The sequence below is a fragment of the Hordeum vulgare genome, chromosome 6H, assembly GCF_904849725.1.
Source record: "Hordeum vulgare subsp. vulgare chromosome 6H, MorexV3_pseudomolecules_assembly, whole genome shotgun sequence".
NCBI lineage: Eukaryota > Viridiplantae > Streptophyta > Magnoliopsida > Poales > Poaceae > Hordeum > Hordeum vulgare.
In genome coordinates, this window is record NC_058523.1 from 200,796,493 (window position 1) to 200,868,581 (window position 72,089).

Consider the following 72,089-nt stretch of genomic DNA (forward strand, 5'->3'; position numbering starts at 1 on the left):
CGGTGTCATACCACTGTCTCAAACATAGGTGGCCTCGGCCACCGCCCCTCCATCCTTTCTTTTTTTGTATAAAAGAAAAGGATGTACTATGACAAGTGAGTACATTTTTCCAAATGCTATCTCATCTTTTACTTACTTGTCATATGCCCAAGTCCCTCTCTTTTCTTAAAGCCGCGCTGCGACATTTGCAGCGGTACTACCGCCAGGGTAGCGGTACTACCGCCAGGACCCCACCGGTACTACCGCCAGGGGTAGCGGTACTACCGCCAGAGTTCAAAATCTAACTCGGCCGGCCGAAATATGTCTAGGGTTTCGAGGGGGAGCGGTACTACCGCCAGGGGGAGCGGTACTACCACCAGGATCCCCAGCGGTACTACCGCTGCACTCCAGCGGTACTACCGCCAGGCAGCGGTACTACCGCTGTAGTCCAGCGGTACTACCGCCAGGTCAGCGGTACTACCGCTGGACCCCAGCGGTACTACCGCTGCCCGTGCACCTTGGGCTATATAAAGGGAGGGGGAGCCCGATTTTCAATCTGTTTCTTCTTCCTCGCGGCTCCTCCCTCACCTACCCCCGAAAACCCGCTGTTTGGATCTTTCTTGGAGGAGCTCCTTCTTCCCGTTGGTGTGGAAGGGCTGATTCACTTCTTCTTCCTCCTCCAAAGCCATGAATCCCGGTAACAAAAGCTCCTCCCCTCTTCTATTTGGTTGTTTTTCGTGTTCTAGGGTTAGGAGCATTGGGGATTGCATTCATCTTGTTGATCCAATGACTTGTTGCTATGATTGCTGCCATGGTTTAGGGTTTCATCGTCTTAGATCGGATATTTGAACTTTTTTGATTAGATCTAAAACGTGCTCTCTCTTGCCTATGCATGTTTGTACCTCGTGTTACTATGTGTTCCTCTTGACAATAGGGCTGATGTATACGTATTAATGTTTATATTCAGTCCATGCCCTAGAATACGAGTTTTATATGTCTAGATCTGATAGTCAAACCCCCAGCGGTACTACCGCCAGGTCCCAGCGGTACTACCGCCAGGACCCCGCGGTACTACCGCCAGGGGATAGCGGTACTACCGCTATGACCCCCAGCGGTACTACCGCCAGGACTGGCGGTACTACCGCCAGGTGTGGCGGTACTACCGCCAGGAGCATTCACGGTGTTTTCTCTTTGGGCTTAGCAATGCATATTTTTTTTTCTCTGCACTTTCAAGATCCATTGCCTTGACTTTTCGTGTCGCCTCTTTTTCGCTTTGTGGTCTGTGTCACAGGTGGCTCTGCTCGCCGTTCGAACCCCCCACGGGACACGGCATCCAAACAGTTTCGCAACACAGAGGCGCCCGAGGGGTCTGCCACGTCTGGTCTCCCCCCTAAGAAGAAGTCCTTCAAGAAGGTTGCCCACAAGGACAAGAGGGTGAACATCCGCACAATGTCTCCCAAGGAGTTTCTGCAGTTTCGCACCAAGAACCACTATCTCCAGGAGAGGGAGACGATCGAGGGTGTTGCAAATGTCTGGGTTAAGGACCATTGCAGGATATATCGAGATGTCATTGCAAACTTCAAGAAGAATTACATCTCTGTCCAGTGGATTGATTTGGCACATCTTCAGCGGCATACAGAGTACTTTGGTGATGCTCTTGCTTTGATTGACAAGATGGGCCTCAACAACATCATCACCTTCAAGACAGATTTTGATCCCACGGCAGTTGCTCAGTTCTACGTCACAGTTCATTTCTCCCATGATGAACAGCGCTCCATGATTTGGATGACTGGGCCAAAGAAGATGACTGGTTCCTGGTCAGAGTTCATGCAGTTCCTGCACGTTGATTTTCAGGGTGCTGACACCCCTCTTGGGCTGCGTCCTCACGCTCCAGTCCCTGCTGATAAGGGCCTCGCAAAGGACAGACTGCAGACACTATATCTGAGGAAGGGGGTGCTTCCCAAGCACCTGGACATCATGCACCGCATCTTTCGGAACACCCTCTTTCCTCGGAGTGGTAACTTCGATGAGGTCCATGGCGCCTTAGCTGAGATGTTGTTACTGTGTGAGGAGGCTATGTCTATGGAGCCTGCTCAACTGGATATTGCAGATGTGATGTTCACAGAACTATGGAACTGTATCATCAACCGTAAGGTCCCCATCTACGGGCCTTACCTGTTTGCATACATCTGCCACAAGTGGCAACAGGCGTATCCGGAGGAGGTGCTCTACGCACAGTCTGACTATATTGTGCATGACCCAATCAAGCTGCGCATCAAGGATAAGTGGGCCAACCCATCTTCATCCTCTCAGCACATGGACACAGATACAGAGACTGCTGCTGGTAGAGGACCTGCGTCCCGCTCGTCTGCCATGCCATCTTGGGCTATCAAGTTGCAGGACAAGATGAAGACTCTCTTCTGTATGCAGGCCAAGGGTCAGTATCAGTCACACGTGGCTGAGAAGCAGAGCCGCCAGAGACATAAGCGTGTTCTCAGGACCTTGGATGTGGACATCTCCAGTGGCTCAGAGGACGACATCACGCCTGAGGCCACGTGGATGCAGGCTCAGGGGTACCAGTGGTCGGGTGATGAGGCGCAAGATGAGGAGGAGACTGACCAGGAGGGGACCGACGAGTCTGGTGATCCTGAGGACGAGGAGTAGCTACCTGTGACATTAGGTGTGCCCCCTTTTTGGTGTCTTGTGCCAAAGGGGGAGAGAGTCTAGGGATTTGATTTCATTCGATCTTGCATTGCTTTGCCTTATTTGCTTTGAACTTGGTTTGCTTCGTTTGCTATCTTGTGTGAGACATGATATTTCCTATGTGAGATTAGATTTATTTCCATCATATGCTGTGAGTCATATGTCATATATCTCTATCTTTTTACTCTCATATTATTATCCATGCAAATCCGGTATTGTCATCAATCCACCAAAAAGGCGGTGGAATTACGTCGGATGGGCCCTTGAGGAGGTCACAAGCCTGCATGGCCCCGCCTAGGGGCGTGGTCGGGCCTCACGGGCTTGTGACTCCCTCGTGGCTCTTCTGACCTTCTTCCAAAGCTTCGGGGGTCTCTTTTGGACCCAAAAAATCATCGTAAAGTTTTATTCCATTTGGACTCCATCTGAAAAAGGGTCAAAAAACACGAAAAAAACAAAAATCGGCACTTGGCACTGAGTTAATAGGTTAGTCCCAAAAAGATATAAAATAGCATATTCATGCATATAAAACATCCAAAGTTGACAAGATAATAGCATGGAACCATAAAAAATTATAGATATGTTGGAGACGTATCAGGCCTCTCATAGCTACCTTTACCAAATTGGATTCACACATTTAGCTTTCACATAGTGGAACATGATCACAACCATTCAAATTCATCACCCAACTGGATCAGGCCCGACACGACTCTCGCATAGCAGGCAGAATAAGCAAGCATGGATGAGTAAGCATAATAAGGCTCAAGAAGGTGCTACTCATGTTGAAAATATGCCCTAGAGGCAATAATAAATTAGTTATTATCATATTTCCTTGTTCATGATAATTGTTTATTATCCATTCTATAATTGTATTGACGGAAACTCAAGTACATGTGTGGATACATGTTGAGGCATAATTTATGCCTAAGTAATTTTGGTGATTGATGACAGTACCGTACAGGACTAATCGTGTGTGTCAAGGTTTCAGGCAACATTCGTCAACGGCACAAGACGACACGACTCCTCTCTTCGGGAACGGAAGCACGGCGCTATCCTAGATTCTCTTCATTTGAGTCATAGGAAAGCCGTACTATTAAGAGGGGATCCGTAGTGGAAAGGTTTGGGTGGAATCTATCTTTGCACACGCACACCTCTATTTTCTCCCTTTCCTTTATCCTTGGAGCGGCCCTCGCCGTTTTGTTCTTTGCGTCTCGGCAAAATGGTCCCCAGCGGTAGTACCGCTGCAGCCAGCGGTAGTACCGCTGGCTGGCAGTAGTACCGCCCCTGGTCAGCGGTAGTACCGCCAGGCTGGCGGTAGTACCGCCCTGGCTGGCGGTAGTACCGCTCCAGGTGCCCTGTTCCACCTACCTAGCGGTAGTTCGTGGACGGACCCTTTTGCGAAGACTTTCTCGGCGGTAGTAGTGCTTATGCACTACCAAGGGCCAGCGGTAGTACCGCTGGTTCCAGCGGTAGTACCGCTGGAAGGGCCAGCGGTAGTACCGCTGCAAGCCCCAGCGGTAGTACCGCCAGGCAGCGGTAGTACCGCCCCTTCCGAGCGGTAGTACCGCTGGATCTCGGGCAGAGAGTGGGAAAACGGTCTGAATTTTCCCCCCACTATATAAAGGGTTCTTCTAGCTGAGGAACCCCATCTCTTACCTCTCTAAGCTCCACTGTTGCTCCACAAGCTTAAAAGTGCCCGATCTCTCTCCCTAGCCAATCAAACTTGTTGATTCTTTAGGGATTAGTTGAGAAGGCCTAGATTCACACTTCCACCAAGAGAAAAGTTGATTCCCCCACCTATCCCTTGCGGATCTTGTTACTCTTGGGTGTTTGAGCATCCTAGACGGTTGAGGTCACCTCGAAGCCATATTCCATTGTGGTGAAGCTTCGTGGTCTTGTTGGGAGCCTCCAATCTTTGTGTGGAGTTGCCCCAACCTTGTTTGTAAAGGTTCGGTCGCCGCCTTCAAGGGCACCTATAGTGGAATCACGGTACCTTGCATCGTGCGAGGACGTGAGGAGAATACGGTGGCCTTAGTGGCTTTTTGGGGAGCATTGTGCCTCCACACCGCTCCAACGAAGACGTACTTCCTGTTAAAGGGAAGGAACTTCGGTAACACATCCTCGTCTCCATCGGTTCCACTTGTGGTTATCTCTAACCTTTACTTTGTATTTGCTCTTACTTGTGACTATATCTTACTTGTCTTATTAAGTCTTGTTGGTAGCTTCTATTGGGGTCACCTCTTTGTCATATTATTTGAGCACTCGTTTAGTGTTTACCTTAACTTGTTAAGATTAGTTGAAAAGTGGTCGTTGTCTATTCACCCCCCCTCTAGCCAACCATATCGATCCTTTCAATACATAAACAACACTGTGTCCCTAGTGAGCCTCTACTAGACTAGCTCGTTGATCAAAGATGTCTAAGGTTTCCTAGCCATAGACATGAGTTGTCATTTGATAATGGGATCACATCATTAGGAGAATGATGTGATGGACAAGACCCAAACCTTAAGCATATCATTTGATCGCATCCAGTTTACTGCTATTGCTTTCTTCATGTCAATGTATCTATTCCTATGACAATGAGATCATGCAACTTAGTGACACCGAAGGAATGCCTTGTGTGTATCAAACGTCACAATGTAACTATGTGACTATAAAGATGCTCTAGAGGTATCCACGAGGGTGTGTGTGGAGTTGGCATGGATCAAGACTCAGATTTGTCACTCCGTATGACGGAGAGGTACTCGGGGCCCACTCGGTAATACAACATCACAATAAGCTTGCAAAAAATTTGGCTAATGAGTTACTCACAGGATCTTGTATTATGGTACGAGTAAAGATACTTGCCGGTAACGAGATTGAACTAGGTATGGAGATACCGACGATCGATTCTTGGGCAAGTAATATACAGATAGAGAAAGGGAAGTGCATACGGGATTAATTAAATCCTTGACATCATTGGTTCAATCTATATAGATCTTCATAGAATTTGTGGGAAACAATATGAGCATCTAGGTCCTCCTATTGGTTATTGACCGTAGACGTGTCTCGGTCATGTTTGTATAGTTCTCGAACCCACATGGTCTGCACACTTAACATTCGGTGACGATATAGACGTTGTTGTAGACGTTGTAGACGTTGTTGGGCCTCCAAGTGCAGAGGTTTGTAGGACAGTAGCAATTTTCCCTCAAGTGGGTTACCTAAGGTTTATCAATCCGCGGGAGGCGTAGGTTGAAGATGGTCTCTCTCAAGCAACCTTGCAACCAAATAACAAAGATTCTCTTGTGTCCCCAACACACCCAATACAATGGTAAGTTGTATAGGTGCACTAGTTCGGCGAAGAGATGGTGAGACAAGTGCAATATGGATGGTGGATATAGGTTTTTGTAATCTAAAATTACAAAAACAGCAAGGTAACTAGTAATAAAAGTGAGCACGAACGGTATTGCAATGCGTGGAAACAAGGCCTAGGTTTCATACTTTCACTAGTGAAGTTCTCTCAACAAAGATAACATACTTGGATCATATAACTAGCCCTCAACATGCAACAAAGAGTCACTCCAAAGTCACTAACAGCGGAGAACAAATGAAGACATTATTGTCGGGTACGAAACCACCATAAAGTTATTCTTTCTGTTCGATCTATTCAATAGTTCGTACTAGAATAGCACCTTAAGATACATATCAACCAAGACCCTAATGTCGCCTAGATACTCCATTTTCATCTCTAGTATCCGTGGGCATGATTATACGATATGCATCACACAATCTCAGAATCATCTATTCAATCAACACATAGGACTTCAAAGAGTGCCCCGAAGTTTCTACCGGAGAGTCAAAACGTGTGCCAACCCCTATGCATAGGTTCCCAATGTCACGAACCCGCAAGTTGATCACCAAAACATACATCGAGTACTCACTTGAATCCATGTGTGCCAACCCATATGCATAGGTTCCCAATTGTCACAAACCCGCAAGCTGATCACAGCAGATAGACACGTGCAAGACATACATCAAGTGTTCTCAAAGACTCAATCCGATAAGATAACTCCAAAGGGGAAACTCAATTCATTACAAGAAGGGAGAGGGGGAAGAACATCATAAGATCCAACTATAGTAGCAAAGCCCATGGTACATCGAGATCAAGACATCTCAAGAACACGAGAGAGAGAGATCAAACACATAGCTACTGGTACATACCCTGAGCCTCGAGGGAGAACTACTCCCTCCTCGTCCTGGAGATCGCCGGGATGATGAAGATGGCCACCGGAGATGGATTCCCCCTCCGACAGGGTGCCGGAACGGGATCTAGATTGGTTTTTGGTGGCTACAGAGGCTTGCGGCGGAGGAACTCCCGATCTAGGTTTCTTTTTGGGGGTTTGTGTATTTATAGGAATTTATGGCGGTGGAATTACGTCAGATGGGCCCTTGAGGAGGTCACAAGCCTGCTTGGCCCCGCCTAGGGGGGTGGTCGGGCGTCACGGGCTTGTGACTCCCTCGTGGCTCTTCTGACCTTCTTCCAAAGCTTCGGGGGTCTCTTTTGGACCAAAAAAATCATCGTAAAGTTTTCTTCCATTTGGACTCCATCTGAAAAAGGGTCAAAAACACGAAAAAAACAAAAACTGGCACTTGGCACTGAGTTAATAGGTTAGTCCCAAAAAGATATAAAATAGCATATTCATGCATATAAAACATCCAAATTTGACAAGATAATAGCATGGAACCATTAAATATTATAGATATGTTGGAGACGTATCAGGCCTCTCATAGCTACCTTTACCAAATTGGATTCACACATTTGGCTTTCACATAGTGGAACATGATCACAACCATTCAAATTCATCACCCAACTGGATCAGGCCCGACACGACTCTAAGCATAGCAGGCAGAATAAGCAAGCATGGATGAGTAAGCATAATAAGGCTCAAGATGGTGCTACTCATGTTGAAAATATGCCCTAGAGGCAATAACAAATTAGTTATTATCATATTTCCTTGTTCATGATAATTGTTTATTATCCATTCTATAATTGTATTGACGGAAACTCAAGTACACATGTGGATACGTAGGCAACACTGTGTCCCTAGTGAGCCTCTACTAGACTAGCTCGTTGATCAAAGATGGCTAAGGTTTCCTAGCCATAGACATGAGTTGTCATTTGATAATGGGATCACATCATTAGGAGAATGATGTGATGGACAAGACCCAAACCTTAAGCATATCATTTGATCGCATCCAGTTTACTGCTATTGCTTTCTTCATGTCAATGTATCTATTCCAATGACCATGAGATCATGCAACTTAGTGACACCGGAGGAATGCCTTGTGTGTATCAAACGTCACAATGTAACTAGGTGACTATAAAGATGCTCTACAGGTATCTCCGAGGGTGTGTGTGGAGTTGACATGGATCAAGACTCAGATTTGTCACTCCGTATGATGGAGAGGTACTCAGGGCCCACTCGGTAATACAACATCACAATAATCTTGCAAGAAATTTGGCTAATGAGTTACTCACATGATCTTGTATTACGGTACGAGTAAAGATACTTGCCGGTAACGAGATTGAACTAGGTATGGAGATACCGACGATCGATTCTCGGGCAAGTAATATACAGATAGAGAAAGGGAACTGCATACGGGATTAATTAAATCCTTGACATCATTGGTTCAATCTATATAGATCTTCATAGAATTTGTGGGAAACAATATGAGCATCCAGGTCCTGCTATTGGTTATTGACCGTAGAGGTGTCTCGGTCATATTTGCATAGTTCTCGAACCCACATGCTCTGCACACTTAACGTTCGGTGACAATATAGACATGGTTGACTTCTTCTGTTGGTGAGAGAATGTTGTTAGGAGTCCCGGATGAGACCCCACATGTCACGAGGAGCTCTGGAATGGTGTGAAGGTAAATATTTATATATGCGAAGCCATACTTTGGCTACCAGAAAAGTTTCAGATTTTTTCGGTATTTTACCGGGAAGGTTCAAGAAGGTTCCGGAAACTTCCGGAGGATTATGAAAGTCCACCAAGGGTTCCAGCACGTCCCAAGGGTTTGCATGAGCTCAGGGGAGGTGCCGTGGTTTTATTGGGCCAGACGCACAACTCCCTCAAGGCCCATGCAGTTGTGAAAGGTGGAAAGTCCTCTTTGTATGTAAGGGAAGGAGGATGACTAGGATTCCTCCTCCTGTCACCTTGGCTGCGCCTTAGGGCTTGGAGGGGCTGTTCCCCATGCCCCTGCACCTATATATATATAGGGAAGGGGGCACCCCAAGAGGACACACCAAGCCGTGGGTGCCCCTCTCTCCCCCCTAGACTGTTTTCTACTCCGTTTGCGGTTTCTGTAGCGCTCGACGTAGCCCTGCCAGAATAGCACCACCGCCGCCGCCACCATGTCGTTGTGTTGCCAAAGAACTCAGATATACATCACCCATGCTTGCTAGATCGAGGTGGTGAAGGCGTTATCGAGCTGTACGTGTGTTGAACGTGGAGGTGCCGTCGGTTCGGCACTTGATTGGGACGTTCGTGATTGGATCACGGGACGGATCGTGATTGGATCACGAAGATGTTCGACTACATCAACCACGTTTCTCAATGCTTCCTCTTAGTTGTCTACAAGGGTATGTAGAGGCACTCCCCCTCTAATAGTTGTTGATCGCCATAGATAGATCTTGCTTAGCGTAGGAAATTTTTTGTTTCTCATGTGACGTTCCCCAATAGTGACATCATGAGCAAGGTCCATGCATAGATAACATGCACAAGTAGAACAAAAAGAGTTTGTGGGTATTGATGTTCAGATTACTTACTTCCTTAATCTTATTTTGATTTGGCAGTGTTGTGGGATGAAGGGCCCGGACCAGCCTTACTCGTCCACATACGAGAGACCGGTTCCATCGACTAACATCCAACTTGTCGCATAAAGATGGCTGGTGGGTGTGTGTCTCTCCCACTTTAGTTGAATTAGATACGACAGAGGCGGTCCTTGTAGAAGGTTCAATAGCAACTTTAATATCCCCATTGTGGCTTCGTGTAGGTAAGAACGGTTCTTGCTAGTTACCCATAGCAGCCATGTAAAACATGCAACAACAAAGTAGAGGACGTCTAACTTGTTTTTGTAGGGTATGTTCTGATATGCTATGGACAATGACATGACGAGATATATGTAATATATGAGATGATCATGTTTTGTATAGAATTATCATGATTTGCATGTCGATGAGTATGGCAACCGTCAGGAGCCATAAGTTGTCTTTAATTATTTGTGCCTTTTTGCTTTACTTGATAGCTATGAGTTAGCAATAGTGGTAGAAGCATAGTTGGTGCAACAAGCCCAATGGTGACACGATAATTATAAGATGACCCCTCACTAAAATTTCAAGATAAAATTGTGTTATCCCCAAGTGTGCACCATTGCGACGGTTCGTCGTTTCGAGCCATCACTTGATGATCTGGTGCGATAGACTCTACGTTCGCATACAATGGATGTAACCTAGTTTTGCACATGCATAACACTTGGGTTAAACTTGACAATCCTAACATGTACATACATGGCCTCTGAACAGTGGAGACCAAAATGTCGAACATGAGTCATATAGTAGATATTATCAACATGGAGATGTTCACCATTGAAACCATCTTATCTCACGTCATTATCAAACTTGGGTTGGTGGATTTGGATCATGTTACACTTGAACAACATGAGGGATGTTAATTTGAGTGAGAGTTCTTAAGTAATATGACTAATTGAACTCATTATTATGAACAGACCCTAGGTTGTATTTGCAAAATATGTTGTAGAACAATAGCACACACGTGTTGTAGCTCCCATGTATATTTTGATACATTCCTAGAGAAAACTAAGTTGAAAGATGATAGTAGGAATTATGCAGAATGGGTCCATAAAACCGAGGATTGTCCTCATTGCTGCATAGAAGGCTTATGTCCTTGATGCACTGCTCGATGTGACACCCCCAAGAGTCAGATGTGTATGCTGTGAACATCTGACAAACATGCTTTGAATGACTACTTGATAGTTCAATGCGTCATGCTTTACAACTTTGAATTGAGGCTCCAAAGATGTTTTGAACGTCACAGAGCATATGGGATGTTCCATGAGGTGAAATTGGGATTTCCGGCTCGTGCCCATGTTGAGAGGTAGGAGACCACCGACAAGATTCATTGCTTGAAAGGATAAGGATAATAGCTCAGTCGGTGAGCATGTGCTCAGATTGTGGGAGTTAATATTCCAGATAAGATAGTGCTTGACATAGTTCTCCAAGTCGCTTCTACCAAGCTACTGGAGCTTCGTGATGAACTATAACATGCCAGGGATGGATATGATGATCCCTGAGCTATTCTCGATGCTTTACACCGTGAAGGTAGAAATCAAGAAGGAGCATCAAGTGTTGATGGTTAGTAAAACCACTTGTTTCAATAAGGGCAAGGGAAAGAAGGTAAACTTCAAGAATGGTAAGTCAGTTGTCGCTCCAATGAAGAAGCCCAAGGTTGAACCCAAATCCGAGATTGAGTGTTTCTGTTGTGAGGGGAACGGTCACTAAGAGTAGAACTACCTGAGATGCTTGGCAGATAAGAAGGCTAGCAAAGTAAACAAAAGTATATTTCATATACATGTTATTGACGTGTGCCTTACTAGTGCTCGTTGTAGCTCGTGGGTAGTTGATACCGATTCAGTTGCTAAATTAGTAACTTGAAACATGAGTTCTGGAATAAACGGAGACTAGCTAAGGCTGAGGTGTCGATGTGTGTTGGAAGTGTGTCCAAGGCTGATGTGATCACCATCGCACGCTCCATCTACCTTCGAGATTAGTGGTAAACCTAAATAAATGTTATTTGGTGTCTGCGTTGAGAATGAACATTATATTGATTTTGTTTATTGTGAGGCGATTATTCACGTAAGTTAGAGAATAATGGGTTATTCTGTTTACATGAATAATATATTTTATGGTAATGCACCCAATGTGAATGGTTTATTGAATCTCGATCGTAGTGATACAAAAGTTCATAGTATTGATGCCAAAAGATGTCAAGTTAGTAATGATAGTACCACTTACTTTTGGCACTGTCGCTTAGGTCATATTGGTGCAAATGCATGAAGAAACTCCATGCCGATGGATCTTTGGATTCACTCGATTTTGAATCACTTGAGACATGCGAACCATGCCTATTGGTATAAAGCGTATGAAGAAATGCCTTGCTAATGGATCTTTGGACTCACTTGTTTTTTGAATCTCTTGAGACATGCGAACCATGCCTCATGGGCAATATGACTAAAAGACCCTGTTTTCCAGTGAGATGGAGTGGGCAAGTAACTTATTTGAAATAATACTTTTGATGTATGCAATCCATTGAGTGCTAAAAAACGCAGTGGATATTGTTATTTTCTTACCTTCATAGATGATTTGAGTAGATACGGATATATTTAGTTGATGAATCACAAGTCTGAAATGTTAAAGAGTTCAAAGTAATTTTAGGGTGAAGTTAAAAATCATCATGACAAGAAGATAATATGTCTATGATATGATTGTAGAGGTGAATATCTGAGTTACGAGTTTGGTATACATGTTAGACCATGTGGAAATTGTTTCACAAACTCGTGCCACCTGGATCACCATAGTGTGATGGTGTGTCTAAACGTTTTAGCCGTGCTCTATTAGATATGGTGCGTACTATGATGTCTCTTACCGTTTTGCCACTATTTTTTCGAGGTTATGCGTTAGAGACAACCACATTCACTTTAATAGGGCACCATCTAAATCCGCTGAGATGACACCATATGAACTATGGTTTGTCAAGAAACCTAAGCTGCATTTCATAAAGTTTGGGGCTGCGATGCTTGTGTCAAAAGGATTTAGCCTGATAAGCTCGAACCCAAAGCAGATAAATTTGTCTTCATATAATACCCAAAGAATACAATTGGGTATGCTTCCTATCTCAGAATTCGAGGGCAAAGTGTTTGTTACTAAGAACGGGTCGTTTCTCGAGAAAGAGTTTCTCTCGAAAGAATTGAGTGGGAGGATGCTATAACTTGATGAGGTTTTTGAACCGTCACTTCAACCAAAGAGTAGAAGGGCGCATGAAGATGTTCCTATGGCGCCTACACTAATTGAAGAGGAATCTAATGATGGTGATCATGAATCTTCAGATCAAGATACTACCAAATTTCAAAGGTCGACCAGAACACGTACCACTCGATAGTGGTATGGTAACCCTATCTTGGAGGCCATGTTCTTGGACTACAATGAACCTACAAGCTATGGACAAGCGGTGGTGGGCCCGAATTCCAAAAAATGGTTGGAGGCCATGAAATCCATCATAGGAACCATGTATGAAAACAATGTGTGGATTTGGACGAACTACTTGATGGTGGTAAGGCTATTAATTACAAATGGTAAGTGTCACCATTTAGAAAGCTCGACTTGTCACAAAGAGGTTTCCGACAAGTTCAAGGAGTTGACTACGATCATACTTTCTCACCCGTAGCGATGCTAAAGTTTGTTGAATTATGTTAGCAGTTACTTCATTTTTCAATTATGAAATCTGGGAGATGGATGTCAAAACATTGTTTCCTTAACGAGTTCGTTGAAGAAAGGTTGTATGTGATACAACCAGAAGGTATTGTCGATGCTAAAGATGCTAAATGGCATGCGAGCTCCAGCGATCCGTTTATGGACTGGTGCAAGCATCTTGGAGTTCGAATAAGTGCGTTGATGAGTGATGAAAGCATTTGGTTTATACAGAGTTTATGAAGAAACTTGTATTTACAAGAAAGTTAGTGGGAGCACTATAGAATATAATTACTCATAAGTATATGTGGTTGACATATTTTTGATCAGAAATGACGTAGAATTTCTTGAAAGCATAAAGGGTTTTTTGAAAGAAGTTTTTCAAAGGAAAACCTAGATGAATCTACTAAAAATATTGGGCATCAAGATCTATAGAGATAGATCATGAAGCTTGATAGATCTTTCAATAAAGAGACACCTTGAAATGATTCTGAAGGAGTTCAAAATGGATCAGTCAAAGAAGGAGTTCTTGACTGTATTGTAAGGTACAAGTTTGAGTAAGACTCAAAGCCCGACCACGGCAGAAGAAATAGAAATGAAGAAGGTAGTCCCCTATGCCATTGCCATAGGCTCTATAGTATGCCATGCTGTGTACCGCACCTGATGTGTGCCTTGCCCTGAATCTGTCAAGGGGTATGAGAGTGATCCAGGAGTGGATCAGTCGATAATGGTCAAAATTATCCTTAGTAACTAGAGGACTAAGGAATTATTTATTGATTATGGAGGTGATAAAAGAGTTGGTCGTAAAGGGTTACGTCGATGCAAGCTTTGACACCAATCCGGATGACTCCGAGTAGCTAACCGGATTCGTATAGTGGAGCAATCATTTCGAATAGTTCCAAGTGGAGCGTGGTAGCAGCATATACAGTATGACATAGAGATTTTTTAAGTACACTTGTATATGAATGTTGCAGACCCGTTGACTAAAACTTCTCTCACAAGCAAAACATGATCAAACCCGAGAACTCATTCGGTGTTATTCACATGGCGATGTGAACTAATTACTGACTCTAGTGCAAGTGGAAGACTGTTTAAAATATGCCATAGAGGCAATAAGAAATTAGTTATTATCTTATTTCCTTGTTCATGATAATCATTTATTATCCATGCTATAATGGTATTTATTGGAAACTCAAGTACATGTGGGGATACATAGACGACACTTTGTCCCTAGTGAGCCTATACTAGACTAGCTCATTGATCAAATGGCTAAGGTTTCCTAGCCATAGACATGAGCTGTCATTTGAAAATGGGATCACATCATTAGGAGAATGATGTGATGGATAAGACCCAAACCTTAAGCATAGCATTTGATCGTATCCAGTTTACTGCTATTGCTTTCTACATGCAAATGTATCTGCTCCTATGACCATGAGATCATGCAAGTCACCGACACCAGAGGAATGCCTTGTGTGTATCAAACATTTACAACGTAATTGGGTGACTATAAAGATGCTCTAGAGGTATATCCGAGGGTGTCTGATGGGGTTATAGTCCTAGGGTAGGGTCATAGGCCTGCCCTATAAGTCCTACCCAAGGACTACCCTTCATAAGGGATAAGGCCCTTAGTCAGTTCCGACTGAATTAAGGACTTCCCATCATCCAGTCGGTGACGAATCCTCCATCATCCAGTCGGGGATGAGCATTCGGAGTGTATCAAACTAACCGACTGGATTCCACTCTGTGCATCGTAACCCCCCTGGAGGGAAACGGTCATACGTTTCCATGTGCCTTTATTAGCATTTAAGACATACGTTACCTGTAACGTAGGCATTTATTCGCCACTACTCCACCCCTATGCACCGAACCGTTGTGAAGGGCAGTGCACTCTATATAAGCCGCCCTTCCCCACTGGTGCAAGGGTTAGCAATTCACTGTAATCCATATTCCACTCGACATCAAGCTCCCAAGAGCACTGAGACGTAGGGCTATTACCTCCACCATAGAGGGCCCTGAACTCATACAACCTCGCCGTAGCTAAGGCTCTGCCCATCCTTTCGTACCCTACACATCTACTGTCAGACTTATACCCACGACAGTTGGCGCCCACCGTGGGGCAGGCGTCTATGCGACTTCCGGCGAGTTTGGAACTACATCTTTTCGTCATGTTTTCTGGTGGAGATTTGAGCATGGGTGACGAGATCCTCTTCGGGACTCTCTCCTTCATCATCGACGATTCGGCATGGCTTTGGGACGCCCCTCTCGACGCCGAGGCGCTCCCCCGTCGCGGGGCTAAGCACTTCTGTGCCGGTGCCCGCGGTATTCTTCTTCTCCAGCAGTCGGCTCCGGTGTCGACCTACGCCTCCGTCACGCGCCGCAACAAGCGGTCCCGCCGTCTGCGGCCCCAGCGTTGGGTGCAACACGCCCAGGCGCGCCAGAACGCGTCCTCACAAGTGGCGGTCCTAGAGTCGTTTGTGGTTGCACCGCCGTCCCAGCGCTCAGACTCAGGTCCGACTGAGTTTCCTTCCGAGTACTTGGGTCGCGGGCCTGCGGCTGAAGTGCACATGGCCAACTCCCATGAAAGTCCCCGCCAAACTGGCCGGAACGAGCACGAGATCGGTGAAACATCTGGCGCTCGCCGTCCGCCCCGCCGTTCTGCCAGTCGGCACACTCGGCAGAGCAACGTGGAGGTTTTCCGCACACCCATCCTCAACCTGGCTGCCGCCGCCAAGATAGCTGATTCCCTTTAGTCGACTGATTCAGAGGCTGGCAGGGGGATCGAGCAAATCCGCGCCCTGCTGCACACGGTGCAACAGCAAAATTCGGCGGTCTCCCAGTCGCACAACAGGATCCACAATAGTTCTGTTCATGCGAACACGGATCGGTCAGTTCACAGCCCTAGTTATCATCAGCGACACAGGGGAGGCAGCCGTTCCATAAATCCCGAAGATCGTCGCCGTTCACGCACCCCTCCACGGGGTGGGCCCTACGGGCCCCGACATCATGATGATCGGTGTTCAGTCGGTGACACTTACGATCCAAGGCCCGACCCGAGAGGGCATATCGCCCAGCGGAGGGTCGACAGGGGCCGAGCCCACCGCGATGGTCACGATATGGACCGTCCGAGTGGAAGCAGGACCATCGTCTCTGGTCCCGAGTGTTTCAGTCGAGCCATCCGGTCGGCTGACATCCCTCCCAACTTCCGATTGGCGACGGGGATCAGCAAGTTTACAGGAGAGTCCAAGACAGAAACGTGGTTGGACGACTACCGAGTGGCAGTCCAGATCGGAGGAGGGGACGACCACGTCGCCATGAAGCACCTCCCTCTGATGCTCGATGGCTCGGCACGAGCATGGCTGAACCAGTTGGCTCCCTCAAGAATCTACAGCCGGGCAGATCTGGCCCAAGTATTCATCAGGACCTTCGAAGGGACGTGCAAACGCCTTGCTGGCCTCGTGGAGCTCCAGCACTATGTCCAGAAGCAGAATGAGCCCCTGCGCGATTTCATTCAGCGTTGGACGACCCTCTACCACACGGTGGAGAACGTCACACAGCACCAAGCAGTCTGCGCCTTCAAGGCAGGCGTGCGGTACAGAGATTTGTACCTGAAGTTCGGTCGAACAGGCGACATCTCCATGAGAAAGATGATGGAGATAGCGGCACGCTATGAAAATGGCGAAGAAGAGGACCGCATCCGTAGCGGAAGCACAAAGCAGTCGCCGATGGAGATGGGAATAACACTCGGAAGCAGAAGCAGAAAGCTCCGTCCACTCCGTAGGCAGAAGCCGCAGCTGTTACCAATGCCAAGTTCGAGGGCAAAGGGAAGGCTCAGTTCACCCCCAAGAAGAAGCAGTTCAGTAACCCCATCCTGGACCAGCCATGTCCGATTCACACGAAGATGGATGAAGAGGGCAACACCATATATCCGAAGCATACCACTCGACAATGTCGCCTCCTGATCCACGGGTTCGGCAAAGGGCAACCGAGTGAAAAGGGCAATGAACAGGATGAGGAGGACAAGGAGGATCTGTTCCCTCAAGTCCATGCAACACTGATGATTTTTGCTGACGTTGAGAGCAAGAGTCGACTGAAGCTGGTGAACAGGGAGGTGAACATGGACACGCCGACCAACCCCACGTTCCTCAAATGGTCTCAGACTGCGATCACCTTTGACCAGTCGGATCATCCAGCACACGTACCCACCCCAGGGAGGCAGGCTCTAGTCGTCGACCCGGTGGTGGAAGGAGTCCGACTGCGCAAAGTCCTCATGGACGGTGGCAGTGGCTTGAACATCATGTACGCCGACACTCTCAAAGGGATGGGCATTCTGATGTCCAAACTCAGCGAGAGCAGCATGCAGTTCCATGGAGTCATTCCTGGACGAAAGGCCAAGTCACTCGGCTAGATCGCGTTGGACGTCGTCTTCGGCACCGACAAGAATTTCCGTAAGGAAAAGCTGACGTTCGAGGTGGTGGACTTCCAGAGTGCGTAGCACGCGATTCTGGGCCGCCCGATGTATGCGCGTTTCATGGCCTGTCCATGTTACGTGTACCTGAAGCTGAAGATGCCAGGCCCGAAAAGTGTGATCACTATCACAGGCAATCGGCAGCGGGCCGAGGAGTGTCTGCAGCAGGGATCGAGGATTGCCGATCAGCAGATGGCTGTCCTCGAGCTTGACGAGTACAAGAAAACAGTCGACCCCGCTGACTTGATGCGTTCGAAGAAGCCAGCTTCGGAGTCCGCATTCCAGTTGGCGGGAGAGACGAAGAAGGTCAGCATCCACCCGACGGACGACACCGCTGCCCCGACGAACATCTCCACCACCCTCGATCCTAAATAGGAAGCCGAGCTCATCCAATTCCTCCGTGAGAACTGGGACATCTTCGCATGGAAACCCTCTGACATGCCAGGTGTACCCAGGGAGTTGGCTGAGCACCGACTGCATGTGGATCCCGCCGCTCGACCTGTCCGAGAACGCCTGCGTCGGTCCGCCGCGCACAAGAGGAAGGCAATCGGAGAAGAGGTGGCCAAGCTTTTGGCAGCCAACTTCATTCGCGAGGTACACCACTCCGAGTGGCTCGCCAATGTTGTCATGGTGCCCAAGAAGGACAAGTCGCTCTGAATGTGCATCGACTTCAAACACCTCAATAAGGTCTGCCCGAAAGACCATTTTCCGCTCCCCCGCATCGATCAAATTGTTGATTCGACTGCGGGTTGCGAGCGTTTGTCATTTCTTGACGCCTACTCGGGCTATCATCAGATCCGTCTGTATGGCCCCGATGAATTAAAAACAGCCATCATCACCCCATTCGGGTGCTTCTGCTACATCACTATGCCATTTGGTTTGAAGAATGCAGGAGCAACCGTTATGCGCATGATCCAAAAATGCCTCCTCGACCAGATCGGTCGGAATGTGGAGGCGTATATGGATGATATCGTAGTCAAGTCACGCAAAGGTTCCGACCTGCTGACTGACTTGGCAGAAACATTCGCCAACCTTCGTAGGTACGATATCAAGCTCAACCAGGCCAAGTGTTCATTCGGTGTCCCCAGCGGAAAGTTACTCGGTTTCTTCGTTTCCGAACGAGGGATCGATGTCAACCCCGAAAAGATCGGGACCATCGTCCAAATGGAGCAGCCGGTCAGAATACACGATGTTCAATGGCTCACAGGTTGCCTAGTGGCTTTGAGCAGGTTTATCAGTCGACTCGGCGAGAAGGCGCTTCCTCTGTACCGACTCATGAAAAAATCAGATACTTCCGAGTGGACAAACGAAGCCCAAGTCGCATTCGATGACCTCAAAGTCCTACTTTCCACCCAGCTGGTTCTTACTGCTCCTCTCAGTAAAGAACCCCTTCTTCTGTACATCGCGGCTACAAATCAAGTCGTCAGCACTGTTCTTACAGTCGAACGGGAAGAAGAAGGCAAAGTATACAAGGTTCAGCGGCCAGTGTATTACGTCTCCGAAGTCCTGACTCCTTCCAAGCTGAGGTATCCCCACTATCAAAAACTTATCTACGGGATTTACATGGCTGCGAAGAAGGTGGCTCATTATTTCCAAGACCACTCGGCGTCTGTCGTCTCTGATGCTCCGTTGTCAGAAATCCTCCACAATCGAGACGCATCGGGTCGAGTGGCGAAGTGGGCAATGGAGATGTTATACTGCGACATCAAGTTCGAGGCCGAGAAAGCTATAAAGTCTCAAGCTCCGGCTGACTTCATAGCAGAATGGTTAGAACAACAGCAACCGACCCACATCTACTCGGCTCATTGGACAATGTTCTTCGATGGGTCCAAGATGTTGAATGGCTCCGGCGCTGGCATGGTGATCATATCGCCAAAGGGTGACAAACTCAAGTATGTGTTGCAGATACACTATGATTCCTCCAACAACGAGGCTGAGTATGAAGCTCTCCTTTACGGACTGCGCATGGCCATCGCACTCGGCGTCCGTCGCCTGATGGTCTATGGCGATTCGGATTTGGTGGTTAATCAAGTGATGAAGGAGTGGGACGTTAGGAACCCCACCATGACCACATACTGCAATGTAGTGAGGAAGCTCGAGAAAAAGTTTGAAGGTCTAGAACTCCACCATGTTCCGCGACTGAAGAACCAGGCAGCTGATGAGTTGGCAAAACTCGAATCCACTCGGAGACCAGTCCCGAGTGACGTCTGCCTCGAGCACCTCCACCTTCCCTCAGGTAAAGAAGATCCTTTCACGGAGGAACCAGTACAACCAAAGAGCTCGACAGATCCGACTGAAGTCGACGTACGTGCTGTGGTTGATTTGATCTTGGAGATTCTTGCTGTCATCCCCGATTGGACTGTACCGATCATTGCATACATCCTGAGGCAAGAATTACCAGAAGACGAAGTCCAAGCCAGACAGATCGTCCGCAGGTCAAAGTCGTTCACTGTCATCGATGGCCAGTTGTACAAGGAAAGCATTTCAGGCGTCCTTCAACGATTCATCTCCCCAGAGGAGGGACAGTTAATCCTGGAGGAAATTCACTCGGGAACCTGCGGTCATGACGCCTCTTCAAGAGCAATCGTCGCCAAAGCATTCAGAGCTGGCTTCTTCTGGCTGCAGGCAAATGAAATGGCGAAAGATATGGTCGACCGATGTGAAGGCTGTCAGTTCTACTCTAATAAGTCCCACAAGCCAACATCTGCGTTGAAGACAATCCCTCTTGTTTGGCCATTTGCGGTATGGGGATTAGATACAGTCGGTCCATTCAGGACAGGCCAAGGGGGATTCACACATCTGTTGGTGGCAGTCGACAAGTTCACAAAGTGGATCGAAGCCAAGCCCATCAAGAAGCTCGACGCCCTAACAGCCATCAAGTTTGTCAGGGACATCATCTCCAGATTCGGGGTACCCCACAGCATAATTACTGACAACGGAACAAACTTTGACTCGGACAGATTCAAAGGTTTCCGTACAAGCCAAGGTATCCGAGTGGATTTTGCATCTGTGGCGCATCCCCAAACAAACGGGCAAGCAGAGCGGGCGAATGGACTTATTCTGCAAGGTTTGAAGCCTCGACTCCTGCGAGAGGTGGGACATGCCGCTGGTGCATGGGTCACCGAGCTACCTTCGGTGCTTTGGGGTCTCCGCACAACCCCAAATAGATCTACAGGGCGATCCCCGTTCTTCCTCGTTTACGGAGTAGAGGCAGTCCTTCCGAGTGACTTGCTTCACAACGCTCCACGAGTTGTACTCTTCTCCGAAGCTGAAGCAGAACAAGCAAGGCAATACGGAGTGGATCTTCTAGAGGAGGAGCGCGAGATGGCACTGACTCGCTCAACCATTTATCAACAAGATCTACGGCGCTTTCACGCGCGACACGTCAGGAGTCGTACATTCCAAGCAAGCGACCTGGTACTTTGAGTGGATCAGCAGAGACCTCACAAGTTGGCTCCCGCCTGGGAAGGACCCTTCATCATCTCCAAGGTGCTCAACAATGGTGCATACCGACTCTACAACATCGACAACGAAACGGACGAGCCGCGAGCATGGAACGGAGATCTCATGAAGCGCTTCTACACGTGACCGTCGACTGAAGCAATGTAAAGAACAAGTATCGGTGAAGTAATACAAAGCAGATTGAGGTTTTGCAGATTCAAAATTCTTCCGTGGTCGCGGACTCCGGTGTCGAAAAAAAAACTTAGTTGCGATCCAGAATCGCCTAAGTATTAACTTTCTCCGAGTGTGCACTAACCGTCGCACTCGGGGACTTAGCTGCGATCTAGAATCGCCTAAGTATTAACTTTCTCCGAGTGTGCACTTAACGTCGCACTCGGGGACTTAGCTGCGATCCAGAATCGCCTAAGTATTAACTTTCTCTGAGTGTGCACTTAACGTCGCACTCGGGGACTTAGCTGCGATCCAGAATCGCCTAAGTATTAACTTTCTCCGAGTGTGCACTTAACGCCGCACTCGGGGACTTAGCTGCGATCCAGAATCGCCTAAGTATTAACTTTCTCCGAGTGTGAACTAAACGTCGCACTCGGGGACTTAGCTGTGATCAAGAATCGCCTAAGTACAAATTTTCTCCGAGTGTGCACTAACCGTCGCACTCGGGGACTTAGCTGCGACCACGAATCGCCTAACTACACACTTTCTCCGAGTGTGCACTTAACGTCGCACTCGGGGACTTGTCTGCGATCAAGAATCGCTTAAATAGAAAGCTTCCTTCGAGTGTATCTCACAGATCCACTCGGAGGCTTAGTAGACCCTCATTGAGGCTCATGTAGATGTCAAGACAACTGACAATTACATGAGTAGCAGAACCTCATTGAGGCTCATGTAGATGTCAAGACAACTCACAATTACATGAGTAACAACTCGCTCCGAGTACGACCTGACAGTCGCACTCGAAGACTTAGCCGCGATCATGAATCGCCTAAGTACTCAATTGCCTTCGAGTGTATCCTACAGGTACACTCGGGGACTCAGCAGACCCTCAGTGAGGCTCATGTAGATGTCAAGACAACTGGCAATTACATGAGTAGCAGAACCTCATTGAGGATCATGTAGATGTCAAGACAACTGAAAATTACATGAGTAAAAACTCGCTCCGAGTACGACCTTACAGTCGCACTCGAAGACTTAGCCGCGATCACGAATCGCCTAAGTACTCAATTGCCTTCGAGTGTATCCTACAGATCCACTCGGAGACTCAGCAGACCCTCAGTGACGCGCATGCAGATGTCAAGACAACTTACAATTACATGCTCCGCATGTTTGCCATTGGCTTCACCAAGAAACGCCAAACAAAAACCACGAGCCAAAATCGTATCAACAACTCTTTGGCACAAGAAGAGAAAAAGATTCGATTCAAATTCAAAGTTTGCTAAGGATAGTTGGCTCGGTGTAGATCAAGCTTATCCACACCGAGCCACGAATGTGACGGCCAACAACAGTGGCCCAAGTTTCATACAACTAACACTCGGCATACCGAGGCAAAAAGTTTTCTTAAACATCGTCAGGACTGGCACTGGGACTGGCAGGCTCCACGAATGTGTCGAGGTCGATCCCGTCTGCGATGCGAGTGGCGCTCTCAAGGAAGGTCTCCATGAAATCTTCGAATCGAAGCTTTTTGGTGTTGGCGACTTGCAACGCCTTCAGCTTCTCTTCGCGCGCCTCCTTGCAGTGCACTCGGACAAGCGACAGAGCGACATCCGCACCACAGTGAGCCGCAGATTTCTTCCACGCCTGCACTCGGTTCGGGACCTCCTCCAGCCGAGTCATCAATGTTGGAAATATGCCATAGAGGCAATAATAAATTAGTTATTATTATATTTCTTAGTTCTTGATAATCGTTTATTATCCATGCTATAATTGTATTGATTGGAAACACAATACTTGTGTTGGTACATAGACAAAAGACTGTCCCTAGTAAGCCTCTAGTTGACTAGCTCGTTGATCAAAGATGGTCAAGGTTTCCTGGCCATAGGCAAGTGTTGTGACTTGATAACGGGATCACATCATTAGGAGAATCATGTGATGGACTAGACCCAAACTAATAGACGTAGCATGTTGATCGTGTCAATTTGTTGCTACTGTTTTCTGCGTGTCAAGTATTTGTTCCGATGACCATGAGATTATATAACTCACTGACACCGGAGGAATGCTTTTTGTGTATCAAATGTCGCAATGGAACTGGGTGACTATAAAGATGCTCTACAGGTATCTCCGAAGGTGTTCGTTGAGTTAGTATGGATCGAGACTGGGATTTGTCACTCCGTGTGACGGAGAGGTATCTCGGGGCCCACTCGGTAATACGACATCACACACAAGCCTTGCAAGCAATGTGACTTATTGTAAGTTGCGGGATCTTGTATTACGGAACGAGTAAAGAGACTTGCCGGTAAACGAGATTGAAATAGGTATGCGGATACTGACGATCGAATCTCGGGCAAGTAACATACCGAAGGACAAAGGGAATGACATACGGGATTATATGAATCCTTGACACTGAGGTTCAAATGATAAGATCTTCGTAGAATATGTAGGATCCAATATGGGCATCCAGGTCCCGCAATTGGATATTGACCGAGGAGTCACTCGGGTCATGTCTACATAGTTCTCGAACCCGCAGGGTCTGCACACTTAAGGTTCAACGTTGTTTTATCCGTATTTGAGTTATATGGTTGGTTACCGAATGTTGTTCGGAGTCCAAGATGACATCACAGACGTCACGAGGGTTTCCGGAATGGTCCAGAAACGAAGATTGATATATAGGATGACCTCATTTGATTACCGGAAGGTTTTCGAAGTTACTGGGAATGTACCGGGAATGACGAATGGGTTCCGGGTGTTCACCGGGGGGGGGGGGGGGCAACCCACCCCGGGGAAGCCCATAGGCCTTGGGGGTGGCGCACCAGCCCTTAGTGGGCTGGTGGGACAGCCCAAGAAGGCCCTATGCGCCATAGGAAGAAAATCAAAGAGAAAAGATAAAAAAGAGGAGGTGGGAAAAACGGGAAGGACTCCTCCTTCCAAACCTAGTTGGATTCGGTTTGGAAGCGGAGGACTCCCCCCTTGGCTCGGCCGACCCCCTTGGGGCTCCTTGAGCCCCAAGGCAAGGCCCCCCCTCTCCCACCTATATATACGGAGGTTTTAGGGCTGATTTGAGACAACTTTGCCACGGCAGTCCGACCACATATCTCCACGGTTTTACCTCCAGATCGCGTTTCTGCGGAGCTCGGGCGGAGCCCTGCTGAGATTAAATCACCACCAACCTTCGGAGCGCCGTCACGCTGCTGGAGAACTCATCTACCTCTCCGTCTCTCTTGCTGGATCAAGAAGGCCGAGATCATCGTCGAGCTGTACGTGTGCTGAACGCGGAGGTGCCGTCCGTTCGGCACTAGATCGTGGGACTGATCGCGGGACAGTTCTCGGGGCAGATCGAGGGACGTGAGGACGTTCCACTACATCAACCGCATTTCTTAACGCTTCTGCTGTGCGGTCTACAAGGTACGTAGTTCGAACATCCCCTCTCGTAGATGGACATCACCATGATAGGTCTTCGTGCGCGTAGGAAATTTTTTGTTTCCCATGCGACGTTCCCCAAGAGTGGCATCATGAGCTAGGTTCATGCGTAGATGTCTTCTCGAGTAGAACACAAAAGTTTTTGTGGGAGGTGATGTGCGTTTTGCTGCCCTCCTTAGTCTTTTCTTGATTCCGCGGTATTGTTGGATTGAAGCGGCTTGGACCGACATTACTCGTACCCCATTGCTCAAAGATGACTGGCAAGTGTCAGTTTCTCCAACTTTAGTTGAATCGGATTTGGCCGAGGAGGTCCTTGTATAAGGTTAAATAGCAATTCATATATCTCCGTTGTGGTGTTTGCGTAAGTAAGATGCGATCCTACTAGATACCCATGATCACCACGTAAAACATGCAACAACAAAATTAGAGGACGTCTAACTTGTTTTTGCAGGGTATGCTTGTGATGTGATATGGCCAACGATGTGATGTGATATATTGGATGTATGAGATGATCATGTTGTAATAGTTAATATCGACTTTCACGTCGATGGTACGGCAACCGGCAGGAGCCATAGGGTTGTCTTTAAACTAGCGTTTGTGCTTGCAGATGCGTTTACTATTTTGCTAGGATGTAGCTTTAGTAGTAATAGCATGAGTAGCACGACAACCCCGATGGCGACACGTTGATGGAGATCATGGTGTGACGCAGGTGACAAGAAGATCGTGCCGGTGCTTTGGTGATGGAGATCAAGAAGCACGTGATGATGGCCATATCATGTCACTTATGAATTGCATGTGATGTTAATCCTTTATGCACCTTATCTTGCTTAGAACGACAGTAGCATTATGAGGTGATCTCTCACTAAAATTTCAAGACGAAATTGTGTTCTCCCCGACTGTGCACCGTTGCGATAGTTCTTCGTTTCGAGACACCACGTGATGATTGGGTGTCATAGACTCAACGTTCACATACAACGGGTGCAAAACAGTTGCACACGCGGAACACTCGGGTTAAGCTTGACGAGCCTAGCATGTGCAGACATGGCCTCGGAACACATGAGACCGAAAGGTCGAGCATGAATCGTATAGTTGATATGATTAGCATAGAGATGCTTACCACTGAAACTATTCTCGACTCACGTGATGATCGGACTTGAGATAGTGGATTTGGATCATGTACCACTCAAATGACTAGAGAGATGTACTTTTTGAGTGGGAGTTCTGAAGTAATATGATTAATTGAACTAATTGTCATGAACATAGTCTAATGGTCTTTGCGAATTACGATGTAGCTTGCGCTATAGCTCTACTGTTTTATATGTTCCTAGAGAAAATTTAGTTGAAAGTTGATAGTAGCAAACTTTGTAGAGGATTGTCCTCGTGGCTGCGCAGAAGGCTTATGTCCTTAATGCACCACTCCATGTGCTGCACCTCGAGCATCGTCTGTGGATGCTGTGAACATCCGACATACACGTTTCTGATGACTACACAATAGTTCAGTGCAAAATATTTAATGGCTTAGAAGCAAGGCGCCGAAGACGTCTTGAAATGTCACGGAACATAAGTGATGTTCTAAAGAGATGAAATTCTGATTTCATGCTTGTGCCCTTGTCAAGAGGTACGAGACCTACGACAAGATTCTTTGTCCACAAAGTAAAGGAGAAAAGCTCAATCGTTGAGCGTGTGCTCAGATTGTCTGAGTACGACAATCGCTTGAATCAAGTGGAGTTAATCTTCCAGATGAGATAGTGATGGTTCTCCAAAGTCACTTCCACCAAGCCGTGAGAGCTTCGTGATGAACTATAACATATCAAGGATAGATACAATGATCCTTGAGCGATTCGCGATGTTTGACACTGCGAAAGTAGAAATCAAGAAGGAGCATCAATAGTTGATGGTTAGTAAAACCACTAAGTCTCAAGAAAGGCAAGGGCCAGAAGGGATACTTCATGAAACGGCAAAACAGTTGCTGCACTAATGAAGAGACCCAAGATTAAACCCAAACCCGAGACTAGGTGCTTCTGTTATGAGGGGAGCGGTCACTAAGGCGGAGCAACTCTAGATACTTAGTAGATAAGAAGGCTGGCAAAAGTCGAAAGAAGTATATATGATATACATGATGTTGATGTGTATTTTACTAGTACTCCTAGTAGCACGAGGGTATTGGATACCGGTTCGGTTGCTAAGTGATTAGTAACACGAAATGAAAGCTACGACATAAACGGAGACTAGCTAAAGGCGAGGTGACGATACGTGTTGGAAGTGTTTCCAAGGTTGATATGATCAAACGTCGCACGCTCCCTCTACCATCGGGATTGGTGTTAAACCTAAATAATTGTTATTTGGTGCTTGCGTTAAGCATGAAACATGATTGGATCGTGTTTATTGCAATACTATTATTCATTTATAGAGAATAATGGTTACTCTATTCGCTTGAGTAATCACCTTCAATGGTTTATTAAATCTCGATCGTAGTGTTACACATGTTCATGATATTGGTGCCAAAAGATACGAGGTAATGATGATAGTGCCACTTACTTGTGGCACTGCCGCTTGAGTCATGTTGGTATAAATTGCATGAAGAAACTCCATGCTGATGGATCTTTATACTCACTTGATTTTGAATCACTAGTGACATGCAAATCATACCACATGAGCAAGGCCTTGTTTTCATTGAGATGAAACAAGATAGTAACTTGTAGGAAATGATACATTTTGATCTATGCAGGCCAATGGGTGCTGAGATACGCTGTGGATATCATTATATTCTTACTTCAATGACGATTTGAGCAGATACAAGAGTATTTGCTTAATGAATCACAAGTCTGAAATATTGAAAAAGTTCAATTCTGTTTCGGAGTGAAGTTCGTCGTAACAAGAGGATAAACTCTCTACGATATGATCATAGAAATGAATATCTGAGTTACGAGTTTTGGTACGCAGTTAAGACAATGTGGAAATTGTTTCGTAGTTCATGCCACCTGGAACATCATAGTGTGATGATGTGTCTTAACGTCATAGCCACGCACTATTTGGTATGGTGCATGCTATGATGTCTCTTATCGAATTACCACTATCGTTTATGGGTTATGCATTAGAGACAACCGCATTCACTTTAAAGAGGGCACCGCGTATTTCCGTTCAGATGACACAGTATAGACTGAGGTTTAGAGAAATCTAAACTGTCGTTTCTTGAAAGTTTGGGGCTTTGACACTTATGTGAAAAAGTTTCAGTCTGATAAGCTCGAACCCAAAGCGGATAAATGCATCTCCATAGGATATCCAAAACAGTTGGGTACATCTCCTATCTCAGATCCGAAAGTAAAGTGTTTGTTTCTAGAAACGGATCCTTTCTCGAGGAAAGGTTTCTCTCAAAAGAATTGAGTGGGAGGGTGGTAGAACTTGATGAGGTTATTGAACCATCACTTCGACCAGTGTGTAGCAGGGCGCAGGAAGTTGTTCCTGTGGCGCCTACACCAATTGAAGTGAAAGCTGATGATGGTGATCATCGAGCATCGGATCAAGTTACTACAAACCTCGTAGGTTGACAAGGTCTCGTACTACTGCCGAGTGGTATGGTAACCCTGTCTTGGAGGTCATGTTGTTGAGCAACAGTGAACCTACGAGTTATGGAGAAGCAATGGTAGGCCCGGATTCCGACAAATGGCTTGAGGCCATGAAATCCGAGAGAGGATCCATATATAAAACAAAGTGTAGACTTTGGAGGAACTACTTGATAGTAGTAAGACTATCTAGTAAAGATGGATCTTTGTAAGGAAGACAGACGATGATGGTGATAAGTCACTATTAAGAAAAGCTCGACTTGTCGCAAAGATGTTTCCGACAAGATCAAACAGTTGACTATGATGAGACTTTCTCACTCGTAGCGATGCTAAAAGTCTGTTAGAATTATGTTAGTAGTTGTTGCATTATTTTTGAAATATTGCACATAGGATGTCAAAACATTGTTTCCTCGACGGTTTCCTTGAGCAAACATTGTATGTGATACAACGAGAAGGTTTTGTCAATCCTAAAGATACTAACAAGTATGCAAGCTCCAGCGTTCCTTCAATGGACTGGTGCAAGCATCGTGGAGTTGGAATATACACTTCCATAAGATGATCGAAGATTTTGGGTTTGTACAAGGTTTCTGAGAAACTTGTATTTCCAAAGAAGTGAGTGGGAGCACTATAGAATTTCTGATAAGTATATGTGGTTGACATATTGTTGATCAGAAGTAATGTAGAATTTCTGTGAAGCATAAAAGGTTGTTTGAAAGGTGTTTTTCAAAGGAATACCTGGATTGAGCTACTTGAACGCTGAGCATCAAGATCTATGGAGATAGATCAAAACGCTTAATAGAAGTTTCAATAAGATGCATGCCTTGACAAGTTTTTGAAGGAGTTCAAAATAGATCAGCAAAGAAGGAGTTCTTGGTTGCGTCGTGAGGTGTGAATTTGAGTAAGACTCAAAACCCGACCACGGCAGAATAAAGAGAATAGACGAAGGTCGTCTTCTATGCCTTAGCCATAGACTCTAAAGTATGCCATGCTGAGTACCGCACCTGATGTGTGCCTTGCAGTAAGTCTGTTAACAGGTACATAGAGTGATCCAGGATTGAATCACTGATCAGCGGTCAAAGTTATCCTTAGTAACTAAATAGACTAAGGAATTTTTCTCGATTATGGAGGTGGTTAAAGAGTTCGTCGTAAAGGGTTACGTCGATGCAAGCTTTGACACTAATCCGAATAACTATGAGTAGTGAAACAGATTCGTATAGTAGAGTAGATATTTGGAGCATTTCCGAATAGCACGTAGTAGCAGCATCTATAAGATGACATAAAGATTTGTAAAGAACGCACGGATCTGAAAGTTTCAGAACCGTTGACTAAAACCTCTCTCACGAACAAGACGTGATCAGACCCCATAACTATATGGGTGTTGGATTCGTAGGAATCACATGGTGATGTGAACTAGATTATTGACTCTAGTGCAAGTGGGAGACTGTTGGAAATATGCCCTAGAGGCAACAATAAATTAGTTATTATTATATTTCTTAGTTCATGATAATCGTTTATTATCCATGCTATAATTGTATTGATTGGAAACACAATACTTGTGTGGATACATAGACAAAACACTGTCCCTAGTAAGCCTCTAGTTGACTAGCTCGTTGATCAAAATGGTCAAGGTTTCCTGGCCATAGGCAAGTGTTGTCACTTTATAACGGGATCACATCATTAGGAGAATCATATGATGGACTAGACCCGAACTAATAGACGTAGCATGTTGATCGTGTCATTTTCTTGCTACTGTTTTCTGCGTGTCAAGTATTTATTCCTATGACCATGAGATCATATAACTCACTGACACCGGAGGAATGCTTTGTGTGTATCAAATGTCGCAACGTAACTTGGTGACTATAAAGATGCTCTACAGGTATCTCCGAAGGTGTTCGTTGAGTTAGTATCGATCGAGACTGGGATTTGTCACTCCGTGTGACGGAGAGGTATCTCGGGGCCCACTCGGTAATACGACATCACACACAAGCCTTGCAAGCAATGTGACTTATTGTAAGTTGCGGGATCTTGTATTACGGAACGAGTAAAGAGACTTGCCGGTAAACGAGATTGAAATAGGTATGCGGATAGTGACGATCGAATCTCGGGCAAGTAACATACCGAAGGACAAAGGGAATGACATACGGGATTATATGAATCCTTGACACTGAGGTTCAAACGATAAGATCTTCGTAGAATATGTAGGATCCAATATGGGCATCCAGGTCCCGCTATTGGATATTGACCGAGGAGTCCTCGGGTCATGTCTACATAGTTCTCGAACCCGCAGGGACTGCACACTTAAGGTTCGACGTTGTTTTATGCGTATTTGAGTTATGTGGTTGGTTACCGAATGTTGTTCGGAGTCCCGGATGAGATCACGGACGTCACGAGGGTTTCCGGAATGGTCCGGAAACGAAGATTGATATATAGGATGACCTCATTTGATTACCGGAAGGTTTTCGGAGTTACCGGGAATGTACCGGGAATGACGAATGGGTTCCGGGTGTTCACCGGGGGGGGGGGGGGGCAACCCACCCCGGGGAAGCTCATAGGCCTTGGGGGTGGCGCACCAGCCCTTAGTGGGTGTGTGGGACAGCCCAAGAAGGCCCTATGCGCCATAGGAAGAAAATCAAAGAGAAAAGAAAAAAAAGAGGAGGTGGGAAAAGCGGGAAGGACTCCTTCCAAACCGAGTTGGATTCGGTTTGGAAGGGGAGGACCCCCCCCCCCCCCTTGGCTCGGCCGACCCCCTTGGGGCTCCTTGAGCCCCAAGGCAAGGCCCCCCCTCTCCCACCTATATATACGGAGGTTTTAGGGCTGATTTGAGACAACTTTGCCACGGCAGCCCGACCACATATCTCCACGGTTTTACCTCTAGATCGCGTTTCTACGGAGCTCGGGCGGAGCCCTGCTGAGATTAGATCACCACCAACCTCCGGAGCGCCGTCACGCTGCCGGAGAACTCATCTACCTCTCCGTCTCTCTTGCTGGCTCAAGAAGGCCGAGATCATCGTCGAGCTGTACGTGTGCTGAACGCGGAGGTGCCGTCCGTTCGGCACTAGATCGTGGGACTGATCGCGGGACGGTTCGGGGGGCGGATCGAGGGACGTGAGGACGTTCCACTACATCAACCGCGTTTCTTAACGCTTCTGCTGTGCGGTCTACAAGGGTACGTAGATCGAACATCCCCTCTCGTAGATGGACATCACCATGATAGGTCTTCGTGCGCATAGGAAAATTTTTGTTTCCCATGTGACGTTCCCCAACAATCAAGCCTTCCATCTCGTGCCGAGACTCGTCTTCAGGCCAAAGCTCCTTGTCGATTCGGCCGACGACCTCTCTCAGTCGACCGATGAAAGGAACCACTTTGCCCAGGTGAATGTGCGCTCGGAGCATATCTCGATTGGCATCCTCGCCGAGTGGAACGTCCGGAAGAATCGACCGCTCAACGTCAGCTGCTTCAGCCTCAGCGTCCATGCAAAAATCTGCAAAGACAGGACGACCAAAAGTAAGAACAGCATGAAATGCACAGTCGAGAAGCACTCGGACAAAGAGAACTTACCAGCGAGAAGCGCTATCATCTTCCGGGCCCAGTCACTGACGTAATTCTCCTGTTCTATGCACTGCCGGTTCAACACCTGCATTTGTCCCATCAGCTCGGTCCTTTGTTTCCCCATTTTCTTCACTTCAGCCGCCAATGCCTTGTTTGCCTCACGGGTCTCCTCCAAGGACTTTTCTCGTTCACCCAGAACATCCTTCATACCAGCCAAGGCAACCATTGCTGCATCCAGTTCCCCAGCAAACTGAACCTTTTCAGCCCTCAGAGTCTCGCACGCTGCTCCCATCTCGCAAGTTTTCTGCAAGTCAGCGCCAAGAGACGATCAAACAAATTCAACAAGGACAACAATAAAAATTCTAAGTTCTTCAGACCCCTGCCTACGCAAGCAGTCGACAGCGGTCTCGGGGACTACACCCAGTGGGTTCACTAAGAGTGATCCCACTGGCATGAAGCTCAAATATGTCCGCCCTATTGACATACATGACAACAAACAAGCCTATGAGGATACTACTACCCGACCCGAGTAAAATTACTCTCAGGGACTCATCCAGTAGGTGCACTCGGAGTGCCCCCACCGGTAACATTCGAACAGATTAGTTTTTGATCTAATCAAGTTAAAGAAAATGTGTATAAAGACAACTGCCGATGCAAGCACTTGACAGAAGTCTCGGGGACTACACCCACTGGGTTCACTGAGTGAACCCACTGCAAAATAATCATAATATATTCGAGTGCACTGCTCAAACACCCAGTGGGTTACAAGAGGAAAGTAAATACTTACTAGCCCACTTACTCGGATATCATCCCGTAGTTCCAAGCTTCGCTTGTACACGGACGCGATGGAGTCGTACGCTCTCTTGGCCTCCCCCGCCATCAACTCCGCCTGCACCATGGCCCCCATGGCAGCTCCCACCTGATCTTCCGGGAAGCGCTGGACGTTGTACTCGACAGTCGACGGACCTGGCATCGTAGGAGGCTCCTTGGGCATCCCAAGGCCTCCTCCAGTCGGTTCAGCAGTGATCAGCGCCGTTTCAGTCGACGACATCGTCTCAGTTGGCGGCGCGTCCATGGCGAGAGTAGTAACCGGCGGAACAGCCTCAAGGACAGGCACCGCAGCTTGCTCGGACTTCCTCTGGTCGCCCTCCTCCACATAAATCACCCCTGAGGGAAACCCGACCGAACGGCGTGAGACCACAGGAAAAAGGCAAGACCAAAGACAGAATTCGTGATGCAATAATGTAAACTCTCGGAATCGCCACGACGCACCTGGCTGGGATGTGACAACGTTGTCCATGTCCATGGGATCGTCCCCCTGGCGTGCCGGAGAGGTGGCAGAGGTGGCAGCTCTGTCGAGTAAAATTCATTCGACCAATAAGCAGGAGTTCAATCAAATATTGAAAGAAGATAGAAGAATAATGCACTTACGTTGAGGTGACGGAACTGTGACCCTCATCCGCGGCAAAGCCTTCCGATCTTAGATCCACTCGGTTTGGCCACCTTAGAGGGCTGACCCGCAGGCTCAGCAGCAGAGTCCCTGGTCCTCTTTGTGCTCCGAGCACTCAGAGCCACGGGAACGGCTGGCGAGGCACTCGGTACCACAGGAGCAGCTAGCGGCGCGCTCGAGGATGCTGGAGGGGCCGAAGGAGCCACAGGTTCATGACGACGCTTAGTCCGAGGCTCTGGCGGTGGAGATGGCGAGTTCTGCTCCTCATCTTCCTCTTCTTCTTCTGCGGACTCCTCCTTCGTGTCCCCACTATCGGAGACGTACTCGACGCTCTCCACGCTGCCCTCCTAGCTGCCTTCCTCCTCCTCGGCCAGATTCCCGTTTGAGACAGGGGAAAACCAGTTAGTCCACGCCTGCGCAAGATACAGTTGACAACATCAGACTTCAGACAGTGATCCAAGAAAGCGATAAATCTAAGACAGTTGTGTGCACTCGACAAGTTATACTCACTTCGTTCGGAGGAGGGTTGTCCGCGCGGAAGGCCTTCACTCCCCGGGCTCCTCTAGGGTTTTCGCAGGCGCCTGTGATGTTGAGGACCCACGACGCCACCGTCTCCCCGGTCACGCACTCGACGTTAGTCCGAGTGGAGTCCTCAGGCCATGTGTAGTGCCACATGGCATGGTGTCGAGCTTGCAGAGGCTGGATACGCTGACCTAGGAAAACCTCCAGCAAATCTATGCCGGTGACTCCTCTTCGGACGACCTCTACAAGCGCATCGACCAGAGGCTGGACCTGGGTCTTCTCCGCCTTCGTGAGCGCGAGCTGCCTAGGCGGAGCCGGTCAGTCTAAGCTAAAAGGAGGCAGTCCAGTTGTAGCATTCGGGCAAGCAACGTCCTGGCAGTAGAACCATGTCGACTACCAGTTCCTAACAGATTCACTCAAGTGAAGAGCGGGATAGCTACTTTTACTTTTCTTTTGGAAGCCTAAGCCCCCGCAGAGCTGGAGGAGGTGAGTTTTGTGATCCGACTGGTTAAGTTGTTTGATGGTCTGAGATCTAGCACAGAAGATGTGTTTGAAAAGCCCCCAATGGGGAGGACAGCCGATGAAACACTTGCACAGCACGACGAAGGCAGAGAGATGAGCTATTGCGTTGGGAGGAAAATGGTGGAGTTGCGCCCCGAAGTGGTTCATTATACCTTTGAAGAAGGGACGAGGAGGCAGAGAGAAACCTCGGTGCACGTGGCTGAGCAGCAAGACGCGCTCCCCCTCCCGGGGCGCCGGCTCGGTCTCGCCCTCCGTCGGCAACCTCCACGACTTGTGCGCTATCATTCCGTGCTCCACCAACTCCAGCAAGTTCTGCTTCGTCACCGTGGAGGGGAGGAAATCCCCCTGGATCCACCCCGCCGGTAGCGCTCGCTGCCGCCGCTTAGCAGGAGCCGCCGCCTTCCCCTTCTTCTTCCGCGCCTCTAGCTTGCTAGTCTGCCCCTTTGTCATGGCGGAGGCTGTAGATCTGCGAGGGAGAAGGAGAAGGAAGGAGCTTGGGATGCGCAGGAGATGGCGAGAGAAGCGGGGCAAGTGCAAGTTATCCGGCGAGTGTAACGAAAAACCCTCGCCGCAGAAGTTTAAATAAGGTTCCGACTGGGTCACTAGCAAGTGGCCCCGAAATCTTATCCACCGACCAGTTGCTGCGATATTAGTGGAGAAGATGAAGGCGCGGGAATCGAGGCGTTAGGTACTGCTCGATTGCGATGTCGTCATCCCCGCTGAGCGCGCGGCAACCGAAATTTGAGGATCCCGGAAAATCCACCGCTGTCAGCTGACTGGTCACATCAAAAGATACCACGGAAGCACTCGGTCCCTGACAATCCGTTTCACAAGTACATCCACTCGGATCGTTGGTCAAAGAAGGTAAAATGGATCGAGGCAAACAACACCAAAGTCGCATCCGTACCAGTCGGATCCGTACTCCAAGCATCGCTTCGTCGTTCCAACCCCAATCCATTTGGGGACTAATGATGGGGTTATAGTCGTAGGGTAGGGTCCTAGGCCTGCCCTATAAGTCCTACCCAAGACTACCCTTCATAAAGGATAAGGCCCTTAGTCAGTTCCGAATGAATTAAGGACTTCCCATCATCCAGTCGGTGACGAATCCTCCATCATCCAGTCGGAGATGAGCATTCGGAGTGTATCAAACTAACCGACTGGATTCCACTCTGTGCATCGTAACCCCCCTGGAGGGAAACAGTCATACGTTTCCATGTGCCTTTATTAGCATTTAAGACATAAGTTACCTATAACGTAGGCATTTATTCGCCACTACTCCACCCATGTGCACCGAACCGTTGTGAAGGGCAGCGCACTCTATATAAGCCGTCCTTCCCCACTGGTGCAAGGGTTAGCAATTCACTGTAATCCATATTCCACTCGACATCAAGCTCCCAAGAGCACTGAGACGTAGGGCTATTACCTCCACCGTAGAGGGGCCCGAACTCATACAACCTCGCCGTAGCTAAGGCTCTACTCATCATTTCGTACCCTACACATCTACTGTCAGACTTATACCCACGATAGTGTCTGTGGAGTTCGCATGGATCAAGAGTGGGATTTGTCACTCTGTATGACGGAGAGGTATCTCTAGGCCAACTAGGTAATACAACATCACAATAAGCTTGCAAGCAATGTGGCTAAGGAGTTAGTAACGAGATATTGTATTACGAAATGAGTAATTATACTTGTCGGTAATGATATTGAACTAGATACGGAATGAGTAAATATACTGACGATCGAATCTCGGGCACGTAATATACAGAAGGACAAAGGGAATTGCATACGGGATTAACTGAATAGTTGACATCGTCAGCTCGACCGATATAGATCTTCGTAGAATTTGTGCAAACCAATATGAGCATCTAGGTCCCGCTGTTGGTTATTCACCATAGAGGTGTCTTGGTCATGTCTCCATAGTTATCAAACCCGCATGGTATGCACACTTAACATTCAGTGATGACATAGACATAGTTGAGTTATTGTGTTTGTGACCGAATGTTGTTGAGAGTCCCAGATGATATTCGGACGTCATGAGGAGCTCCGAAATGGTCCGGAGGTAAAGAATTATATATGGGAAGTTATATTTCGGCTACCAGAAAAGTTTCATTTTTTTCCGGTATTGTACCGGGAAGCTTCCAGAAGGTTCCGGAAACTTTTGGAGGAGTCTGGAAGTCCACCAAGGGTTCCACCCTATCCCAAGGGTTTGCATGGGCTGACGGGAGGTGCCCTGGTCTTATTGGGCGAGGCGCACAACTCCCTCAAGGCCCATTGAGTTGGGAAAGGTGGAAAGTCTACCTTTGTATGGAAGGGAAGGAGGATAACTAGGATTCCACCTCCTCCCACCTTGGCTGCGCCCTATGGCTTGGAAGGGCTGTTCCCCATGCCCCTCGACCAATATATAGTGGGGAGGGGGCGCCCCAAGAGGACACACCAAGCCCTTGGCGCCCCTCTCTCTCACTAGATTGTTTTCTCCTCCGTTTGTGGTTTCAGTAGCGTTCGACGTAGGAATGGTACCATCACCAGCTCCACTACACTATCGTGTTGCTGGAGAACTCAGCTACTACTTCTCACACGCTTGCTGGATCGAGGTGGTGAAGGCGTCATTGAGCTGTACGTGTGCTGAACACGGAGGTGTCGTCTATTCGGCACTTGATTGGGATGATAACGATTGGATCGTGGGACAGATCGTGATTGGATTGCGAAGACGTTCGACTACATCAACCACGTTTCTCAACGCTTCTGCTTAGTGATCTACAAGGGTATGTACATGCACTCCTCCTCACGTAGTTGTTGATCTTCGTAGATAGATCTTGGTGTGCGTATGAAATTTTTTGTTTCCCGTGCGATGTTCCCCAACAACTCATGCTAAATGGTTTCAACTATTTACTATGAAAAATATAGGTCATGCAAAGGAATGGCTTCAACTACTTATAAAATGTACTAGTTGAACTGTTATTATCCTAATGCAGTAAAAGAGAGCAGGAGCGAGAGAGTGGGATTGTATCGGAATGCCCAAGGGGGTTTTCTTGCGTGGCACTTGTGAAGATAACAATGAGTGTTCATCACTAACATCGATCTCATCATTGGAGTCACGTCTGCCGACAAGGAACAACACCGACAAACAGGAAAAGAACAACATTTACTTCACCAAAATGCAACGCTATGATGCATGATCATGGCATGGCAATATGTTGTTGATTGAGTTAATGCTTCTAGCAACAATATTAAACAAAGTTGGTTTGAACCAAAGATTCAAATTCAAACTTCATACATGATTATTTAAATGGCATTTATATGTTTCATCCTAAACAGAGGACATAAGTTGTTCCAACATGCATGAAGATGCCAAAAATAGATTCACTTTATTTTTCTGATAATTTTTCGGTGTTTGGGGTATTTTCTCACTTGATGATTTACTCTCAAAGACTCTGAGGAATTTGGGTTGCTCTAAATGACAAGTTTCAGTTTCTCGCGGAGCAGCCAACCAACTAGTGGTTGTGGGGGCGGCTATTTATAGCCTCGGAGCATCCCGACATGATTTGACATAAATGCCCTTAAATAATGTGATAGTTGGTGTGGATAAGAACGGTGAGGTGGCATGTGTCGCGGCAACGGTCGGAACTTTCAAGTGTGAAAGTTCTCATGCGTCTCATATTCCTCACTCGAGGCTTCTATAAGATTAGGCTTGGGTTGAGCATCATGAGGAAATTCATTCCGTAGTATTACCTCGACCCCCTTTAACAGTATGGTGTTCCTAAGACTCAAATTAAAGAAAATGAAACATAAAGAGTATGTCTTCACGCTTCGAAGTCTTCAGGCAGTTTTTCTTCAGGACACACCGAATTCCTCATCTCTGATATCTTCATGAGGAATATCAATTTCATCGCAATTTCTTCGCGATCAAAGTCTTCAAGCTTAGGCAAATTTCTTCATTCGAAGACATACGTTTTTATGGGTCGATATTCATCGTATAACTCAAACTCCTGAGCGATTTATAGAGCATGTGTACACTTATAAACACATTAGTTACTTAACCTATAAGTCTTCAAACCACCAAAATCACTAAGGGCACTAGATGCACTTACAATCTCCCCCTTTTTGGTGGTTGATGACAATTAGGTTAAGTTTTCAACGGGGATAAAAATATGATGTGTAAATACTGACTTTCAGGAATTTGAAATCAAGATACTCAGAGACTCCCCCTCAAGATGTGCATATTTTGAGGAATATGCTTTTCTGAGCAGATGCACATTGATGATTTATATCATGGAGATCTCCCCCTGTATCTTGTAAATCATGCATACATTTGACATATAAAATGAGGAATTTGAGAATGCATGATGAGAAATGGTGTGTGACGAATTTCACCATGCATGCATTAATATACTTTGAGCAATAAGCATGCAAAGAAAAACGTTCAAAAAGTCAGAGCACCATCGGGCTGAAGTTACAACTCATTACGTAAAAAACTTCATAAGAACCAAGAGTTTGTAACTTAATAATGTTTATAAGCCCCAAAATAGATCCTGTTTGAAGACTAACTCAGATTTCTCCCCCTTTGTCATCAAGTGACGAAAAGGGACAAAACTAAGGACTAACGCCCTATGAAGAAATTCACTTCTTGGTTGATGAAGAGGCATGAGCATTCTTGGCGACAGGCTTCTTCCTTGGACCAGATGCAAGTCTTCTGGTTCTTCGTCTGGCTTAGGAGTGCGGAATGAAGAAAAAGAATTGTCCTCAAGGTCAGGAACTAGAATTGGCTTGAATTTGTTCTTGGGAGGCCACGACCAGTCAAAGTCTTGAGTAAACTCCAATTCCTCAAGTTCCTCTTGAGTCTTCAGATGAGCCAAGGTGGCCCAGGTTCGATCAAACACCTCATGAAGATAATAGTGATTTTTCCTCACTGCGTTCTGAGTCTCATTGAGGGTTTTCACAATGGAATTGAATTTATGTTTGACCCATTTGTGATTGCGATCGACCTTCTGATGAAGACTGAGGAGTAGCTCTCTGTTATTCATCACTCTGTGGGCAGTTGGGCTTGGTGGATCTTGGATAGCAGTGTCATCATATGAAGAATATGACTCTGCTTGACGAAACTGGCCATCAAGGGGCCGATTTCCTTCATCAATCACAGATTTGCCTTTGCCTTGAACAGGCTCGAATGATTTCTTGATGACTGTGATTGGCGGCAGATATCCGGTGTGATTAGTAAAATCAGCATGGTAGTGGATGCATGACCTTCTTCTAATGAATCTCTTGATGCATGGCGCATAAATCTTCATTTCAAAAGGCGAAAGTGCGTTGTCAGCCAAAGTCCTCAGGAAGAAATCATGAAGATTCATTGGTATGCCATGGACGACATTGAAAAGGATATTCTTCATGATGCCTACGACATCTTCTTCATCATCGTGCCCTTTGATAGGAGCGATGACATTGGCCAGGATTCTGTAGACTGTTCGTGGTTCATACCTCAAGTCTTGTACCAGAAAGCGAGTCCGTGGAGGTTGGTCATTGGCCAAAGGCTTCATGATGACTTCCATCAGTCTATTGGGCAGTTCAAGTTCATCATACATCAGCACTGCATCCTCTGAGGGAATTGAGATTGGAAGAGCTCGAAGCAATTCAATGGCAGGCGCTTTGTAGCGCGTGTGCTGAGTCATCCAATCCAAAACCCAAGTTTGACATCCTTTGGGTCGCCAGATATGTGCAGAGTGGCATAGAACTGAAGAATGATGTCACAGTTCCAGTCGCCAATGTCAGTGGAGAGAGGCAGTAATCCAGCTTCGTGAAGAACGTTGAGGAATGGAGTGAAGAAAGGTATTTCCTCCATATCACAGTGAGAAATATGTTTATGCTGAAATATCTTGTTCCTCCCACAGAGCACTGAAGCATAGTAGTTGAGTTGGTTCCTTTTCCAAAACTTCCTGTGGCATATGCGAAGCTTATCATCCGGATTTTCACAAGTAAGGTACATGGATTTTTCATAGAATGCCTCCTTTTGAAACTTTGGCCTTTTGGAGAAAGGTTGGTTCTGCTGCGGTTGAACATTATGTTGTTGTTCTTGAGGAGGAGCCACTATCATTGTTGTTTCTATGTTTACCACAACAATAGCAGTTTTAGTGTTTGGGGCAGGAGCATTTTCTTCATTCTGAGCATTTTCATCATGTTGAGGAATTTCATCAGCTTGAGGAATTTGCTTGTTGGAGGAGGCAGTTGCAGCATTTGTCGCTGCATTGTCTTCAGCTGATGCACCTGATTCTTGAGAAGATTCCTCACTGGAGGTCTTCCCATCACAACCTGTGAGGATTTGTATTGCAGTAGGAGTCGGAGGAATTTAGGTTGTCCTTGGTGAACGAGGATGAGTCTCTTCCCGGAAGTCATCATGAATCACTAGAGTGCTGCACCCAGTTTCATCATCATCCACTCGTTCTTCAGAGGTCTTTTGAGGAATGGTGGACTGAGGAATGTCGTCAATCAGTACTTCCTCATCCTTGATTTCCTCATATTCATCATCCTCCATTTCTTCATCATCTTCAGGAATGACATAGTCAACTCCAAAGGAAACGGTCAAGTAAGATGGAGCTACATTCAGAGGAGTAACATCCGCCGGGGCAGTTGAAGACTCTGACGGAGTGACCTTTTGGCGCTTGGCCTCTGAGGTTTCTGAGGTCATTGAAGCTTTTCTCTTCTTTGTGTCTTTCTCAGCAGCTTTGGTCTGCTTCACGTCTGATGCAGACGGAATCATCTTCTTCATCTTTCAGAGTTGAGGTGAAGGATTAGTTTCATCAGGAGCTGGTGCAGATTCAGTCTTGGCAGTTTCCTCAACTGGAGCAGTGTCTTGAGCTGGAGCAGTTTCTTCAGCTCGAGCAGTTTCTTCAGCTGGAGTATCTTGAGGAATTTCCTCAGCAGTAGGTTCATCAGTTTCATCTTCCTCTGTCAGCTGAACGGTGTAGCTAGACTGAGGTGGCTTTTGCTGCATAGGAGGAGCAGCTTTCTTGTTGTATTCATCAACTGCAGCTGTTGCAGCCTTGATAAATTCACCTTGACACCTTGATGATCAGATAGACTTTTGTACTTATCTGTCAAGGTTTTAAGTTCAGCCTGAGTTGATACAAGAGCTTCAATCGTCAACTTCAGGAGATTCTGATTGAGGAATTTCTCCTTCTTGAGTTTAGCAACCTTTGCTTGCTTGGCTTGTTGTTCTTTCCTTTTTTCCTGATTGATGAAAGTTGCTATCATGTGGCTAACACCAAGGGGAAGCTTCAAGTCATCAATGGGAGTGTTTGGATCTTGATGACCCACAAGTATAGGGGATCAATCATAGTCCTTTCATTAAGTAAGAATGTCGAACCCAACGAGGAGCAGAAGGCTGTGATAAACGGTTTTCAGCAAGGTAATGACTGCAAGCACTGAAAGTAGCTGTAACAAGTGACGGTGTTGTGAGGTGAAACGTAGCAGGTGAAAAGTAACAAGTAATAGCAATGGTGCAGCAAAGTGGCCCAATCCCTTTTGTAGCAAGGGACAAGCCTGAACAAAGTCTTATAGGAAGTAAAGCGCTCCCGAGGACACACGGGGATTTCTGTCATGCTAGTTTCATCATGTTCATATGATTCGCATTCGTTACTTTGATAGTTTGATATGTGAGTGGACCGGCGCTTGGGTACTGCCCTTACTTGGAAAAGAATCCCACTTATAATTAACCCCTCTCGCAAGCATCCGCAACTACGAAAGAAGAATTAAGACAACGTCTAACCATAGCATTAAACTAGTGGATCCAAATCAGCCCCTTACGAAGCAACACATAGACTGGGGTTTAAGCTTCTGTCACTCTAGCAACCCATCATCTACTTACTACTCCCCAATGCCTTCGTCTAGGCCCAAATATGGTGAACTGTTATGTAGTCGACGTTCACACAACACCACTAGAGGAAAAGACAACATACAACATATCAAAATACCGAACGAATACCAAATTCACATGACTATTAATAGCAAGACTTATCCCATGTCCTCAGGAACAAAAGTAACTACTCACAAAGCATGGATATATTCATGACCAGAGAAGTAATGAATATCATATGGATCTGAACATATAATCTTCCATCAAGTAAACCAACTAGCATCAACTACAAAGAGTAATCAACACTACTAGCAACCTTACGGGTACCAATCGGCGTCGCGAGACGACGATTGGTTACAAGAGATAGACTACGGTTTGGATAGGAGATGGTGGTGATGAAGATGTTGATGGAGATGAATCCCCTCCGACGAGAGGAGTGTTTGTGATGACGATTGCGACGATTTCCCCCTCCGGGAGGGAAGTTTCCCCGGCAGGATCGTCCTGGTGGAGCTCTAGATTGGTTCTGCTCAAGTTCCGCCTCGTGGCGGCGGCGCCTCCTCGAAAAAGCGTCGCCCGTATTTTTTTCCAGACGAAACCCTTCATATAGCAGAAGAGGGGGGCCAGTGGGCCACCAGGGTGCCCACAAGCCCTTTAGCCGCGGCCAGGGGGGCAGTCCGCGGCTACCAGACTTGTGGGCCCCTGGCAGATCCCCTGTGGCACTTCTTTCGCCCAGTATTTTTTATATATTCCCAAAAAATTGCACGTCGATTTTCAGGGCATTTGGAGTTGCGCAGAATAGAGGACTCAGACTTGCTCCTTTTCCAGTCCAGAATTCCAGTTGCCGGTATTCTCCCTCTTCAAATAAACCTTGCAAAATAAGAGAGAAAAGGCATAAGTATGGTACCACAAAGTATAATAACAGGTCATAAAGCAATAAATATCAACATGAAAACATGATGCAAAATGGTCGTATCAACTCCCCCAAGCTTAGACCTCGCTTGTCCTCAAGCGAAAACCAAGATCCATAAACATGTCCACATGTTTAGGGATGAAGGTGTCGATAAAACATAATACGGACATGAGGTCATCATGATCACACATAGAAGAGCAATACATCATAAAGATTCTTACGGGAAAGTAACAATTCCTTCACAAAGCAAAGTATGAATCAAAAACCTTACCGAGAAGTAGCCAACAACAGTTCATAGTCATTGAAGGAATTGCAATTTATCATAACATCAGAATGAGTCAAATAAGAGCTTGTAAAGCAAATCCACATACTCAATCATCTCTTTTGTTTTCCACAATTGTTACAACTCACGTGGTACTCATGGTATCAAAGTTTCAGTTGTACACAGAGAAAGATAGGGGCTTATAATTTTGCCTCCCAACCATTTACCTTAAGGCTAAAGTCAACAATAATAAAGCAAGAGTACTCATCTCCAAGTTGATATATGAATTTAGATCTTTCCCTAGCATATGACGTTCACCAAGATGAAGACGGAATAGGGAATTGGTGTTGATCACCATGACTTTCACAAGGACAAAAGTCAAGGTACAAGATAGGCCGTTCGCAAAGGGAAGGAGAGGTTGTCATGCGCTTTTAAGGTTTGGATATACGACCTCTTAGTATAAACGAACGTCACTTTATATTGCCCCCTGTGATAAAGAACTTTATTATGCAGTTTGTCGCTTTTATGTCTTCCTCATCATAGGTTCGTACAAAGATTATTTTCCACACACTAATAAATCATACATACTTTAAGTAGCAACTTTTTATTGCTTGCACCGATGACAACTTACTTGAAGGATCTTACGCAATCCATAGGTAGGTATGGTGGACTCTCATGGCAAAACTTGGTTGAAGGTTTATGGATGCACAAGTAGTATTTCTACTTATTACAGAAGTTTTGGCTAATATGAGGTGGAAGCAATCGTCACATGCTAAGGGATCTCTAGACATATAACATTGTTTGGAATCAAGCAAACACAATTCATTATGTTGTCTTCCTTGTCCAACATCTACTTCTAAGCATGTAATAGTTTGGTGAGTGCTCACAATTGTAAAAAGTGTCTAAGATGATATATTTATATGTGAACCTCTCTTTCCTTAATACTTCTTATTAATTGCAACAATGACTGGGGTCTATGTTGGTCTATTCTCAACAAGTTTCAATCATCATACTTGTTATATGTGAAGCTATCACTTTCCATAAGATCATCTCGTGATCTTTCATGCTATCGTTCTTTTCATACTTTTGATCACGGCACAAAACAAAGCCCTTGACTAAGATACTCTTTATTATATAGCTCGCAAGCTCGAATACAGCGAGGGAGACACAAGGCAAAAGACTCAAACTAAACACTAAAGACTTATCCCACTAAGAGAAGAAATAAAAACTGAAAAGGAAAGAACTAAAACAAAGGTAAAAGCAAAAGATATAAAGGTGATACGATACTAGGGAAACTCCTCCAAGGTTGGCATAAGCCAAGGGAGTTGCCCATACCAATGCTTAGTTGTCTTTGTAGAGGTCTTGAGCTTGTTTAATTTCCAATGGAGCATGAAATTATGCTCCCTCGGATCATCGTTTTCTTCTTCAAGCTTCAACACCCTTTGGCATAATTCATGCTTACTCTCCTACAGGAAACGAGAAGGGATAAACAAAGTCTTATGCTTCTTCCTGGAGTTGGGGAGGCTTGACTTCTTGAACTCCACATGGGTGTTTGCAGGTTGAGGTAGAGGAGCCTCCTCCTCGTCAGAGCTTGTTTGTTCCTTCCCCTTTGGTTCATGATCTTCTTCCTCATTTGTGGTCCAACCATAAGACTCTAAGTCCCCATTAATCCTGGAGTTAGCACGGTCATCGGCCACATAGATCTCTTCTTCTGAATCTTGAGAAGACATCTTGACCTAAATCTGCGGCAGACAACAGGCTCGAAACGAAAAGAGAGGAAAACTGCGTGATACAGAGATCAAAACCCTCGGGCGTATATATAATGATTTTTTCTGGACCAGAAGGAGTGCTCCACAAGAAAACAGAGTCCGGGAGGCACACGAGGTGCCCACAAGCCCTGTAGCCGTGGCCAGGGGGGAGGCCGCGGCTACCAAGCTTGTGGCTGCCTCGTGCGCTCTCAGGACTGCTTTTTATTTTTCTATTTTTTCATAAATTCCAAAACAGAGAAAATTTCCTACTGGAGAAGTTTTGGAGAACAATTACTTACCGAAACACATACCTCTTCGTTCCTAGAGTCTGAAACAGGTTGATAAACATCCCTTATGTACTCCTCTGGAGTTATGATATTGATGATATTGGTCTCAACATTTATGGGAGTACCAGAGCATAATGCTTGTTTATTTGCCCATTTACCACTCTTGGAAAATTACCTTCCGTGTTGTTGATTTTGATGGCACCGGAACGATATACTTCCTCGACAACATAGGGACCTTCCCATTTAAAGAGAACCTTGCCTGCAAAGAATCTTAAGCTAGAATTGTATAGCAGGACATAATCACCTACATTGAACTCACGTTTTTGTATTCTTTTATCGTGCCATCTCTTAACCTTTTCCTTGAACAACTTGGCATTCTCATATGCATGGGCCCTCCATTCATCTAATGAGCTGATATCAAACAACCGCTTCTCACCGGCAAGTTTGAAATCGAAGTTGAGCTCTTTGATTGCCCAATAAGCTTTGTGTTCTAGCTCAAGAGGTAAATGACAGGCCTTACCGTAAACCATTTTATACGGCGACATGCCCACGGGATTCTTATAAGCAGTCCTATAAGCCCATAGTGCATCGTCAAGTTTGCTAGACCAATTATTTCGATATCAATTTGATCTCCCTATTACTCAACTCCACTTGACCACTAGACTGAGGATGATAAGGAGATGCAACTCTATGGTTGACATCATACTTAGCGAGCATCTTGCGGAAAATACCATGAATGAAGTGTGAACCGCCATCAGTCATCAGATATCTAGGGACTACAAATCTTGGGAAATGACTTCTTTAAGCATCTTAATAGAGGTGTGGTGATCAGCATTTCTAGTGGGGATATCTTCTACCCACTTAGTGACGTAATCAACAGCAACTAAGATGTGAGTATACCCATTGGAACTCGGGAAGGGTCCCATATAATCAAAGCCCCATACATCAAATGGTTCAATGACAAGTGAATAGTTCATAGGCATTTCCTGATATTTACTAATGTTCCCTATTCTTTGGCATTCGTCAGAAGACAAGACAAACTTACGGGCATCCTTGAAGAGAGTGGGCCAATAGAAACCTGATTGCAATACCTTATGAGCAGTTCTATCTCCAGCATGGTGCCCTCCGTAGGCTTTGGAATGACACTTCTGCAGGATCTGTCCCTGTTCATGTTCAGGCACACAACGTCTAATAACACCATCTACTCCTTCCTTATAAAGGTGAGGATCATCCCAAAAGTAGTGTCTCAAATCAAAGAAGAATTTCTTCTTTTGCTGGTAGGTGAAACTGGGTGGTATGTATTCGGCTACGATATAGTTTGCGTAATCAGCATACCATGGTGCACTATGTGAAGTGTGGATGACATTCACTTGCTCATCAGGAAAGCTGTCATCAATAGGTCGTGGGTCATCAAGGACATTCTCTAGCCTGGACAAGTTATCTGCTACAGGGTTATCAGCACCCTTTCAGTCAACAACGTGCAGATCAAATTCCTGTAGTAGGAGAACCCATCTGATTAGCCTAGGTTTAGCATCCTTCTTCTCCATAAGGTACTTAATAGCAGCATGATCAGAGTGAATAATGACTTTGGAGTCAACTATATAAGATCTGAACTTTTCACATGCAAACACGACTTCTAAAAATTTCTTCTCCGTAGTGGCATAGTTTCTTTGGGCATTGTCTAGAGTTTTACTAGCGTAGTGAATGACATTCAACTTCTTGTCAACTCTTTGTCCTAAAACAGCACCAATAGCATAATCACTAGCGTCGCACATGATTTCAAAGGGCAAGTTCCAATCAGGTGGTTGAACAATAGGTGCGGTTATCAAGGCCTTCTTAATTATTTTGAAAGCTTCCTCACAATCCTCATCAAAAACAAAAGGAACATCCTTCTGCAAGAGGTTGGTAAGAGGCCTAGAAATCTTAGAGAAGTCTTTAATGAACCTTCTATAAAAACCAGCATGACCTAGGAAACTTCGTATACCTCTGGTATCTGTGGGGCAAGGCATTTTCTCAATTGCATCAACCTTAGCCTTATCAACTTCAATGCCTTTCTAAGAGATTTTGTGTCCTAAGACGATGCCTTCATTAACCATGAAGTGGCACTTCTCACTGTTCAAGACGAGGTTGGTATCTTTGCATCTCTCTAAGACTCGATCAAGGTTGCTGAGGCAATCGTCAAAGGAAGAACCGTAAACGGAGAAATCATCCATGAAAACCTTAACAATCTTTACACAAAAGTCAGAGAATATTGCCATCATACATCTTTGAAAGGTGGCAGGTGCATTACATAAGCCAAAAGTCATACGTCTATAAGCAAAGGTACCGAAGGGGCAGGTGAAAGTGGTTTTCTCCTGATCATATTGTGCAACACGTATTTGTGAGAAACCTGAATAACCGTCTAGAAAGCAGAAGTGTGTGTGTTTAGATAGCCTTTCTAGCATTTGGTCGATAAACGGCAAAGGATAATGGTCTTTCCTGGTTGCCTTGTTCAGTTTCCGGAAGTCTATCACCATCCTATAGCCAGTAATACTCCTCTGTGGGATTAGTTCATTCTTATCATTAGGAACGACGGTGATACCTCTCTTCTTGGGTACGCAATGCACTGGACTTACCCAATCGCTACGAGCAACATGATAAATGATTCCTGCTTCCAGAAGCTTTAATATTTCTTTTCCCACTACTTCTTTCATCTTAGGATTCAATCTCCTTTTATGATCAGCAACTGGTTTGAATTCGTGATCAGTTTTCATCTTCTGCTGGCATAGAGTGGGACTAATGCCCTTAAGATCATCAAGAGTATATCCAATAGCATCACGGTGCTTCCTCAGAGTTTTTAGTAACTTCTTTTCTTCCTCCTCTGAAAGGCGAGCACTAATAATAACAGGATATATCTCCTTTTCATCAAGATAGGCATACTTAAGAGTATCAGGAAACTGTTTAACCTCGAACACAGGATCACGCTTTGGTGGGGGCGGATCCCCAAGCAGTTCAACAGGCAAGTTATTCTTAAGGATAGAATATTGTTCTAAGACAACTCTATCTATTTCGTCCCTTTCATCCTTATGCATATCATTTTCATGCTCAAGCAAGTATTGCTCTAAGGGATCAGTAGGAGGCATGGCAATAGAAGCTAAGGCAATAGTTCCATCCCTACTATGCAACTCCTTTTCATGAGGTTGTCTACCAAACTTAGAGAAATTGAACTCATGTGACACGCCTTCAAAGCCAACAGTGACAGTTTGCTTCTCATAATCAATATGAGCATTGACAGTGTTGAGAAAAGGTCTACCAAATATGATGGGACAAATGCTATCTTGAGCAGTATCAAGAACGAGGAAATCAGTAGGATACTTCATTTTACCACACAAGACTTCAGCATCCCTAACAATTCCCACAGTGCAGATAGTATCTCTATTGGCAAGCTGAATAGTGACATCTATAGGTTCTATCTCAACAGGTGCAATCTCATCTTTGACTTCATCGTATAAGGATTGAGGTATTGCACTAGCACTAGCACCCAAGTCACATAAACCATGATAACAATGATCTCCTATCTTAACATAAACCACATGCATGCCAGCAACAGGCCTATGTTTGTCTCTAACGTGAGGTTTAGCAATTCTAGCAGCATCTTCACAAAAGTGAATATTATGTCCCTCAACTTTTTCAGGAAGAAGGTCTTTGATAATAGCAATGCTAGGTTCAATTCTAATTTTCTCAGGGGGTGTAGGTGTTCTAATATAGCCTCTACGTATCACAGTTGAGGCTTTCAAATGATCCTTTATCCTAACAGGGAAAGGTGGTTTCTCAATGTAAGCACTGGGTACCACAGGATCATTATAGGCAATGATTCTCTCTTCACCTGGAGTGGGTTTAAGTACATTGACTTCTAAAGGAGGATGAAATTTAAACCACTTATCTTTGGGAAGATCAATATGAGCAGCAAAAGATTCACATAGAGAAGCTACTATCTCAGAGTCAAGTCCATACTTAGCGCTAAAATCTCTAGAAGTGTTTGTTTCAACAAAAGATTTAACGCAATCAAACTGGAAATTCATACCTGACTCCTTACCTTCTTCAAGCTCCCAATCTTCAGAGTTACGTTTGATTATTTCCAATAAATTCCACCTTCTTCATAAAAGAACCGGTACAAGAAGTGTCAAGCATGGTACGATCTTCATGAGAAAGCCGAGCATAAAATTTTTGAGTGATAATTTCTCTAGAGATCTCATGATTGGGGCATGAATATAGCATTGATTTAAGCCTCCCCCAAGCTTGAGCTATGATTTCCCTGTCACGAGGCCAAAAGTAATAAATATAATTCCGATCACGATGTACTAAATGCATAGGATAAAACTTTTGATGAAATTCCAATTTCAACCGATTGTAGTCCCATGATCCAGTATCATCACATAGCCTATACCATGTCAACGCCTTATCCTTCAAAGATAAAGGAAAGACTTTCTTCTTTACCTCATCCTCGGGCAAACCTGCAAACTTAAATAAACCACAAACTTCATCTACATAGATTAGATGCAAGTCTGGATGTGATGATCCATCTCTTGTAAAAGGATTAGCCAGCAGTTTCTCGAGCATACCCGAAGGAATTTCATAAAAGATATTTCCAGTAGGTACCTTAGGTTGAGGAGCAACTCCTCGTGCTTCCATTCGTTGTGAAGATACCCCGAACAAATTCCTCAAAGGAACAGTTTCCATAGTGACAAGTGACAATAAATTTCAGCAATGTATATAAATGTTTCATTACCAAATTCCACTTACGAAAGGCGCTTCACTCCCCGGCAACAGCGCAAAAAAAGAGTCTTGATGACCCACAAGTATAGGGGATCAATCATAGTCCTTTCTATAAGTAAGAGTGTCGAACCCAACAAGGAGCAGAAGGCTCTGATAAACGGTTTTCAGCAAGGTAATAACTGCAAGCACTGAAAGTAGCGGTAACAAGTGATGGTGTAGTGAGGTGAAACGTAGCAGGTAAAAAGTAACAAGTAATAGAAACGGTGCAGCAAAGTGTCCCAATCCCTTTTGTAGCAAGGGACAAGCCTGAAAAAAGTCTTATAGGAAGTAAAGCGCTCCCGAGGACACACGGGAATTTCTGTCATGCTAGTTTCATCATGTTCATAAGATTCACGTTCGTTACTTTGATAGTTTTATATGTGGGTGGACCGGCGCTTGGGTACTGCCCTTACTTGGACAAGCATCCCACTTAGGATTAACCCCTCTCACAAGCATCCGCAACTACGAAAGAAGAATTAAGACAACGTCTAACCATAGCATTAAACTAGTGGATCCAAATCAGCCCCTTACGAAGCAACGCATAGACTGGGGTTTAAGCTTCTGTCACTCTAGCAACCCATCATCTACTTACTACTCCCCAATGCCTTACTCTAGGCCCAAATATGGTGAAGTGTTATGTAGTCGACATTCACACAACACCACTAGAGGAAAACATAACATACAACATATCAAAATACCAAACGAATACCAAATTCACATGACTATTAATAGCAAGACTTATCCCATGTCCTTAGGAACAAAAGTAACTACTCACAAAGCAGGGATATATTCATGAAGAGAGAAGTAATGAATATCATAATGGATCTGAACATATATTCTTCCATCAAGTAAACCAACTAGCATCAACTACAAAGAGTAATCAACACTACTAGCAACCTTACGAGTACCAATCGGTGTCGCGAGACGGCGATTCGTTACAAGAGATATACTAGGGTTTGGATAGGAGATGGTGTTGATGAAGATGTTGATGGAGATGACTCCCCTCCGACGAGAGGAGTGTTGGTGATGACGATGGCGACGATTTCCCCCTCCGGGAGGGAAGTTTCCCCAGCAGGATCGTCCTGCCGGAGCTATAGATTGGTTCTGCTCTAGTTCCGCCTCGGGGCGGCGTCGCCTCCTCGAAAAAGCTTCACCCTGATTTTTTTCCGGGCGAAACCCTTCATATAGCAGAATAGGGGGGCCTGTGGGCCACCAGGGTGCCCACAAGCCCTGTAGCCGCGACCAGGGGGGCACGCCGCGGCTACCAGGCTTGTGGGCCCTTGGCAGCTCCCCTCTGGCACTTCTTTCGCCCAGTATTTTTTATATATTCCCAAAAAATTCCACGTTGATTTTCAGGACATTTGGAGTTGCACAGAATAGAGGACTCAGACTTGCTCCTTTTCCAATCCAGAATTCCAGCTGCCGGTATTCTCCCTCTTCAAATAAACCTTTTAAAATAAGAGAGAAAAGGCATAAGTATGGTACCACAAAGTATAATAACAGTCCATAAAGCGATAAATATCAACATGAAAACATGATGCAAAATGGACGTATCAGATCTTCATACCAGAGGTCGATGAAGTCCAGCAGAACCTTCGGGTCCATGACAAGAGGAATAGAGCTGCCTGAGGCTTGAGCAACTCGTTCCTGCTTATTTCTGATGATAGCTTGAAGAGTCTCCTCATCAAATTCCTCAATTCCTTCTGATGCAGAAGGAATGTTGATGACTTTGCTGGGACTAGGACTGGTCTTCAATAGAGGTGGTGAAGACTTTGTAGCAGAGCTCGTGGCAGACGGCACTAAGGAACTTGATTGAGCCGGCTGATGCTTAATGAGCTGCTTCTATTGAGGCTGTGAGGATTGTGGTGTTGTTGAAGATTTTTTCACTTATGCAGCCTTCTGAGGAAATTGCTCTTTTGGCACTGAGGCCTTTGGTTTCTTCAACACAGTATTCTTCTAAGGTATTGTTGTAGCAGAGGCCTCACCAGCTGAAGAGCTGGCGGCAGTGGCAGCATCACCAGAGTGATCATTGAATTTCTTCACGGCTGCTTCTGCCTTCTTTTGTAACTTACACATGTATTTGTCATTCTCATCAGGATAATCCCCAATGGTTTCAACACTTGAGGGAGGAGCAGCTTATTGATCACCCTGAGGAGGCCTCTTGCAAGGTGGCTTGAGGGCGAATTTCTTCGCATACTTAGGAGTAACATATATGTACTCCTTCCACTCCTTAGCCAACCTGTGTTCAATTTTCTGAAGCCTTATCTTGCGCTTTGCCATGGTTTCTTTGCAATGAATTTCCTCATCAGGAGTGTAGTAGTGAACGTATATGTCTTCAAGAATCTCAAAAGCTGTGTCTTGTTCAAACTTAGTTCCTCCCTTCTGCTTCGTGTCATCTTCCATTTTCTTCAACTGTAGCTTTTGCTCAGGAATATGCACTCTTGAAGATTCTGATGACACTAGTAAAGTTTCTTCGAGGAACGCTGCAAATGAGTTAAGTTGATGAGAACCTAGTGATTCATCAGCTCAAATTTTTGTACCTGTGAACAGAGTATAGGTGCGAAGAATTTGGAGAGGTCATATGCGTTCTCAGATTTGAAGAAACTGGAAATTTTAGTAGTTGAGGAATTTGACCAGTGGGTTGAGGAATTTGACTAAGCATTCTGATCTTGGGTTCCAGAGTTGTGCAAATTCGAGAATTTACACAATTGAGGAATCTCATGAAGAATTTGAGTGCCTTAGTGAAATTCATCAAGTGTTTGAGGAATGAGTGTGCGTGGCTGACAAACACTCTGAGGATTTCGCGACTCTTATGTGAAATAATAGATCAACACATGCAGTAAAATAAGATTTTAATTACCCTGAGCAAAGAACACGAAGAACAGGAGCTGTAAAAGAGAGAAGCTCTTCGGTTCAGATCTTCCACACCCTAACTTGGCGATAAAGATCAGCTACGGGAGTGGCGAAGGGAGAGATTCCACTTCCAGCGTGACTTCTGCGATGACGAGAGCAAGGCAGTGAAGATTTTCCTCACTGGCGATGAGATTGCTAGCGGTGGCGCTAGGGTTGAGCTCGAGCGGAGAAGACGAGAGGACGAAGAGTTTTGACTAAGGGGGGTAAGGGCCTCTTTATAGCTCAGGTGAAAAACTGTTCGGCCGAAACTTTCGGACCGAACTGCCCTTGCCCATTCGTCCTCGCACGGCACATGGAGCCCATGATTGAAGCGGTGGAGTTCGTGGTTATCCGATTGTGGGAAGTGGGTCCAGTTACTGTGTAACGTTATAAAATTTGATTTTTTAAGTTCTGAGGATTTCGTTGCAAAGTCCTCAGCTGACAAGGACACAGTGAGGATTTTGAAAAAGTGTCAAGTACAACGCATATGAAGAAATGAATAGACTAGGTTGTGCTGAGCATAGAGGGGAGTCGAGTCCGATCAGATTCACTTAGATGAAATATCAAATTGAAGACTGGGCTATAAGTGAATGTTGTTGAGAACTTTGAAATCTCAGTCTATATATATATATATATATATATATATATATATATATATATATATATATATATATATATATGAAAATGAGAATCATCAACGTTTTGAAGAATTTGAAGATTTTGAAATACTTGAGGATTTTGTGACAAAGTGTCAGATTGATGAATTTCAACTTTGAAGAAAAATAGCTTGAAGAATTTCAAAGTTCGGTGGTCGCGTGACCCACCGTATAAGAATGATGATTTCAGGCACCGCGTATAATTGTCATAGGGCCGTGAGAATTAAATTCTTCATTAATTTCCTCACACTAAGAGTGATATTCTTCATTGATTGAACAAAATCGATTCTTCGTGTGTTGCACATCTAAGTCATCAATTTTGCATAAGTGTTAGGATGTGTGCATGTTTTCACAAAGCATTTGAAGACTCTAAGATATTTAGCTCAACACGCAACTTGCAAAACCTTCTCTCATCCAAGGGCTTCATGAAAATATCTGCTAGTTGATTCTCAGTCTTCACATGATCAATGATGATATTGCCCTTGAGGACATGGTCCCGAAGAAAATGATGACGAATCTGGATGTGTTTAGTCTTCGAGTGTGGTACTGGGTTGTAGGCGATCTTGATTGCACTCTCATTGTTGAAGTAGAGAGGCACATTCGTCATGTTGATGTCATAGTCTTTCAGGGTTTGCTTCATCCCTAGCAGTTGAGCACAGCAGGATCCAGCAACAATGTACTCAGCTTCGATAGTGGAGAGAGAAACACAGTTCTGCTTCTTTGAGGACCAGGAGACTAATGATCTTCCGAGGAAATGACAAGTGCCAGATGTTGACTTGCGATCCACACGATCACCAGCATAATCAGAATCAGAATATCCGATGATATGAAGATTTGAGCCCTTGGGGTACTATAATCCTAGAGTTGGTGTCTGAGCTAAGTATCAAAGAATATGCTTCACGGCCTTATGGTGTGATTCCTTTGGTTTTTCTTGAAAAACAAGTACACATGCAAACACTAAGCATTATATCTGGCCTAGATGCACATAGATACAATAAAGATCCAATCATCGAGCGATATACCTGTTGATCGAAATCTTTACCATTTTCGTCAGTGCAAAGGTGGCCGCTGGTAGGCATAGGAGTCTTGGCGCCTTTGCATTCATGCATGTCGAATTTCCTCAGAACATGCTTGAGGTATTTCTCGTGTGATATGAAGATGCCATTGCGATGTTGACGAATTTGAAGACCTAAGAAGAATTTCAGCTTCCCCATCATAGACATTTGATACTATTCACTCATCATGTAAGCAAATTCATCACTGTAATGTTTGTCACCACAGCCGAAGATGATGTCGTCGACATATATTTGGTACACAAAAAGTTCATTATCATATGATGTGTGAAAAGAGTTGGATCGAGTGAACCAGGTTTGAAGCATTTCTTCATGAGGAATTCCTTCAATGTATCATACCATGCCCAAGGTGCTTGCTTGAGGCCATAGAGTGCCTTTTTGAGTCTGAAGACTTTGTGTGGATGCTTTGGATCCTCAAAACCTGGGGGTTGAGCAACATATACTTCTTCCTCAAGCTTACCATTGAGGAATGCACTTTTCACATCCAGTTGATATAGATTAATGTTATGATGATTAGCATAAGCAAGTAGTATTTGAATAGCTTCAAGTCTAGCAAGACGTGCAAAAGTTTCATCGAAATCAATTCCTTCAACCTGTGTGTAGCCTTGGTCTACAAGTCATGCCTTATTCCTCACCACTTGACCATCCTCATCTTGCTTGTTTCGGAAAATCCACTTGGTGTCGATGACATTGTGCTTGCGAGGATCTGGTCGTTTGACAAGTTCTCACACGCCATATAGCTTGAATTGAAGAAGTTCATCTTGCATGGCTTGAATCCACTCAGGTTCCATGAAAGCTTCAGCAACTGTTGAGGGTTCATTGATAGACACAAAAGAGGAATGCCCACAAAAGTTAACTAAATGTGAAGCTTTTGAGCGAGTGAGAGGAACTCGCGCATTGACACTACTAGGTAAAACCCTAGTAGTAGTGCTGGATATACGTGTATCAGTAGCGCTGGGTCAAGCGCTACTGCTATTGCGCTACAGCTAAACACTACTAGTAGCGCAGGTATGGGCAGCGCTACTAGTAAGTAGTATTAGTAGTAGTGCTTCCCTGCCCAATGCTACTGCTAACTATAGTAGTAGCGCTTGCCCATAGTAAGCGCTGCTGCTAAGCAACGCTACTGGTAAGTATTTACCAACGCTACTGCTAACTTTTACTGCTTCCACAGCTTTATAGCCTCTACGTATTTCTGATGTATTTATATAGATTCTATACAACAGTTTCATCACATCATATTAAACATACACCATTCTCACATATCATAGACATACAATAGTCTCGTCATACCATCATCATCATCATCATTCAATACAAAATATCATCACATAATCTCGAAAATAGCGATACATAAGTGCGATCATGTCATGTCTCGAATAAGTGCAACTGCATGGTCATGGCACACCCACAAGTTTCATCATCTCTATCTACAACATGATGTAGAAGAGAAGAGCGATCAGCATGAGGAAGACTGCGACTATGTAGTACATGCGGTCCCGCCCCTGCTCATGCTGGAGTGTCCACCTGAAGTAACTACTTTCCGCTTCGTCTCTGGTGTCGAACCCTCTGTGGGTAGCAGCCGGGTACCTGTGCACCTGGGCCTGAGCGGTTGGCCAGTGGTCGTAGACTCTTGGAACCCTCCCAACATACACAACATAGTAGTCTTTCGCCATCTCTGATCTAGGTACCTGCATCGTGAGCTGTTGATTTGAACGATAAGATGCAACATAATGTACTGAAGAAAACAAAGAGGCATGATTAGCAAAACAAAAGCAACCAATAGTAAATATAAATGACGAAGTTCCTCATACCCAAACTAATTAACTAGAACGGTCTCCGCTAGTTTAGGCCCACGGTTTAGTTACATCACATAGTTTCATCGTGCATAATTTCAAAGTTTTGCCATAGAAAGACACTAGTGATAAGGCACGCTAGTTCAGGACCACAGTTTAGTTACATGACATTGTCATTGACAATCAGTCGTTCAGGTCCTCTTTCCAATCTTCATAGTCAGGGAGGATGCACCCGAGCTTCGTGAAAGGCTTCATGTCTAGACGCTGAGTGACTAGCAGTGATCGGACACCAATCCGCGTGATTGCCCCATTGTAGAACATCCCCGTTGGTTCGAGGACTTGCTTCATGATCACTTGGGCTAGTTCACACTGTACGTGATAAAACTCAGCTCGGATTCGATGATCCGGTGTCTTTCCTATGCTTGTGGCCCAGCTGACAATCTCGGCATCTTCGGTAGTAGCTGACATGCGAAGGCGTTGATTATCCCTTCTGAACTCCATCAGGCGATGCATGAGGTAGAATCCATCAGCCGTACTATTGTGCGGTTGCTGGATGCAGCAGAAGTCAGTCTTATGGCCGAAAGCCGGTGTTTATTCCTGTACTTTTTCACCTTGATATATCTACTAGTCAGGCTGAAGGTCCACACGGCAGAGTTGAGAACACTCTTTACGTGTGTGTAATCCTTTTTCTTGAGGTTCTTCGAGGAGTCCAAGTATATAGCATGGGAGTATTCCGTGTATAGAACGATGAGGATGGCTCCGCCCCCGCTGCGCAAATTAAATACACCTCAAGTTAGCCTCCATGCTTGCAAATGAATGATTAACATGTACGAAATGATATGCGCGGATGACTTACGAGGGATGATAAGGCAGGAGAATCGCTTCCTTGTCCTTATTAGCGATCATGAATTCGCCGAGGTACTTGCTCGCATAGTCACAGTGCTCTTTGCAAACTTCCAAGAAGCCCCCGTGCATATAGTATGGGTCCGCGACGCATATATATTTCATGCTCTCCATATTGATGATGGAGTTGAGATACAACGCATACATGCGGGTGAACTGGAAATCCAGCTTGGTCATGTGGAACATGTTGTAGATGTAGTCAAATCGTAGGAGGAACTAATTCGTGGGCCAGGTATCGACGTACAACTTCCCACCCAGCACATGAGCCGCGTAAAGCGGGTATCCTGGCTGTTTCGTGACCAGAAGGTTTTTCTCTTTGGCCAGCACATCTTCATTGTGTCTGTTTAGATCATTGTTCAATATGTGATCTAGCGCTTTGGCAGGTAGGATCGTCTCGCTGGTGATGTGGGCACACGACGTACCTTCGATGGTATTCTGTCTACCACCAGGGGTTTCAGAGGCGATTGGGTGCTTGAAGCACCTATGGCGCCTTTAGGTATCTTAGTCGGTCTCTTCCTTTGCTTCTTGGGGGTGGCGGTAGTGAGCCCACCAGGCCTTCCCTAACCACCATCCCAAGTGTCCTCGGGCTAAACAGTGGACGGGCCTCGGGGGGTTGCTGGGTAGAGGCGGCATCTGGAGGCGTCTCCTGCGAGGATGGCTTGAAGAGATACTTCTTGCATTCCGCCTTAGGACGGTCTGGCTCCGGCAAATCAGGCAGCATCAAGTCATCATCTCCACGGTCATAGCCTGAGTCTTCATCGTCCTGAGCCATCAATCCATCATAGGCGGTATTGAAATACTGGTCCGGGTCCTCATCATCATCCTCCATGTCATCATCAACATTTTCTTCTTCGATAGTGGGGCGACATGATCCGACACAAATAGAGGCTCTCCCTCACGTCGTATGCTACCATCGTCCGCCACGACAAGTGCAGGTAATTTGGTAGTTGGGGTGGTGATCATACCTTCTTGAGAAGCTGGCATTGGCGCGATACTGGGCTCCTCGAGACGAAGAAGAGACTTCGGCCAAGTCAAGAACCAGTTCTTGCAAGCGCCAATAAGCGTAGGGGTCTCGTCATCACCGACTGGTATCGGATGAGGCAAATGCTCGAAGCCCGCTAAGACACTGGCCACATTAACCTTGAAGACGCCATCGGACATTTGTCAATTGTGGAACATGCGGTCCTTCGGCTTCACGATGGTTGCCTTTCCCACAGCCACCTTCTGGCCCTTGATTTCGTAGAGTAGGGTGCACGGGGTGTCGTCGGCCTACGAAGGAGACATGTGTGCAAAATCAAACATCTGAAAGGCAACTGAAACAGAAGACTATAGACATGCTGGTGAAAAGGGTATGACACGTAATTACCGTGAGTGCGTCGAGCTTAGCGTGTGACAGCCCGAGACCGACATTCCAGAAGATTCCCCTTCTATTCCGTTTTCGTCGTGTCGTTATTTATAGTTGTTGCATCATCATCGCATCATACGCATCATCCGCATTGCATCAGAACCCCATTGCCGCCAGTTTTCAAAACTTGCATCCGTTATTAGTTGCCGGTTCTCTCCGTGTTCGTCGTTGTACGTTCTGAGCCCGATCACACAGACACGTGCCCGGGGCATCGTCAAAAACCCTGTTTTAAAAGTGTGTGTAAAATATTCTCTGTTTGAGTTGAAACTTGGTGTGTGGTCTTAATATAATATAGGAAGGCCGCCTGTCAAATTTCCTCGCAATCGGAGTCCGTCTGGTACCCGAACGGTCGACCGTAGCGGCACCGTATTCAGTCTATCGTCGGACGTTAATCGGTGTTCTAAAAATTACGTTGCCGGGTGCCGTTTCCCTCTCTTCTCCGTCTAACCTACTCTACACGGTCACTTAGCCCATCCCGCATTCGGAATTGTTCGATTGCGACCGCGCGGTTGGATCCGGGACGAAATTCCGCTAAACCTAGCCCCCCTTGTCTATAAATAGACCCCCAGATCAATTTAGGCAGCCCCTCTCTCTCCTCCTCGATTTCCTTGCAAACCCTAGTATCCCACACACACCTCCCTCATCTCTCTTCCACCTCCAGCCGCCAGGCACGCCCGAGCCCGCGCGCGGCCCGCCCCGAGCCCATCTGGGACCGAGCAGCAGCGCCTCGTGCTGCCAGATCGGGAGGAGCCCCGATCCAGCAGCCTCCTAGTCGCACCGCGCCGCCTACCGCCTCCAGCACCTTGCCCCGCCGCCGGTCGCTTTCCCTGCGTCGCCCCGCCGCCGCTCGCCGCGCTGCCTCCCCTGCTCGCTGCCTCAGCCCGCCGCCCTTTGCCTTGCTACAGCACAACAACAGCCCGCCTCCTGTAGTGCCTCACCGCCGGTGCCAGCCGAGTCCTCGCCGCCATGGTTGCCGGGATCCGGCCGCACGGGGGCAGATCTGCCCGTTCCCAACCTCATGTTGCCTTCCCCCGCCAGATTGAGCCCCGCGTGAAGCCGCCGCCGGCCAGCCGCCATGGCCCGGCCTCGTGCTCTAGCACGGGAGGACGAAGGTGCTCGCCCTGTTGATCGCTCTGGCGCAGCCACCGCCTCGGCCACGCCTGCCCAGCAGCCAACCGCCTCGGCCCCGAGCTGGCCCAGCCGCCCCAGGCCTGCTTGCCCCGGCCTCCTTCCTTCGCGTGAAGGCCAGCCGGCCCAGCTGCCTCCGCCAACCGAACCGGCCCAAGAGGCCCCAAGGTGACCTCCCCTGCACTCTATTCCCCACCCATGGCGTGAATTGCTAAGTTGCGCATGCCCGCAGATTTTACACACACTCGTAGATTTTAGGGATTTTCAGAATTATTGATTCCAGAAAATTGATGAATATTAAAACGCTCGTAGATTCTTAACCGTACGTCGGATCGAGGCGCCAAATGCCTTAAGTTGTATATGGATCTTGTGTAGTCTTGCGCGTAGATTTGTAATTTATAACTTGCATGCATGTTTGACATAGTTTGACCCGCCAAATGCCTAGTTTACCATGTTGTCACTATAGGGGGTCGTCCCGTATTTATTCGTGCGTGTCCGGATTGCTAGAACCCCGTAGATAAAATGTTCATGTTTTTAGGGACCCTTTACCATGTATTTTAGAGTGGTTGTTGGTATTTTTTCATGTAGGATTTCGTAGCTAGTTTAATATACCGTGTCTTGGACATATTCCCGCATATACGTGTGGCGTTGTTTTTATTTTGCAACCCTTCATGTTATATATGTTTTCGGGGTAGAAAAATCCATAGAATTTAACTGTGCATTTAGTTTTAGCTTTTGAGCAAGTTAGTTCGCGTGATATTTTGCCATGTTGCCCTTTTGATTATTTTGTGGGATTTAATCTGTGCTTCATATGAAGGAGTTATCAACTAGAGAGTTGCTCTTGGATGTTTAGTATAGCCCCTGGTAATTTTGGTTGCAATAGAAATCCATGTTTAGGTGTGGTTTGCTTGATCTCAAGTTGCTAGAAAATAGTGTTGATTTGGAGATGCTGAAATATTTCTAAGTCTGAGATTTGTTATATTTTGTTGCTGTCTTTGCATGAGTTTATTTGGTGATCTATAGCTCTTTTGAGGTTGATGCAATGGAGTTAGTTGTAGACTTTAGGATTCTCTACATGCTGTCAATTTTCATGCCATTTGGAGTCCTGTAGCTTATGGTTTTGCTGCTGTAAATATGCCTTCAGATCGAAAACAGCAGTGTCATAAACTGTGTTTTTCACCAAGTCTGAAATTGTGTGTGAGATGCGTTTTTGTGAGTTCTTTTCCTAGTGATCCATGCTTCCATCCTAGGTGTTATTAGTTGTATGTGGTAGTGAATCTTGCCCTCTAGTGCCTCATGCCTTCATTGAGCATATTGGATTTGTGTAGCTCGTAGTTGTGCGGTGTAGAAAATGCTATGTGCCTGATTTTGGCATATTGTAGTGATTTCTTGTTTACCTCGTAGTTGTTGAACCGTTGCTCCGTTTTGATCGTGTCCTATATGAAACTTGCTTAGAATCCCTTGTAGTTTCATTTTATCTTGTTGGTTGTGTGTTTTTAAATGCTTGTGACTGTTGTTTCACACATTTTGCATTCATGTCATCATATCTTGCGGTGTCCGTATCTTTTGTTCCGTAGCTCCGTTGGAGATGTTTTCTATGTGTAAATTGCTTGTAACGATGCGTAGAATCACGTGAAACTATTTGTTTTGCTGTTTAACAAACATTTAAACATGTTAGTTCAGATCTGGACAGAACTGTAAATTAACATGTGAGGTCGTCTCGGAGGTGCTATATGTCATTCCCGACCTCATTTAAAATGCCTAGATATGTAGTTTAATTACGCTTCACCTCTTGCCATGTGTAAGCACATTTAATATTGCCGTGTACCTAACCGGGATAGAACTAAATAACTCGTTGCATATTGAACTTCACTTAATGTGTAGTGTTTGATTGTGTGAATTGCCATGTCATGTCTTGCTTATATTCAGTTGCTCATGCATCATATGTGTTGTGCATCGTGTGGTGAATATCGTGTGTTGATTTTTATTTCCGGTTTTCTTCGTCTCGATAGATTTCCGCAAGCGTGTTGGATTGTGAGGACCCGTTCGACTACGTAGGTTCGTTTGCTTCATGGAGTCATTCTTCTTCCAAGCGGGATCTCAGGCAAGATGACCATTTCCCCAGATACCATTTCTATCATTGCCATGCTAGTTTTACTCTTTCTATCATTATGTCTCGTTGCCTACCGCCTGTTAAATATCAGCCCCTAATCATTGCCATGAAAACCTTCAACCTGTTCACAACCTAGCAAACCACTGATTGGCTATGTTACCGCTTGCTTTACCTTGTGTTAGCATTGATAGTTGCAGGTGCAGTTGCTTCCATGTGATAACACGGGTTCCTTATTATATCACCCTATTAAATGCTATTTAATTTAATGCACCTATATACTTGGTAAACGGTGGAAGTCTTGGCCTTTCTAGCGTGGTGTTTTGTTCCACCTTTGCCCCCTTAGTTTCGGCTACCGGTGTTATGTTCCATAGCTGAGCACTCCTAACACGATCGGGGTTGTTATGGGGACCCCCTTGATAATTCGTTTTAGATTAAAGCTGGGCTGGCAAGGCCCAACATTGGTTCTACATTAGCCCAACATAATGATTCTGTTAACACTGAAATGCATAGGGCGTCATGAACCCAAGGAGTAATTTTACATATTACACGGGGGCCAGTGCTGATGGTGTTGGTCCCAAATCGTTTGCCTGCGGGGCCAGCGCGAGGAAACTAGAGGTTTGGCACCCGTAGCTAGTTCCATCCGGACGTGTCCTGAGAACGAGATACGCGGCTCCTATCGGGTTCGTCGACACGTCGGGCGGCCTTGCTGGATTAGTTTTACCTTTGACGAATGTCTTGTGCATCGGGATTCCGGTGATGCTTTGGGTAATCTCAGAGTTGAGGTTTTCCACTAAGGAGTCCGACGAGATCGCGAGTTTCATGATCGAGGATTTCTATGCGGCTTGTGGTAATTTGTGATGGATTAATTGGAGCACCCGTGCAGGGTTAAATCTTTCGGAAAGCCTTGCCCACGGTTATGTGGCAACGTGGAAACTTTGTTTAACACTGTTCTAGACAACTTGAAGTTAACTTTATTAAAATATGCCAACTGAGTGCGTAACCGTGACTGTCTCTTTCGTGAGTTCCTTCTCCGATCGAGGACACGGTGGGGTTATGTTTGACGTAGGTAGGTGTTGAGGATCATTCATATGATCATCAGTAGTTCACGTCTGTTATGCGTAGATCTTCCCCCTCTTATTTCTTGTACTCGTAAGTTAGCCACCTCGGATAATGCTTAGTCGTTGCTGCAACCTCACCACTTAACCATACCTCACCCATTAAGTTTTGCTAGTCTTGATACCTTTGGAAATGCGATGGCTGAGTCCCCTGTGGCTCACAGATTACTACAACACCAGTTGCAGGTACATGTAAAGATTACTTGACGCGAGCGCGTTGATTGTTCATTTGGAGTTGCTTCTTCTTCTTATTCTTCGATCTAGGATGGGTTCCAGGACGACAGCCTGGGATAGCAAGGATGGACGTCATTTTTCTTTTCTCGTTTGTTTTCGCCCGTAGTCGGACCCTGCTCTTCTTCATGATGTTTATATATTGTACTGATGTGACTCGGATGTAGCTTGTGGCGAGTGTAAGCCAATTCTATATATATCTCATATTTTTAGTACATGTAATTGTAACGATATCCATTTTTGCGAAATGACGAGATGCGCTTCTATCCCTGACGAGGCCCTCGTGCCAAATTAAGGATAGGGTCGCATCTTGGGCGTTACAAGTTGGTATCAGAGCAGTACCGACCTAGAAGCCCCCCGTGATTGATCGAACTTGGCCGAGTCGAGTTTAGTGAAAACTACTTTGAGTCTAGTTATATATCGGAGAGTAGGATTATTTTTTCTCCTCTTCTATGCTCTGGTGAGGAATCTTGACGAAATAATTTAATTCTACTCCTCTTCTCACTTAAAATTTTTTGGGATCACGCGGATATTTTTGGAATCTATATGATGTCGATGTGACGGAGTTCTGTCTTGGTGCCTCCTGGCTGGCTTGATTTCTTCTGGGTAGTTGAGCTCTAGGGGATTCTTGAGCACATCATTATCATTCAGATTTCTCTACATCTCAGAACAAAGGATGTTCGTAATTGCTTCAATACTAGTAGTGGAAAGATAACCCCGATGTCCCACTACTGGTGCAGATTGTTCAGAAGTACTTCCATACTTGTATCGTTGTGATCACGAGGGTCTGTAGTAGATGAAGGTCCGAGATTCTGGTTATGTGTTGATGGATGTCATACACTAGACGGGTTAGTATAGGAGTTGTGTGATATATGACTCCTTGTATTCGTGGACCAGATTGCATGACCAGAAATTTCGGGAGTTCTTAGGTGGGAATTCAAGTAGTTACTTATAGGAAAATCTTCTAACAAATGCATGATGTTAGGTTGGGGTTCGACATAAAGTGGATTCGTTTGTTCATGGTCGACTTACATCGGTTCTCGTTGTGTCTTAAACAGTCCTTGTAGCTTGCTACAACTCGGGGACGCTTCGTATGTCGTGTGCACTGCCTTGCACAGGATGGCTACTGTAAGGATCGAGATCGTGTGATCCTGTCCACGAAAATATCGAGCGAAATCTCTCTGATGAGTTTGTTCTGGCTTGTTTCATAAGCCTCACCCTTTGTTTTTTTGGAATATGGTAATTCGAGTTGCTTCGATGTCAAGTCGTGAATTCATATCTTTGCCAAGAGGTGTTCTCTAATTTTTTTTAGGTGAATGGAAAATTCTTTTGTTCAATCAGCTTGTCTTTTCAATTTCTTGTCAACCGGAATCGTCATGTTAATTCCTTTCCAACCGGTGTGTTTCTCTCCAAGTGAATTCTATCCTCTCCAATATTTGCAAGATCAATCTCTCTTTTCTTTCCAGAGTTGTCTCATCTGTCTCAAGTTGTCTTTGTTTTTCCCGCCCTCCCGCCCTTTTCTTCAATGATTGGTTTTCATCCAAGTGCATTCCATTTCATTGTTGCTTCCGCTATCTTTTCTTCCGTGTACTATCCGGTGATTCGTTATGAAGATTCTCAGGAGCTTCATGTTCATCTTTATTCAGTCTTGTTATCTTTTCCGGTGTATTCAATTTAGTTATCCGTGTTCCTCATAACCTTTCATCCTGTAAACACTTTCCTGTGTTGGAAAGTATTATCAGTCTTCTTTTGTCATTTCTCTCTATTCTACCGGGAGTGCTGAAGATATCTCAGAGGTTCTTGTTTCCAATCCTTTCAATTATTTCGATGTGCTAACCTCATCTAGTTTTCATTTGTACCGGTGCAAAATCTCTCTGTTGAGCAATCTTTTCAAGGGTAGTTTCATTAAGTGGGCCCATAACCCACAGGTTCTTTCTCAGGATCTTATCTGGCTCCTGTAATCTTTCCCGGAGATCTCTAATTTTTTTCTACTTTGACGAAAGTATAAATTTCATCAGTCATATTCCTTCTTCAAGTTCAATTCGAATTAATTCTCATATTTGGCTCTACCTTTCATTCTTCTTATTCCGGAGTGTCTCAGTAATTCTTGGTGGTGTTCTCCTCATCATTTTCAGCTTGGAAGATCGCAGGGGTGGTTCTCCTAAATCTTGGTCCTTTCTCTTGAAGATTCATCATTACAGTCTTGTGGCATCATCTTGATTTGTTACCAATCATGAGTAATCCCTTTCTTGCTATTCGATGCATTTGAATGTTGAGTTCATTCTCGATCCTCCGAAGGCCATCATCCAGAAGATTTTGTTCGTTATCAGCTTGCAGCTTTCATTCTCAAATTCTTCTCAATTGTTCTCTCTTCGTTCATCTCTCAATTATTTCGGTGCCTTGTTCAAGTTTTTCTCTCAGGTGGTTCATGATCTTTTCGTTCTCATGTATCTCCATTTATTCTTGTCTTATCCCCATTCAATCCAATTCTTACCGGTGTCTCCTTCAAGACTTATTCAAGTTTGTGCTCATATATCTCCTCAATCATTTCAAGAAGAATAAGTGGTATGCTAAATCCGTTGCTTGTCATCAATTAAACTTGATGAAGGATAAGCACAACATAATTCTTATTCTTGTTCATAGTGATTTGAATTATTCTTCTGTAGTGGCTCATGATATCAATTCTTTCTTAAGTGCTTATCTTTCTTTTCCGGAGTTCCAAGTTCTTTTAAGTATCTCTTTGTGAGGATTCATCTAAATCTTGGCAAGGACATAATCTTATTATTTTCTACCTTCATATCGTTGCATCAATCATTTGTATACGGAGGTCCTTCATGGTGGTTCATCAGGGTTTCAATCCATTCTCAGGTGCTCTTCTAGATTTTGTGGTAGTAGTTCTCAATTTCTTCTTCGTTCTCTTCTTGCAAAGAGCTAGTATCTATTCTTTCTAACGGAGGCCTTGTGATGTTGCCCTCTTCAATCTATCATGTTGTTCTATCAAGATCATGGTGTTCCCTTGTTCTATTTAGTTGTTTGTTATGAATCTTATCTAGTTCTCCTATCTTATCGAATTTTTGTCCCCTTTTCCTACCGAAGTGCTGCCAAGTTTTTTCGTGAATTCTTCCTTGTTTCTCATATCATTCCTCATCACTTTGCAACCTTCAAGGATCGTTGGTTTCATTCGTTTGTCTAAGAAGCAACTAAGTTGTACCTCTTGTTCTTTCTTTTCCTCCTCCCCTTTCATTCTTGGATCTCAGGTCGAGATCCTCTTATAGTGTAGGAGAGTTGTGACAGCCCGAGACCGACGTTCCAGAAGATTCCCCTTCTATTCCATTTTCGTCGTGTGGTTATTTTTAGTTGTCGCATCATCATCGCATCATATGCATCATCCGCATTCCATCGGCATTCCATTGCCGCCAGTTTTCAAAACTTGCATCCGTTATTAGTTACCGGTTCTCTCCGTGTTCGTTGTTGTCCGTTCTAAGCCCGACCACACACGCACGCGCCCGCGCCATCGTCAAAAACCCTGTTTTAAAAGTGTGTGTAAAATATTCTCTGTTTGAGTTGAAACTTGGCCTGCGGTCAAAATGTAATATAGGAAGGCCACCTGTCAAATTTCGTCGCAATCGGAGTCCGTCGGGTACCCGAACGCTCGACCATAGCGGCACCGTATTCGGACTATCATCGGACGTTAATCGGTGTTTTAAAAATTATGTTTCCGGTGCCGTTTCCCTCTCTTCTCCGGCTAAACTACTATACACGGCCACTTAGCCCGTCCCGCGGTCGGAATTGTTCGATTCCGACCGCGCGGTTGGATCCGGGACGAAATTCCGCTAAACCAAGCCACCCATTTGTCTATAAATAGACCCGCAGATCAATTTAGCCAGCAACTCTCTCTCCTCCTCGATTTCCGTGCAAACCGTAGTGTCCCACAGCCACCTCCCTCCTCTCTCTTCCACCTCCAACTGCCGGGCCCGCCCAAGCCCGCTCGCGGCCCGCCCTGAGCCCATCTGGGCCCGAGCAGCAGCGCCCCATGCTGCCAGATCGGGAGGAGCCCCGATCCAGCAGCCTCCTCGTCGCACCGCGCCGTCTGCCGCCTCCAGCACCTTGCCCCGCCGCCGGTCGCTTTCCGTGCGCCGCCTCTCGCCGCGCTACCTCCCCTGCTCGGCGGCTCAGCCCGCCGCCCTTTGCCTTGCTGCAGCCCAGCAGAACCTCGCCGCCCGTAGTGCCTCGTCGCCGGTGCCAACTGAGTCCTCGCCGCCATGGTTGTCGGGATCCGGCCGCGCGGGGGAAGATGCGCCCGTTCCCAGCCTCGTGCGGCCTTCCCCCACCAAATCGAGCCCCGCCTAAAGCCACCGCCGGCCAGCCGCCATGTCCCGGCCTCGTGCTCGAGCATAGGAGGACGAAGGCGCTTGCCCCGTTGACCGCTCTGGCGCAGCCAGTGCCTGGGCCACGTTGGCCCAGCAGCCAACCGCCTCGGCCCCGAGCTGGCCCAGCCACCCCAGGCCTGCTCGCCTCGGCCTCCTTCCTTCGCGTGAAGGCAAGCCGGCCCAGCTGCCCCTTCCGACCGAACCGGCCCAAGAGGCCCCAAGGTGACCCCCCCAGCACTCTATTCCGCGCCCGTGGCGTGAATTGCAAAGTTGTGCATGCCTAGTTATGCCCGATAGTTATTTTCTTTTTAGGGATTTTCGGAATTATTAATTCTATAAAATTGATGAATATTAAAACGCTCGTAGATTCTTAACCGTATGTCGGATCGAGGCGAGTTGTATATCGATCTTGTGTAGTTTTGCACGTAGATTCATAATTTATAACTGGCATGCATGTTTGACGTAGTTTGAACCGCCAAATGCCTAGTTTAGCGTGCTGTCCCAATAGGGGATCGTCCCGTATTTATTTTCGTGCGTGTCCGGATTGCTAGAACCCCGTAGATAAAATGTTCATGTTTTTAGGGACCATTTGCCATGTATTTAGAGGGGTTGTTGTTATTTTTGCATGTAGGATTTTGTAGCTAGTTTATTATACCGTGTCTTGGACATATTCCCGCATATACGTGTGGCATTGTTTTTATTATGCAACCCCTCATGTTATACATGTTTTCGGGGTAGAAAAATCCATAGAATTTAACTGTGCATTTAGTTTTAGCTTTTGAGCAAGTTAGTTCCCATGATATTTTGCCATGTTGCCCTTTTGATTATTTTGTGGGATTTAATCTATGCTTGATATGAAGCAGTTGTCAACTAGAGAGTTGCTCTTGGATGTTTAGTCTAGCCCCTGGTAATTTTGGTTGCAATAGAAATCCATGCTTAGGTGTGGTTTGCTTGCTCTCAAGTTGCTAGAAAATAGTGCTGATTTGGAGATGCTGAAATATTTCTAAGTCTGAGATCTATTATATTTTGTTGCTGTCTTTGCATGATTTTATGTCATGATCTATAACTCTTTTGAGGTTGATGCAATGGAGTTATTTGTAGACTTTAGGATTCTCTAGCATGATGTCAAGTTTCATGCCATTTGGAGTCTTGTAGCTTATGGTTTTGCTACTGTCAATATGCCTTCAGATCGAAAACTGCAGTGTCATAAACTGTGTTTTTCACTAAGTCTGAAACTGTGTGTGAGATGCCTTTTTGTGAGTTATTTTCCTAGTGATCCATGCTTCCATGCTAGGTGTTACTAGTTGTATGTGGTAGTGCAACTTGCCCTCTATTGCCTCATGCCTTGGTTGAGGATATTGGATTTGTGTAGCTCATAGTTGTGGGGTGTAGAAAATGCTATGTGGCTGATTTTCGCAGATTGTAGTGATTTCTTGTTTAGCTCGTAGTTGTTGAACCGTTGCTCCATTTTGATCGTGTCCTATATGAAACTTGCTTAGAATCTCGTGTAGTTTCATTTTATCTTGCTGGTTGTGTGTTATGAAATGCTAGTAACTGTCATCGCACACATTTTGCATTCATGTCATCATATCTTGCGGTGTCCGTATCTTTTGTTCCGTAGCTCCGTTGGACATGTTCTCTATGTGTAAATTGCTTGTAACGAAGTGTAGAATCACGTGAACCTATTTTTTTGCTGTTTAACAAACATTTAAACATGCTAGTTCATATCTGGACAGAATTGTAAATTAACATGTGAGGTCGTCTCGGAGGAGCTATATGTCATTTCCGACCTCATTTCAAATGCCTAGATAGGTAGTTTAATTACACTTCACCTCTTGCCATGTGTAACCACGTTTAATACAGTCGTGTACCTAATCGGTATAGAACTAAATAATTCGTATGTGGAGTTCCGTCAATATGCAACTCGTTGCATATTGAACTTCACTTAATGTGTAGTGTTTGATTGCATGAATTGCCATGTCATGTCTTGCTTATATTCAGCTGCTCATGCATCATATGTGTTGTGCATCGTGTGGTGAATATCGTGTGTTGATTCTTGTTTCCGGTTTGTTTTGTCTCGATAGAGTTCCGCAAGCGTGTCGGATTGTGAGGACCCGTTCGACTACGTCGGTTCGTCTGCTTCACAGAGTCATTCTTCTTCCAAGCGGGATCTCAGGCAAGATGACCATTTTTCTAGATACCATTACTGTCATTGCCATGCTAGTTTTACTGTTTCTATCGTTATGTCTCGTTGCCACCACCTGTTAAATATCAGCCCCTCATCATTGCCATGAAAACGTTCAACCTGTTCACAACCTAGGAAACCACTGATTGGCTATGTTACCGCTTGCTTTACCATGTGTTAGCGTTGCTAGTTGCAGGTGCAGTTGCGTCCATGTGATAACAAGGGTTCCTTGCTATATCACCCTATTAAATGCTATTTAATTTAATGCACCTATATACTTGGTAAAAGGTGGAAGGCTTGGCCTTTCTAGCCTAGTGCTTTGTTCCACCTTTGCCCCCTTAGTTTCGGCTACCGGTGTTATGTTCCATAATTGAGTGCTCCTAGCACGATCGGGGTTGTTATGGGGACCCCCTTGATAATTCGTTTTAGATTAAAGCTGGTCTGGCAAGGCCAAACGTTGGTTCTACATTTTCCCAACATAATGATTATGTTAACACTGAAATGCATAGGACGTCAAGAACCCGAGGAGTAATTTTACATATTACAGGGGGGGCAGTGTTGATGGTGTTGGTCCCAAACGGTCTTCCTGCGGGGCCACCGCGAGGAAACTCGAGGTTTGGCACCCGTAGCTAGTTCCATCCGGTTGTGTCCTGAGAACGAGATACGAGGGTCCTATTGGGTTCATCGACACGTCGGGCGGCCTTGCTGGATTAGTTTTACCTTTGACAAATGTCTTGTGCATTGGGATTTCGGTGATGCTTTGGGTAATCTCAGAGTTGAGGTTTTCCACTAAGGAGTCCGACGAGATCGCGAGTTTCATGATCAAGGATTTCTATGCGGCTTGTGGTAATTTGTGATGGATTAGTTGGAGTAGCCCTGCAGGGTTAAATCTTTCGGAAAGCCGTGCCCGCGGTTATGTGGCAACATGAAAACTTTGTTTAACGCTCGTACTAGACAACTTGAAGTTAACTTAATTAGAATATGCCAACTGAGTGTGTAACCGTGACTGTCTCGTTCGTGAGTTCCTTCTCCGATCGAGGACACGGTGGGGTTATGTTTGATGTAGGTAGGTGTTCAGGATCATTCATATGATCATCAGTAGTTCACGTCTGTTATGCGTAGATCTTCCCCATCTTATTTCTTGTACTCGTAAGTTAGCCACCTCATATAATGCTTAGTCGATGCTGCAACCTCACCACTTAACCATACCTCACCCATTAATCTTTGCTAGTCTTGATACCTTTGGAAATGAGATTGCTGAGTCCCCTGTGGCTCACAGATTACTACAACACCAGTTGCAGGTACAGGTAAAGATTACTTGACGCGAGCATGTTGATTGTTCATTTGGAGTTGCTTCTTCTTCTTCTTCTTCGATCTAGGATGGGTTCCAGGCCGGCAGCCTCGAATAGCAAGGATGGACGTCGTTTTTCTTTTCTCGTTTGTTTTCGTTCATAGTCGGACCCTGCTCTTCTTCATGATGTTTATATATTGTACTGATGTGACTCGAATGTAGCTTGTGGCGAGTGTAAGCCAATTCTATATATATATATATATCTCATATTTTCAGTACATGTACTTGTAGCGATATCCATTCTTGCGAAACGACAAGATGCGCTTCTATGCCTAACGAGGCTCTCATGCCAAATTAAGGATAGGGTCGCATCTTGGGAGTTACATAGCCAACGAAGAAGGCCCGCCGAGTATTCCACAGACGGAGGTCGGGCTGCTATGAACAGGAACGGGACCTTCTGCATTTGCTTGGGCAGGTTTTGGTGTTGTGGTTTTCGCCGAGTTTCTCCCGACAAAGCTGGGAATTGGGTAGTCCTCCGGCCATGCATTTGGATTGCTCTTTGACCAATTGAAAATTTCTGGAATCAAGGTGGCCACCGCATTAGTGACCAACCTACTTACTACGTCGACCACCTCTTCTTTGGTCTCAGGTTTGGTCTTATTGACCGCAATCGCGACCTTCTCATCGATGCTCTCCTGAGTGACGACCAACCGTCTCTTCCTTGTATCCTCCGGCCCCTCTTGGTAGCACGTCTTCCATGAGGCGCCATCTCCAACGCCATG